This window comes from Arachis hypogaea, chromosome 13 (genome assembly GCF_003086295.3).
Source record: "Arachis hypogaea cultivar Tifrunner chromosome 13, arahy.Tifrunner.gnm2.J5K5, whole genome shotgun sequence".
Classification (NCBI taxonomy): Eukaryota; Viridiplantae; Streptophyta; class Magnoliopsida; order Fabales; family Fabaceae; genus Arachis; species Arachis hypogaea.
Window position 1 is genome coordinate 90,690,276 of NC_092048.1, and position 72,089 is coordinate 90,762,364.

The following is a 72,089-nucleotide window of genomic DNA, read 5'->3' on the forward strand; positions in this document are numbered from 1 at the left end:
TTGTTAGCTTTATCGGGGGTTGGCACAAGAAAATTCAAGGAGCAACATTTGCTAGTGAAGCCACAAGGTTTCGAACCCATGACCTAAGGGACCAAGGGAAGCGCTCCTTGCAAGGAAAACAAGCAAAAATTGGCTAAAATGCAATCATGGAGGTTCGAACCAAGGAGCAAGAGGAGCGCTAGCCTTGTTTCCTTCACAAAGAAAATGGGCGCCCAAATGCCTCCACTAAGGCTCGAAGCTGGGACCCCGTGCCAAGCAAAGAGCGCTCAGATCTCCACACTCACCGAGCAATGCTTGACATGGCTGGGAGGGCAACATTGACACGGTCTAGGGAGCTTGTCATGCTAGGGCGTGTGTCACAAGGAAGGATTGGTGCGCAACACACAAGCAACATGGATGTTGGGCTCTCATGGATAACCGAGCATTGAAGAGCTGCCCAACAAAAAGCTTGTCACGCAACATTGACACGGCCAAGTCCCAGGAAATGCTGTGCTCTTTGCACCAACCGAGCATTGCCCTGGGAGTGTGACCCATAGCCCAAAATTCAACCAAAATTCCAATTTAATTCAATTCTTCACCAAATTAAAAAGCACACTCCAAATTCTAAAATCCAAAAATAAGAAAGTGTATAAATAGAAGTTAGTTTGAGTTAGAAAGGACCTTTTTACTTAACCTTTTACTTACTTTTGAATTTCCAATTTTATTTTCCAGTTTTGGGGAGTTTGGGAATTGAGAAGAGAATTGAATTCTCTTCCTCTTTATTCTTACTTCTGCACTTTCTACTCTTTGTTTTAAATTTTGGATTGAGAATTGAAGAAATTCTGTTTCATTCTTGATCTGAGATCTCTCTTTGTTTGTTTACTGCATAATCTCAAAGAATTGTGAATTGGATCAAAGTTTCTTTACTGTTTTCATCTCTTAGTTCCTCTGCAATTGTTCTCTGTTGGATCAAAGAAGGAATTGAGATCTAGACTTATTCTCTAGTCTCCTTCAACCCCTGAGATCTTCAACCTCTCTTTTAGTTATTGCAATTGAGCTACATTTCACTTTCTGTTTGGTTTCTCAAGTAATTTTTCTTTTCTGTTTAGATCTTTTGCATCTTAATTCATCTTCTACTTCTCTGTTGATTGTCATTTACTTTTTCTTGCTTGATTTTTGAAATCCCAGCTCTAAATCCTTTTATGATTCAAGCAATTTACCTTTCTTGCACTCTAAGCTTCAACTATTTACATTTCTTGCAATCTAAGTTTCTGTCATTTATATTACTTGCACTTTAAGATTCAGCTTCTTTATTTCCTTTGCTCTTTAATTTACTGTCAATTCCCCTCTCCCTTTAATTTTCATGCAATTTAGCTTCTGTTGAACACAAATCACTCAACTCAACACTTGTTTGCTTAACTAAATCAACCACCTAACTAAAATTGCTCAATCCTTCAATCCCTGTGGGATCGACCTCACTCACGTGAGTTATTATTGCTTAATACGATCCGGTACACTTGCCGCTGAGTTTTGTGTTGGATCGATTTCCACATATCACGCCATGTGTGCGTGCGCATCGATTGGCTATTTCTTCATCCGCGAATACGCGTCATGTACGTGTGCGCGTCGATGTGCAATGTCGTTTCTGCGTGCGTGCGCCTTGTACGCTTGCGCGTCCCCTGAAGCATTCCTAATCTATGTTTCCTCGTGAATTCTTGGTGCACAAAATCGTGATCATTTCATTCCTTGGTAACGGCGTTAAAAACTCAATAAGCACGTTCATGATCTTATATCTGTTTCATAACTTCGTACAACTAACCAGCAAGTACACTGGGTCGTCCAAGTAATAAACCTTATATGAGAAAGGGTCGATCCCACGGAGATTGTTGGTATGAAGCAAGCTATGGTCATCTTGTAAATCTCAGTCAGGCGGATATCAAATGGTTATGGAGTTTTCGAATAATAATAATAATAAATAAACAGAAAATAAAGATAGAAATACTTATGTAAATCATCGGTGAGAATTTCAGATAAGCGTATAGAGATGCTTTCGTTCCTCTGATCTCTGCTTTCCTGCTGTCTTCATCCAATCAATCCTACACCTTTCCATGGCAAGCTGTATGTAGGGCATCACCGTTGTCAATGGCTACATCCCATCCTCTCTGTGAAAAAGGTCCAAATGCTCTGTCACGGCACGGCTAATCATCTGTCGATTCTCGATCATACTGAAATAGGATCCATTGATCCTTTTGCGTCTGTCACTACGCCGAGCACTCGTGAGTTTGAAGCTCGTCATAGCCATCCCTTCCTAGATCCTACTCGGAATACCACAGACAAGGTTTAGACTTTTCGGATCTCAAGAATGGCCATCCATGGGTTCTAACTTATACCACGAAGACACTAATATCTCGGACTCGGTCCCCTGTATTAGATATCCAAGAGATATCCATTCAGTCTAAGGTAGAACGGAAGTAGTTGTCAGAAACGCGTTCATAAGTTAAGAATGATGATGACTGTCACGATCATCACATCCATCATATTGAAGTGCGAATGAATATCTTAGAAGCGGAATAAGTTGAATTGAATAGAAAAACAGTAGTACTTTGCATTAATCTTTGAGGAACAGCAGAGCTCCACACCTTAATCTATGGTGTGTAGAAACTCTACCGTTGAAAATACATAAGTGATGAAGGTCCAGGCATGGCCGAATGGCCAGCCCCCAAAACATGATCAAATGATCAAAAGATAATCCAAAGATATAAATACAATAGTAAAAAGTCCTATTTATACTAAACTAGCTACTAGGGTTTACAGAAGTAAGTAATTGATGAAAAAATCCACTTCCGGGGCCCACTTGGTGTGTGCTTGGGCTGAGCCTGAAGTTTACACGTGGAGAGGTCATTCTTGGAGTTGAACGCCAGTTTGTAACGTGTTTCTGGTGTTGAACTCCACTTTGCAACTTATTTCTGGCGCTGGACGCCAGACTGCAGCATGGAACTGGTGTTGAATGCCAGTTTACGTCATCAATCCTTATTCAAAGTATGGACTATTATATATTGCTGGAAAGTCCTGGATGTCTACTTTCCAACGCAATTGGAAACGCGCCATTTGGATTTCTTTAGCTCTAGAAAATTCACTATGATTGCAGGGAGGTCAGAATCCAACAGCATCTGCAGTCCTTCTTCAACCTCTGAATCTGATTTTTGCTCAGGTCCCTCAATTTCAGCCAGAAAATACCTGAAATCACAGAAAAACACACAAACTCATAGTAAAGTCTAGAAATGTGATTTTTAATTAAAAACTAATAAAAATATACTAAAAACTAACTAAATCATACTGAAAACATACTGAAAACAATGCCAAAAAGCGTATAAATTATCCGCTCATCACAACACCAAACTTAAATTGTTTCTTGTCTGCAAGCAACTGAAAATCAAATAGGATAAAAAGAAGAGAATATACTATAAATTCTAAAATATCAATGAAACATAGCTCCAATCAGATGAGCGGGTAGCTTTTTGCCTCTTGAATAGTTTTGGCATCTCACTTTATCCATTGAAGTTCAGAATGATTGGTATCTATAGGAACTCAGAGTTCAGATAGTGTTATTGATTCTCCTAGTTCAGTATGTTTATTCTTGAACACATCTACTTTATGAGTCTTGGCCGTGGCCCTAAGTACTTTGTTTTCCAGTATTACCACCGGATACATAAATGCCACAGACACATAACTGGGTGAACCTTTTCAGATTGTGACTCAGCTTTGCTAAAGTCCCCAATTAGAGGTGTCCAGGGTTCTTAAGCACACTCTTTTTTTGCTTTGGACCTTGACTTTAACCGCTCAGTCTCAAGTTTTCACTTGACACCTTCACGCCACAAGCACATGGTTAGGGACAGCTTGGTTTAGCCGCTTAGGCCAGGATTTCATTCCTTTAGGCCCTCCTATCCACTGATGCTCAAAGCCTTGGGATCCTTTTTATTTACCCTTGCCTTTTGATTTTAAGGGTTATTGGATTTTTGCTCTTGCCTTTTGGTTTTTAGAGCTTTTGGCTTTTTCTGCTTGCTTTTTCTTTTTCTTTCTATTATTTTTTTCGCCATTTCCCTCTCTTTTTTTTTTCGCAAGCTTTCTGTATTCACTGCTTTTTCTTGCTTCAAGAATCAATTTTATGATTTTTCAGATTATCAAATAACATGTCTCCTTGTCATCATTCTTTCAAGAGCCAACATATTTAACATTGTTAAACATCAAATTCAAAAGACATATACACTGTTCAAGCATTCATTCAGAAAACAAAAAGTATTGTCACCACATCAAAATAATTAAAATAGTTTCAAGGATGAATTCGAAACCATGTACTTCTTGTTCTTTTGTTTTTAAAACATTTTTCATTTAAGAGAGGTGATGGATTTATATTCACTACTTTAAGGCATAGACACTTAGACACTAATGATCATGTAATAAAAACACAAACATAGATAAACATTTAACATAAGAAAACGAAAAACAGAAAATTTAAGAACAAGGAATGAGTCCACCTTAGTGATGGTGGCGTTTCCTTCTTGAGGAACCAATGATGTCCTTGAGCTCTTCTATGTCTCTTCCTTGTCTTTGTTGCTCCTCCTTCATTGCTCTTTGATCTTCTCTAATTTCATGAAGGATGATGGAGTGATCTTGATGTTCCACCCTTAGTTGCTCCCAATAATTGTGTGGAGGAAAATGTATCCCCTGAGGTATCTCAGGGATCTCTTGATTTGCAGTCAAATGTTCTACCACTGAGCTATAGACCCTTGGGATAAATCTCTCCATCTCCTATGACTCGGAGGTGGAAGCTTCTGTCTTCCCTTTCCTCTTTCTAGAGGTCTCTCTGGCCTTAGGTGCCATCAATGGTTATGGAAAAACAAAAAGCTTATGCTTTTACCACACCAAACTTAGAATATTGCTCGCCCTCGAGCAAGAGAAGAAAGAAGAGATGAAGAAGAAGAAGAAATGGAGGATAGGGAGAGAGGTTTGTGTTTCGGCCAAGAAGAGGAAGAGAGGGTTGTGTTGTGTGAAAATGAAGAAGAATGGAGGGGTTTATATAGTGGAGGGAGAGGGGTTAGGTTCGGCCATTTAGGGTGGGTTTGGGTGGGAAAGTGATTTTGAATTTTGAAGGTAGGTGGGGTTTATGAGGTAGGTTTATGGAGAAGAGTGGATGGATGTGAGCGGTGAGGGGGTAGTAGGGAAGAGAGCTTGAGGTGATTGGTGAAGGGTTTTGGGGAAGGGTGTTTATTGGGAAGAGAGGACGAATGAGAAGAGGGAAGGGTATGAGTGGAGGTAGGTGGGGATCCTGTGGGGTCCACAGATGCTGAGATGATCCTGTGGGGTCCACAGATCCTGAGGTGTCAAGGAATTGCATCCCTGCACCAATTAGGCATGTGAAATGCCTTTGCATGAAATTCTGGCGTTTAAACGCCGAATTGGTGCTTGTTCTAGGCGTTCAACGCCCAGATGTAGCATGTTTTTGGCGTTGAACGCCAGTTCTATGCTTATTTCTGGCGTTCAACGCCAGCTTTCCTCAGTGTGCATTTTTGGCGTCTGAACGCTAGGATGCTGCTTGTTTTGGGCGTTCAACGCCAGATCCATGCTCTGTTCTGGCGTTGAACACCAGCCAGATGCTCCTTACTGGCGTTTAAACGCCAGTAAGCCCTTCCTCCAGGGTGTGATTTTTCTTCTGCTGTTTTTGATTCTGTTTTTAATTTTTGTATTTATTTTGTGACTCCACATGATCATGAACCTAATAAAACATGAAAGAAAAATAAAAATAAAATTAGATAAATAAAAATTGGGTTGCCTCCCAACAAGCGCTTCTTTAATGTCAATAGCTTGACAGTGAGCTCTCATGGAGCCTCACAAATGTTCAGAGCATTGTTGAGACTTCCCAACACCAAACTTAGAGTTTGGATATGGGAGTTCAACACCAAACTTAGAGTTTGGTTGTGGCCTCCCAACGCCAAACTTAGAGTTTGATTGTGGGGGCTCTGTATGACTCCGTTTTGAGAGAAGCTTACTGTGCCTCTTTTTCATGTTTACAGAAGGATGACCTTGAGTTTTAAACACAAAGGAGTACTCATTCAATTGAAGGACTAGTTCACCTCTGTCAACATCAATCACAGCTCTTGCTGTGGCTAGGAAGGGTCTTCCCAGGATGATGGATTCATCCTCCTCCTTCCCAGTGTCTAGGATTATGAAATCAGCAGGGATGTAAAGGCTTTCAACCTTTATTAACACGTCCTCTACCTGACCATAAGCTTCTTTTCTTGAATTGTCTGCCATCTCTAATGAGATTCTAGCAGCTTGTACCTCAAAGATTCCTAGTTTCTCTATTACAGAGAGTGGCATGAGGTTTATCCCTGACCCAAGGTCACATAGAGCCTTCTCAAAGGTCATGGTGCCTATGGTACAAGGTATTAGGAACTTTCTAGGATCCTGTTTCTTCTGAGGCAATCTCAGTTGATCCAATGCATTTAGTTCATTGGTGAACAGGGGAGGTTCATCTCCCCAAGTCTCATTACCAAATAAATTGGCATTCAGCTTCATGATTGCACCAAGGAACTTGGCAACTTGCTCTTCAGTAACATCCTCATTCTCTTCTGAAGAGGAATACTCATCAGAGCTCATGAAGGGCGTAAGGAGGTTTAATGGAATCTCTATGGTCTTTAGATAAGCCTCAGAGTCCTTTGGTTCCTCAAAGGGAAACTCCTTGTTGATCACTGGATATCCCAGGAGGTCTTCCTCCTTGGGATTCACGTCCTCCCCTTCCTCCTTGGATTCAGCCATGATGGTTATATCAATGGCCTTGCACTCTCTCTTTGGATTCTCTTCTGTATTGCTTGGGAGAGTACTAGTAGAAGTTTCAGCGATCTTCTTACTCAGCTCGTCCACTTGTGCCTCCAAATTTCTAATGGAGGACCTTGTTTCATTCATGAAACTCACAGTGGCCTTAGATAGATCAGAGACTAAATTTGCTAAGCTAGATGGATTCTGCTCAGAATTCTCTGTCTGTTGCTGAGTGGATGATGGAAAAGGTTTACTATTGTTAAACCTATTTCTTCCACCATTATTAAAGCCTTGTTGAGGCTTTTGATCCTTCCATGAGAGATTTGGATGATTTCTCCATGAGGGATTATAGGTGTTTCCATAGGGTTCACCCATGTAATTCACCTCTGCTATTGTAGGGTTCTCAGGATCATAAGCTTCTTCTTCAGAAGATGCCTCTTGAGTACTGTTGGATGCAGCTTGCATTCCATTCAGACTCTGAGAAATCATATTGACTTGCTGAGTCAATATTTTGTTCTAAGCCAATATGGCATTCAGAATATCAATTTCAAGAACTCCCTTCTTCTGAGGCGTCCCATTACTCATAGGATTCCTCTCAGAAGTGTACATAAACTGGTTGTTAGCAACCATGTCAATGAGTTCTTGAGCTTCTGCAGGCGTTTTCTTTAGGTGAATGGATCCACCTGCAGAAGTATCCATTGACATTTTAGCTAATTCAGACAGACCATCATAGAATATATCCAGGATGGTCCATTCTGAAAGCATGTCAGAAGGACACTTTTTGGTCAGTTGCTTGTATCTCTCCCAAGCTTCATAGAGGGATTCACCTTCTTTCTGTCTGAAGGTTTGAACATCCACTCTAAGCTTACTCAACTTTTGAGGAGGAAAGAACTTGGCTAAGAAAGCCGTGACCAGCTTATCCCAAGAGTTCATGCTATTTTTGGGTTGAGAGTCCAACCACACTCTAGCTCTGTCTCTTACTGCAAACGGGAAAAGCATAAGCCTGTACACCTCGGGATCAACCCCATTGGTCTTAACAGTATCACATATCTGCAAGAATTCAGTTAAGAACTGAAAAGGATCTTCAAATGGAAGTCCATGAAACTTGCAGTTCTGCTGCATCAGAGAAACTAATTGAGGTTTTAGCTCAAAATTGTTTGCTCCAATGGCAGGAATGGAGATGCTTCTTCCATATAAATTGGAATTAGGTGCAGTAAAGTCACCAAGCATCCTCCTTGCATTATTATTATTTTCGGCTGCCATCTCCTCTTCCTGTTCGAAAATTCCTGTGAGGTTATCTCTAGATTGTTGTATTTTAGCTTCTCTTTGTTTCCTCTTCAGAGTTCTTTCAGGTTCAGGGTCTGCTTCAATAAGAATGTTCTTGTCCTTGCTCCTGCTCATATGGAAAAGAAGGGAACAGAAAATAATAATAGGGATCCTTTTTACCACAGTATAGAGGTTCCCTTGTTGTTAGTAGAAGAAGAAAGGGAATAAGAGTGAAGAAGATTGGATAATCCAAACACAAGGGTGAGGATAGGAGCGGTGATTTGAGATGAAGATAAGTATTAGTAAATGAATAAATAAATAGAAGGAGATGGGAGAGAGGGAATTTCGAAAAATAAATTTTGAAAAAGAGTTAATGATTTTCAAAAATTAAGATAAAATTAAAATTAAAATTAAAAATTGAAACAATTAATTAATTAAAAAGAATTTTTGAAAAAGAGGGAGGTATTTTCGAAAATTAGTGAGGGATAGTTAGTTAGGTAGTTTTGAAAAAGATAAGAAACAAACAAAAAGTTAATTAGTTAGTTGAAACAAATTTTGAAAATCAATTTTTAAAAGATAAGAAGATAAGAAGTTAGAAAAGATATTTGAAAAAGATATGATATGAAAAGGTATGATTAAAAAGATATGATTGAAATTAGTTTTGAAAAAGATTTGATTTTTAAAATCACAATTAATGACTTGATTCACAAGAAATCACAAGATATGATTCTAGAACTTAAAGTTTGAATCTTTCTTAACAAGTAAGTAACAAATTTGAAATTTTGGAATCAAAACATTAATTGTTGATGATATTTTCAAAAATATGATGTAAAATTAAGAAAAAGATTTTTGAAAAATATTTTTAAAATTTTTGAAAATAAATAAGAAAAATGAAAAAGATATGATTTTTGAAAAAGATTTTGAAAAAGATAAGATTTTTAAATTGAAAATTTGATTTGACTCATAAGAAACAACTAAATTTTAAAAAGTTTTGAAAAAGTCAACTCAAATTTTCGAAAATTTGAGTGAAAAAGGGAAAGATATTTTTTTTATTTTTGAATTTTTAATGAAGAAAGAGAAAAACATGAAAAAGACTCAATGCATGAGAATTTTTAGATCAAAACAATGAATGCATACAAGAACACTATGAATGTCAAGAAGAACACCCAGAACACTTTGAAGATCAAGATGAACATCAAGACTTATTTTTGAAAATTTTTAATGAAAGAAAAACATGCAAGACACCAAACTTAGAGATTTTCAATAATTAGACACTAACAAGTTAAAAATGCATATGAAAAACAAGAAAAGACACAAAACAAGAAGATATGAAGATCAAACAAGAAGACTGGCCAAGAACAACTTGAAGATCATGAAGAACACTATGAATGCATGAATTTTCGAAAAATGCATAAAATTTTTTTAGAAAAAAATGCAATTGACACCAAACTTAAAAATTGACTCAAGACTCAAACAAGAAACATAAAATATTTTTTATTTTTATGATTTTATAATTTTTTTTTTATTTTTTCGAAAATTAATGTGAAAAAGAAAAATAAAGATTCCAAAATTTTTAATATGAATTCCAGGAATCTTGCACTCTTAGTCTAAAGCTCCAATCTGAGGGTTAGACATGGCTTAATAGCCAGCCAAGCTTTAGAAGATACAAAATCAGTCATACAATAACAAATTTGATTAGCAACAACTAGCTTGCTCTTGTAATGATGACTTGGGAGCCTCAGTCCAAATGAATTTAGACGTCGCTCTACAGCCAGCCAGGCTTCTACATGCTTCATTAAACACTAGATTTCATTCTTAAAAATTCTAAAGAAAAATATATTTTCTTTTTGAAAATATTTTTTTTTCGAATATTAATTGGGAAAAACGAAAAAGAAGAAAATATTTTTGAAAAAATTTTGAAAGCTTTTTGAAAATAAAATAAGAAGAAAATTACCCAATCTGAGCAACACGATGAACCGTCAGTTGTCCAAACTCGAACAATCCCCGGCAACGGCGCCAAAAACTCAATACGCACGTTCATGATCTTATATCTGTTTCACAACTTCGTACAACTAACTAGCAAGTGCACTGGGTCGTCCAAGTAATAAACCTTACGTGAGTAAGGGTCGATCGCACGGAGATTGTTGGTAGGAAGCAAGCTATGGTCATCTTGTAAATCTCACTCAGGCGGATATCAAATGGTTATGGAGTTTTCGAATAATAAAAATAAATAAACAGAAAATAAAGATAGAAATACTTATGTAAATCATTGGTGAGAATTTTAGATAAGCGTATAGAGATGCTTTCGTTCCTCTGATCTCTGCTTTCCTGCTGTCTTCATCCAATCAATCCAACACCTTTCCATGGCAAGCTGTATGTAGGGCATCACCGTTGTCAATGGCTACATCCCATCCTCTCTGTGAAAAAGGTCCAAATGCTCTGTCACGGCACGGCTAATCATTTGTCGGTTCTCGATCATACTGGAATAGGATCCATTGATCCTTTTGCGACTGTCACTACACCCAGCACTCGCGAGTTTGAAGCTCGTCACAGACATCCCTTCCCAGATCCTACTCGGAATACCACAGACAAGGTTTAGACTTTCTGGATCTCAGGAATGGCCATCCATGGGTTCTAACTTATACCACGAAGACACTAATATCTCGGACTCGGTCCCCTATATTAGATATCCAAGAGATATCCATTCAGTCTAAGGTAGAACGGAAGTGGTTGTCAGGCACGCGTTCATAAGTTGAGAATGATGATGACTGTCATGATGATCACATCTATCATATTGAAGTGCGAATGAATATCTTAGAAGCGGAATAAGTTGAATTGAATAGCAAAACAGTAGTACTTTGCATTAATCTTTGAGGAACAGCAGAGCTCCACACCTTAATCTATGGTGTGTAGAAACTCTACCGTTGAAAATACATAAGTGATGAAGGTCCAGGCATGGCTGAATGGCCAGCCCCCAAAACATGATCAAAGGATCAAAAGATAATCCAAAGATATAAATACAATAGTAAAAAGTCCTATTTATACTAAACTAGCTACTAGGGTTTACAGAAGTAAGTAATTGATGCATAAATCCACTTCCGGGGCCCACATGGTGTGTGCTTGGACTGAGCTTGAAGTTTACACATGGAGAGGTCATTCTTGGAGTTGAACGCCAGTTTGTAACGTGTTTCTGGCATTGAACTCCACTTTGCAACTTGTTTCTGGCGCTGGACGCCAGACTGCAGCATGGAACTGGCGTTGAACGCCAGTTTACGTCGTCAATCCTTATTCAAAGTATAGACTATTACATATTTCTAGAAATCCCTGGATGTCTACTTTCCAACGCAATTGGAAGCGCGCCATTTGGAGTTCTGTAGCTCCAGAAAATCCACTTTGAGTGCAGGGAGGTCAGAATCCAACAGCATCTACAGTCCTTCTTCAACCTCTGAATCTGATTTTTGCTCAAGTCCCTCAATTTCAGCCAGAAAATACCTGAAATCACAGAAAAATACCCAAAATCATAGTAAAGTCCAGAAATGTGATTTTTAATTAAAAACTAATAAAAATATACTAAAAACTAACTAAATCATACTGAAAACATACTGAAAACAATGCCAAAAAGCGTATAAATTATCCGCTTATCAATTCTCCACTTTGTATGCTTTTCTCCTCATTTCTTCCATCCAACACTTGCCTCATGAACCTGAAATCACTCAACAAACACATCAAGACATCGAATGAAATTAAAGTGAATTAAAATCACCAATTTGAGGGCCTAAAAAGCATGTTTTTTTACAACTAAGCACAATTCAAGGGAGAATTGCAAAACCATGCTATTTCATTGAATAAAGGTGGGAAAAGGTGATAAAATCCCCTAAAATAAGCACAAGATAAACCATAAAATTGGGGTTTATCACCTTCCAAGTGTTTGTCAAAATGCTTGAAAGGATGTTAGAGTAGATTTTTATACTCTTAGCTTGGGAAGGTAACTTAGGAATTCTTGAGTTACTAATGTCCAAGTGATTGATAGTTGTTAGCCATTGACTCTAGCTCTCATTGATTCAATTAGTGAATAGCTAGGCCTTATGGACTTGGATTGATATAGCTCATTTGACTTTCTTCTACTTGTTAGAGGATGACTTAATGGGATTGATCCTTGCAATTATCATATTGTGGTTAGTACTAAGGATAGAGATCCTTGACCACCAACCTTTGCCAAGACCTTTTCATCATTTGAATTCCTTTGCAATTTGTTTCTTATCCAAAACCCCAAAATATACATGTCCATAGCCAATAACAAGAACACTACCATGTGATTCCTTTGAGAGACGACCCGAGGTTTAAATACTTCGGTTTATAATTTTAGGAGTTTGTACTTATGACAAACAATCTTTTGTATGAAAAGATTATTTGTTGGTTTAGAAACTATACTTGCAACGAGATTTCATTTGAGAATTCTAAACTGTCAAAAATCAATTCATCAAAATGGCTCCGTTGCCGGGGAATTACAATGGTGTTATGTTATTGGTTATTGTATATATGTGAATATTGTGAATAGCTTGATTTTTGGATTGCTTGTTAGTTTTTGTTAGCTTTAGGCCTTAGTTAGTTTGTTTCTTTGCTTCCACCATCAATTCTCACCCTCGTGGTTATGAGTTTGGTTCTAATTGTGTTGTAGGAAATGTCAACTTCAATGAAAACATGTATCAAGGATGGAACCAACAAAGACGGGGGGGGGGGGGGGCTCAAGGAATTGATCACTCCTATTGGCAACAACCTCTGGATACTTATAGGTACAATCATCATCCTAATGCATGTCAATTCAATGACTATGGAGAATCTTTTTGTGACAATCAACAACCACCATCATATGCCTATTGTTCCGAGGGTTACCTGAAACTGGAGGTCGATCTCGGACGAGATCTTCTGTACTGGTCGGAGATAGCGTGTCCAGCTGACTGATGGCAGCCGGAGCTGTTGTATCCGACTTGTTGGACTTACAGCACTAATGATCCTTGGCCACCGGAAGGTGGGGGGTACCTGCAAGAGACTCCGATGCTTAAGTTAGCATGGGTATTAAACAGGTTTTATGTAGAATCAGAGTATGAGTTATACCTGGGTGCTCCAGTGTATTTATAGTAGATGGTGCTGACCTTTCTGATAAGATAGGTTAGTTATCTTATTTTATCTTATCTTTATTTTGGGTGAAGTCAGCTTATCTTCAAGGGAACTGCCTTTATCTCTATAGGCTTGGATTGCCTTTGGATTTGGATCGCGTTCCTCTATTTGGGCCCTTTACAGGGCTCTTTTGTTGATTTGGCCAACCTCTTTGAGAAGAGGTTGGGTAGCCTGACCTGAAGAGGTCGGTCGCTTTGTCGCCAATCATCCCAGGTCGGGTAGCTCGACCCGGGGTATGAACAGTGCCCCTACTTGAGTTCGGTCTTTTTGTTGACGTCGCGTCTTTGACTTCGGTCCTTCTCTGACGAAGCCAAACTCAAGTATTTTGTCGATTTCTTCCTTTTGTAGAATCTTTTGAATGTAGAACGTTTTCCTCTAAAAGCGCGCGCTTTTATATCAGCGCTTTGTTCTTGGGAATGTGAGAGGGTTTAATACCTTCATTAATTGGTATTAATTGCCTGGTGCACGAAATTGTGATCCGTGTTAATGTTTCCAAAAACTTGGTGCTCTAATCTTAATTTATAATTTGTCACAACTTCGATACAACTAACTAGCAAGTGCACTGGGTCGTCCAAGTAATAAACCTTACATGAGTAAGGGTCGATCCCATGGAGATTGTTGGCTTGAAGCAAGCTATGGTCACCTTGTAAATCTCAGTTAGGTGGATTCAAATAGTTTTAAGAAATTATAGTGGATGAAAATTAAATAAAATATAAAATAGGATAGTGGTACTTATGTAATTCATTGGTGAGAATTTCAGATAAGCGTATAGAGATGCTTTCGTTCCTCTGATCTCTGCTTTCCTGCTGTCTTCATCCAATCAATCCTACTCCTTTCCATGGCAAGCTCTATGTAGGGCATCACCGTTGTCAATGGCTACATCCCATCCTCTCTGTGAAAAAGGTCCAAATGCTCTGTCACGGCACGGCTAATCATCTGTCGGTTCTCGATCATACTGGAATAGGATCCATTGATCCTTTTTGCGTCTGTCACTACGCCCAGCACTCGCGAGTTTTAAGCTCGTTACAGCCATCCCTTCGCAGATCCTACTCGGAATACCACAGACAAGGTTTAGACTTTCCGGATCTCAGAAATGGCCATCCATGGGTTTTAACTTATACCACGAAGACGCTAATAACTCGGACTCGGTCCCCTGTATTAGATATCCAAGAGATATCCATTCAATCTAAGGTAGAACGGAAGTGGTTGTCAGGCACGCATTCATAGGTTGCGAATGATGATGACTGTCACGGTCATCACATCCATCATATTGAAGTACGAATGAATATCTTAGAAGCGGAATAAGTTGAATTGAATAGAAAAACAGTAGTACTTTGCATTAATCTTTAAGGAACAGCAGAGCTCCACACCTTAATCTATGGTGTGTAGAAACTCTACCATTGAAAAATACATAAGTGAAAGGTTCAAGCATGGCCGAGAGGCCAGCCCTCACAAAGGTCTAAGATAGCATAAAACTAATCAAAAGATTCCTTCGAAGATGATAAAAAGTCCTATTTATACTAAACTAGTTACTAGGGTTTACAGAAATGAGTAAATGATGCAGAAATCCACTTCCAGGGTCCACTTGGTGTGTGCTTGCGTTGAACTCCACTTTGCAACTTGTTTCTGGCGCTGGACGCCAGACTACAGCATGGAACTGGCGTTGAACGCCAGTTTACGTCGTCAATCCTTATTCAAAGTATGGACTATTATATATTGCTGGAAGGCCCTGGATGTCTACTTTCCAAAACAATTGGAAGCGCACCATTTGCAGTTCTGTAGCTCCAGAAAATCCACTTTGAGTGCAGGGAGGTCAGAATCCAACAGCATCAGCAGTCCTTCTTCAACCTCTGAATCTGATTTTTGCTCAAGTCCCTCAATTTCAGCCAGAAAATATCTGAAATCACAAAAAAACACACAAACTCATAGTAAAGTCCAGAAATGTGAATTTAACATAAAAACTAATAAAAACATCCCTAAAATTAACTAGATCCTACTAAAAACATACTAAAAACAATGCCAAAAAGCGTATAAATTATCCGCTCATCACAACACCAAACTTAAATTGTTGCTTGTCCCCAAGCAACTGAAAATCAAATAGGATAAAAAGAAGAGAATATACTATAAATTCCAAAATATCAATGAAACATAGCTCCAATCAAATGAGCGGGACTTGTAGCTTTTTGCCTCTTGAATAGTTTTGGCATCTCACTTTATCCATTGAAGTTCAGAATGATTGGCATCTATAGGAACTTAGAGTTCAGATAGTGTTATTGATTCTCCTAGTTCAGTATGTTGATTCTTGAACACAGCTACTTTATGAGTCTTGGCCGTGGCCCTAAGCACTTTGTTTTCCAGTATTACCACCGGATACATAAATGCCACAGACACATAACTGGGTGAACCTTTTTAGATTGTGACTCAGCTTTGCTAAAGTCCCCAATTAGAGGTGTCCAGGGTTCTTAAGCACACTCTTCTTTTGCTTTGGACCTTGACTTTAACCGCTCAGTCTCAAGTTTTCACTTGACACGTTCACGCCACAAGCACATGGTTAGGGACAGCTTGGTTTAGCCGCTTAGGCCAGGATTTTATTCCTTTAGGCCCTCCTATCCACTGATGCTCAAAGCCTTGGATCCTTTTTATTACCCTTGCCTTTTGGTTTTAAGGATTATTGGCTTTTTGCTCTTGCCTCTTGGTTTTAAGAGCTTTTGGCTTTTTCTGCTTGCTTTTTTTTTTATTTTTTTTCGCCATTTTTTTTCTCAAGCTTTCCGTATTCACTACTTTTTCTTGCTTCAAGAATCATTTTTATGATTTTTCAGATTATCAAATAACATGTCTCCTTGTCATCATTCTTTCAAGAGCCAACATATTTAACATTCATAAACAACAACTTCAAAAGACATATGCACTGTTCAAGCATTCATTCAGAAAATAAAAAGTATTGTCACCACATCAATATAATTAGACTAAGTTCAAGGATAAATTCGAAACCATGTACTTCTTGTTCTTTTGTTTTTAAAACATTTTTCATTTAAGAGAGGTGATGGATTCATATTCACTACTTTAAGGCATAGACACTTAGACACTAATGATCATGTAATAAAGACACAAACATAAATAAACATTTAACATAAGAAAACAAAAAATAGAAAATTTAAGAACAAGGAATGAGTCCACCTTAGTGATGGTGGTGTTTCCTTCTTGAGGAACCAATGATGTCCTTGAGCTCTTCTATGTCTCTTCCTTGTCTTTGTTGCTCCTCCCTCATTGCTCTTTGATCTTCTCTAATTTCATGAAGGATGATGGAGTGCTCTTGATGTTCCACCCTTAATTGTCCCATGTTGGAACTTAATTCTCCTAGGGAGGTGTTGATTTGCTCCCAAAAATTCTGTGGAGGAAAGTGCATCCCTTGAGGCATCTCAGGGGTTTCTTGGTGATGAGCTTCTTCATGCGTCTCTTGAGATCCATGAATAGGCTCTCTTGTTTGCTCCATCCTTTTCTTAATGATGGGCTTGTCCTCTTCAATGAGGATATCTCCCTCTATGTCAATCCCAGCCGAATTGCATAGGTGGCAAATAAGGTGAGAAAAGGCTAACCTTGCCATAGTGGAGGACTTGTCAGCCACCTTGTAGAGTTCTTGAGGTATAATCTCATGAACCTCCATTTCCTCCCCAATCATGATGCTATGGATCATGATGGCACGATCTATAGTAACTTCAGACCGGTTGCTAGTGGGAATGATTGAGCGTTGAATGAACTCCAACCATCCTCTAGCTACAGGCTTAAGGTCCAATCTTCTCAGTTGAACCGGTTTGCCTTTTGAGTCAATCTTCCATTGAGCTCCTTCCACACATATGTCCATGAGGACTTGGTCCAACCTTTGATCAAAGTTGACTCTTCTTGTGTAGGGGCGTGCGTTCTCTTCCATCATTGGCAAGTTGAACGCCAACCTTACATTTTCTGGACTAAAATCTAAGTATTTCCCCCGAACCATGGTGAGATAATTCTTTGGGTTTGGGTTCTTACTTTGATAATGGTTCCTAGTGATCCATGCATTAGCATAGAACTCTTGAACCATTAGAATTCTGACTTATTGGATGGGGTTTGTTAGAACTTCCCAACCTCTTCTTTGGATCTCATGTCGGATCTCCGGATACTCATTTTTCTTGAGTTTGAAAGGGACCTCGGGATCACCTTCTTCTTGGCCACAACATCATAGAAGTGGTCTTGATGGGCTTTGGAGATGAATTTTTCCATCTCCCATGACTCGGAGGTGGAAGCTTTTGTCTTCCCTTTCCCTTTTCTAGAGGATTCTCCGGTCTTAGGTGCCATAAATGGTAATGGAAAAACAAAAAGCTTATGCTTTTACCACACCAAACTTAGAATATTGCTCGCCCTCGAGCAAGAGAAGAAAGAAAAGAAGAAGAAGAAGAAGATATAGAAGAGAGGGAGAGAGGGTTGTGTTTCGGCCAAGAAGGGGATGAGAGGGTTGTGTTGTGTGAGAATGAAGAAGAATGGAGAGGTTTATATAGTGGAGGGAGAGGGGTTAAGGTTCGGCCATATGGGGTGGGTTTGGGTGGGATAGTAATTTTGAATTTTGAAGGTAGGTGGGGTTTATGGGGAAGAGTGGATGGATGTGAGTGGTGGTAAGTGGTGATAGGGAAGAGAGATTGAGGTGATTGGTGAAGGGTTTTGGGGAAGGGTGTTTATTGGGAAGAGAGGATGAATGAGAAGAGGGGAGAGTATGAGTGGAGGTAGGTGGGGATCCTGTGGGGTCCACAGATCCTTAGGTGTCAAGGATTTACATCCCTACAAACTTGAGGCATGTAAAATGCCTTTGCATGCAATTCTGGCATTTAAACGCCGAATTGATGCTTGTTCTGGGCGTTCAACGCCCAGATGTAGCATGTTTCTGGTGTTGAATTCCAGTTTTATGCTTGGTTCTGGCGTCTAGCGCCAGCTTTCCTCAGTGTGCATTCCTGGCATCTGAATGCTAGGATGTTGCTTGTTTCTGGCGTTCAACGCCAGATTCATGCTCTGTTCTGGCGTTGAACGCCAGGCAGATGCTCCTTACTGGCGTTTAAACGCCAGTAAGCCCTTCCTCCAGGGTGTGATTTTTCTTCTGCTATTTTTTATTCTATTTTTGATTTTTTTATTTATTTTGTGACTCCACATGATCATGAACCTAATAAAACATGAAAGAATAATAAAAATAAAAATAAAATTAGATAAATAAAAATTGGGTTACCTCCCAACAAGCGCTTCTTTAATGTCAATAGCTTGACAGTGGGCTCTAATGGAGCCACACAAGTGATCAGGTCAATTTTATAGACTCCCAACACCAAACTTAGAGTTTGGATATGGGAGTTCAACACCAAACTTAGAGTTTGGCTGAGGCCTCCCAACACCAAACTTAGAGTTTGATTGTGGGGGCTTTGTTTGACTCTGTACTGAGAGAAGCTTTTCATGCTTCCTCTCCATGGTTACAGAAGGAGATCCTTGAGTTTTAAACACAAGGTTATCCTTATTCAGTTGAAGGATCAATTCTCCTCTGTCTACCTCAATCACAGCTCTTGCTGTGGCTAGGAAGGGTCTTCCAAGGATGATAGATTCATCCTCATCCTTCCCAGTGTCTAGGATTATGAAATCAGCAGGGATGTAAAGGCCTTCAACCTTTACTAACACGTCCTCTACTTGTCCATAAGCCTCTTTTCTTGAGTTGTCTGCCATCTCTAATGAGATTCTGGCAGCTTGCACCTTAAAGATTCCCAGTTTCTCCATTACAGAGAGTGGCATGAGGTTTATCCCTGACCCAAGGTCACATAGAGCCTTCTCAAAGGTCATGGTGCCTATGTTGCAAGGTATTAGGAACTTTCCAGGATCCTGCTTCTTCTGAGGCAATCTCAGTTGATCCAATGCATTTAATTCATAAGTGAACATGTAGTTCATCTCCCCAAGTCTCATTACCAAATAAATTGGCATTCAGCTTCATGATTGCACCAAGGAACTTGATAGCTTGCTCTTCAGTAACATCCTCATTCTCTTCAGAAGAAGAATACTCATCAGAGCTCATGAAGGGCATAAGGAGGTTCAATGGAATCTCTATGGTCTCAAAATGAGGCTCAGATTCTTCTGGTTCCTCAAAGGAAAACTCCTTATTGATCACTGGACATCCTAGGAGGTCTTCCTCACTGGGATTCACGTCCTTCTCCTCTCTTGTGGGTTCGGCCATGATGGTCAATTCAATGGCCTTGCACTCTCCTTTTGGATTTTCTTCTGTATTGCTTGGGAGAGTACTAGGAGGGATTTCAGTGATCCTTTTACTCAGCTGGCCCACTTGTGCTTCCAAATTTTTAATGGATGACCTTGTTTCATTCATGAAACTCAGAGTGGCCTTAGATAGATCAGAGACTAAATTTGCTAAGCTAGATGGATTCTGCTTAGAGTTCTCTGTCTGTTGCTGAGTGGATGATGGAAAAGGTTTACTACTGTTAAACCTATTTCTTCTACCATTATTAAAGCCTTGTTGAGGCTTTTGTTGATCCTTCCATGAGAAATTTGGGTGATTTCTCCATGAGGGGTTATAGATGTTTCCATATGGTTCACCCATGTAATTCACCTCTGCTATTGCAGGGTTCTCATGATCATAAGCTTCTTCTTCAAAAGATGCCTCTTGAGTACTGTTGGATGCAGCTTGCATTCCATTCAGACTCTTAGAAATCATATTGACTTGTTGAGTCAATATTTTATTTTGAGCCAATATGGCATTCAGAGTATCAATTTCAATAACTCCCTTCTTCTGAGGCATCCCATTACTCACAGGATTCCTCTCAGAAGTGTATATGAACTGGTTATTAGCAACCATGTCAATGAGTTCTTGAGCTTCTGCAGGCGTTTTCTTTAGGTGAATGGATCCACCTGCAGAAGTATCCAATGACATTTTAGCTAATTCAGACAGACCATCATAGAATATATCTAGGATGGTCCATTCTGAAAGCATGTCAGAAGGACACTTTTTGGTCAGTTCCTTGTATCTCTCCCAAGCTTCATAGAGGGATTCACCTTCTTTTTGTCTGAAGGTTTGAACATCCACTCTAAGCTTACTCAGCTTTAGAGGAGGAAAGAACTTGGCTAAGAAAGCCGTGACCAGCTTATCCCAAGAGTTCAGGCTATCTTTAGGTTGAGAATCCAACCATATTCTAGCTCTGTCTCTCACAGCAAAAGGGAAAAGCATGAGCCTGTAGACTTCAGAATTTACTCCATTAGTCTTAACAGTATCACAGATCTGCAAGAATTCAGTTAAGAACTGAAAGGGTTCTTCAGATGGAAGTCCATGAAACTTGCAGTTTGTTGCATCAAAGAAACTAATTGAGGTTTAAGCTCAAAATTGTTTGCTCCAATGGTAGGGATGGAGATGCTTCTTCCATGTGAATTGGAATTTGGTGCAGTAAAGTCACCAAGCATCTTCCTTGCATTATTATTATTTTCGGCTGCCATCTCCTCTTCCTTTTCGAAAATTTCTGTAAGGTTGTCTCTAAATTATTATAATTTAGCTTCTCTTAGTTTCCTCTTCAGAGTCCTTTCAGGTTCAGGGTCTGCTTCAACAAGAATGTTCTTGTCCTTGCTCCTGCTCATATGAAAAAAAAGGGAACAGAAAATAATAATAGGATCCTCTTTGCCTCAGTAGAGAGAGGTTCCTTTGTGTTAGTAGAAGAAGAAAGGGAATAAGAGTGAAGAAGAATGAATAATCCAAACATAAGGGTGAGGATAGGAGCAGACATATGAGGTGAGGAGAAGTGTTAGTAGATGAATAAATAAATAGAAGGAGATGAGGGAGAGGAAATTTCGAAAATTAATTTTTGAAAAGAAGTTGATGATTTTCGAAAATTAAAGGAGAATTAAAATTAAAATTAAAATTTAAACAATTAATTAACTAAAAAGAATTTTTTTGAAAAAGAGGGAGATATTTTCGAAAATTAGAGAGGGATAGTTAGTTAGGTAGTTTTGAAAGAGATAAGAAACAAACAAAAAGTTAATTAGTTAGTTGAAACAAATTTTGAAAATCAATTTTTAAAAGATAAGAAGATAAGAAGTTAGAAAAGATATTTGAAAAATATATGATATGAAAAGGTATGATTAAAAAGATATGATTTGGAAAAAGATAAGATAAAAAGATATTTTTGAAAAGATATGATTGAAATTAGTTTTGAAAAAGTTTTGATTTTTAAAATCACAATTAATGACCTGATTCACAAGAAATCACAAGATATGATTCTAGAACTTAAAGTTTGAATCTTTCTTAACAAGTAAGTAACAAACTTGAAATTTTTGAACAAAAACATTAATTGTTGATGATATTTTCGAAAATATGATATAAAATTAAAAAAAAAGATTTTTGAAAAATATTTTTAAAATTTTCGAAAATAAATAAGAAAAATGAAAAAGATATGATTGTTGAAAAAGATTTTGAAAAAGATAAGATTTTTAAATTGAAAATTTGATTTGACTCATAAGAAACAACTAAATTTTAAAAAGTTTTGAAAAAATCAACTCAAATTTTCGAAAATTTATGAGTGGAAAAGGGAAAGATATTTTTTTGATTTTTGAATTTTTAATGAAGAAAGAGAAAAACATAAAAAATGACTCACAACATGAAAATTATGAATCAAAACACATGATGCATGCAAGAACACTATGAATGTCAAGATGAACACCAAGAACACTTTGAAGATCAAGATGAACATCAAGACTTATTTTTTGAAAATTTTTAATGAAAGAAAAACATGCAAGACACCAAACTTAGAAATTTTCAAACTTCAGAAACTAACAAATTAAAAATGCATATGAAAAACAAGAAAAGACCCAAAACAAGAAAATATGAAGATCAAACAAGAAGACTTACCAAGAACAACTTGAAGATCATGAAGAACACTATGAATGCATGAATTTTCGAAAAATGCATAAATTTTTTAGAAAAAATGCAATTGACACCAAACTTAAAAATTGACTCTAGACTCAAACAAGAAACAAAAAATATTTTTGATTTTATGATTTTATTAGTTTTTTTTTTTGGATTTTTGTCTATTTTTATTTTTTTGAAAACCTATAGGGAAAAGGAAGCAATGAATTCAAAGTCCTCAATCAAGATTCCAGGAATCATACCAGGTTAGTCTAAAGCTTGATGGCCAGCCAAACTTCAGCATACCAATTTGAAACTTTAGAATTCATTCTTAAAAATTTAGAATAACTTACGAAAACAAAAGGAAAAGAAATTTTTTTTTTGAAAGATTTTTGAAAACAAATTTTTTGTGAAAAGAAAACGAAAAGAAAGTTACCTAATCTGAGCAACAAGATGAACCGTCAGTTGTCCAAACTCGAACAATCCCCAGCAACGGCGCCAAAAACTTGGTGCACGAAATTGTGATCCCTGGTAATGGCTCCAAAAACTTGGTGCTCTAATCTTAATTCATAATTTGTCACAACTTCAACACAACTAACCAGCAAGTGCACTGGGTCGTCCAAGTAATAAACCTTACGTGAGTACGGGTCGATCCCACGGAGATTGTCGGCTTGAAGCAAGCTATGGTCACCTTGTAAATCTCAGTTAGGCGTATTCAAATAGTTTTAAGAAATTACAGTGGATGAAAATTAAATAAAATATAAAATAGGATAGTGGTACTTATGTAATTCATTGGTGAGAATTTCAGATAAGCGTATAGAGATGCTTTCGTTCCTCTGATCTCTGCTTTCCTGCTGTCTTCATCCAATCAATCCTACTCCTTTCCATGGCAAGCTCTATGTAGGGCATCACCGTTGTCAATGGCTACATCCCATCCTCTCAGTGAAAAAGGTCCAAATGCTCTATCACGGCACGGCTAATCATCTGTCGGTTCTCGATCATACTGGAATAGGATCCATTGATCCTTTTTGCGTCTGTCACTACGCCTAGCACTCGCGAGTTTTAAGCTCGTCACAGCCATCCCTTCCTAGATCCTACTCGGAATACCACAGACAAGGTTTAGACTTTTCGGATCTCAGAAATGGCCATCCATGGGTTCTAACTTATACCACGAAGACGCTAATAACTCGGACTCGGTCCCCTGTATTAGATATCCAAGAGATATCCATTCAATCTAAGGTAGAACGGAAGTGGTTGTTAGGCACGCGTTCATAAGTTGCAAATGATGATGACTGTCACGATCATCACATCCATCATATTGAAGTACGAATGAATATTTTAGAAGCGGAATAAGTTGAATTGAATAGAAAAACAGTAGTACTTTGCATTAATCTTTAAGGAACAGCAGAGCTCCACACCTTAATCTATGGTATGTAGAAATTCTACCATTGAAAAATACATAAGTGAAAGGTTCAGGCATGGCCGAGAGGCCAGCCCTCACAAAGGTCTAAGATAGCATAAAACTAATCAAAAGATTCCTCCGAAGATGATAAAAAGTCCTATTTATACTAAACTAGTTACTAGGGTTTACAAAAATGAGTAAATGATGCAGAAATCCACTTCCGGGGCCCACTTGGTGTGTGCTTGGGCTGAGCTTGAAGTTTACACGTGGAGAGATCATTCTTGGAGTTGAACGCCAGTTTGTAACGTGTTTCTGGCGTTGAACTCCACTTTGCAACTTGTTTCCGGCGCTAGACGCCAGACTGCAGCATGAAACTGGCGTTGAACGTCAGTTTACGTCGTCAATCCTTATTCAAAGTATGGACTATTATATATTTCTATAAATCCCTTGATGTCTACTTTCCAACGCAATTGGAAGCGCACCATTTGAAGTTCTATAGCTCCAGAAAATCCACTTTGAGTGCAGGGAGGTCAGAATCCAACAGCGTCAGCAGTCCTTCTTCAACCTCTGAATTTGATTTTTGCTCAAGTCCCTCAATTTCAGCCAGAAAATACCTGAAATCACAGAAAAACACACAAACTCATAGTAAAGTCCAAAAATATGAATTTAACATAAAAACTAATAAAAACATCCCTAAAAGTAACTAGATCCTAGTAAAAACATACTAAAAACAATGCCAAAAAGCGTATAAATTATCCGCTCATCATTGCCCCGTTTTCTCTTGGATTTTTATTTTGAATTTCTCAATCAAAAACGATTTCTCTTCTTCTCTCTTTCTTCGTAACTTCTCCCTTTACTCTCTCATTTTCTGTTTCTTGCCTGGAGTTCGTAGTTCCTTTCTGCAACGTCTGTTCTGCTACTGCTTTCTGTAGAAGAGGGGTGATTTCCAGATTTCTCCTTCCATCTTTGCAGCTTCCACTTTGAGGGGTGGCTTTGTTGCTTCTGCTCTTCAGCTTCTTTTCGAGATTTTCTTCTATTCTCCAGGTTCGATTTTTCTTCCTCTGTTTCTTTATATGTCTGGTTTTAGAAAATTTTATTTTTGCTCAGCGAAAGTTTGAATCTTTCTGCTTTTACCGTGCCTGATTGTTGCGTGCTCATGAATTTCTTCGTTTTTTGTGCGAATCTTTTTGCTTTTCTTGTTGCTTGAATCTTTTTTAGGGCTTTTGCATGTTGTTGCTATTTCTTCTTGCGCTTTTGATGATGGTTTTTGCTTGATTCTGAAAAAAGGTTGTATCTTTGACGATTTTCCTGCTTTTGGCTTTTTGGTGTTTGCTATGCCCTTTTTGTTGGTAAAACTGTAGAAAGATAGTGACTTTTGTGTTTTTTGCTTCTTTTGCGTTATTTGAGACCTTCTTTTGATGAATGCTAGGACGTAAGCTGTAGGGATTTCCTGAAACCTTGCCTTGTTTCTGCCTCCAAAGGATGCCCCAGGACTTTGGTTTGAGTCTTGGGGTTTTCCTTTCCTATGTGTTTGCCTGTGTCATTTTTGTCGAGTTGCTTTGCCCCTCGTCCGAGATTTTTTTTTTTTTAGTAATCCAATCTTCTTTTCTTATTTGTAGGATTAGTCGGTGTCATGTCTTCTCGCAATAACATTGTAGAGGTGTCTTCCAAAGTTCCTAATGTGTGTCTCTGTCGTGGATGCTGAATTTTGTGTAGAACTGAGGAGGTGTCATAGGATTTGTAGTAGCAGTCCCCGGGAGAGGGATTATGAACTTGTAGCTCCTGATTCTAATGAGAGGGCTTGCTTTTCTACTTTCGTCGAGGGGGAGCGTCCCTTCTTCTATTCTTACGAATACTTCTTTAGTCAGTTAGACGTTATTTTTCCTTTTACCGCTTTTGAAACCGACCTGTTGTGGTCATGTAACATTGCTCCATCCCAGCTTCATCCGAATTCCTGGGGTTTTATCAAAATATTTCAACTGCTTTGCTAAGAGTTAGGCATAACACCTTCTGAAACTCTTTTCCTTTATCTTTTTGTCTCGGCCAAACCCGGAGGTTCCTCGAAAAAGAAAGCTTCCTGGGTTTCTTTCAGATCGGCCCAGGGGCATAAAGTTTTTGCCATGTATGACGAGTCGTTTAAAGATTTTAAGAACTATTTCTTCCGAGTCCGTGCTGTTGAGGGGGTCCGCCACTTTTTTCTTGATGAAAATGACGAGCCTGCTTTTCCTCTAGAGTGGCAAAAGAATGTGAGAGTGCCACCTTATACATGGGAGATGCTTAATGAGGTTGAGTGGGCTTTTGTAGTTGTTCTTGAAGATTTGTGGGGGAAACCACCCTATCTGAATACGAAGAGATTTTTGAGTGATCCATCTTTGGTTCGAACTGCTTTGGGTACTGTCTGATTTGTTTTTATATTTGCTTCTGAGCTTTTCTTCTTCTATGTTGTAACTTGTATTTTGTGGTTAATTCTGTATTTTCAGAGATGTCAAAAAATAATGATTCCACGAAGGCCTACAAGAAGGCGAAGAAGGCTGCTGCTGCTCAAAACATCTTGGCCAAGGCGGTCGGGGAGGGATCTTCCAAAGTGCAAGTGAAGCCGCCCGTGCCGAGTTCTCCTGGGCCGAGGAAAGTGATCCCGACTCCTCGGGTTCGTCTGGCCGAGCCTCCACAGTCTTCAGCTGCTACTTCTGGTGCTCCTCCCAATAAGAAACAAAAAACAACTGAGGTCTTCAACCTTGACGCCCCTGATTTTAATGCAATCGAATTTGTAGATCAGCAGATTGGTCCCTACGGTACCCTCCCCATGGATGATGTGTCAATCCTTCGCCATCTGGATTTTATGACCCGAAACAGTGTTAAAATGGCATACATGGGGGCTGCCTTGTACCGAACTGCTCAGAATCTTCCTCTCCATGCCACTAAGGAATTTATGGAGGAGGCTAAATAGGAGTTCGACCGGATGAAGGGCCTGAAGGAGGAGCTTGAGGTAAAGGTAGCCAAGTTGGAGAAGGATCTGGAGAATGAGAAGGCGAGTTTCCTCTCTCTAGCAGCTTCGGTGAAGCTGGCCGAGGATACGGCTATGAGACATAAGGACAGTTATGTGACATCTTATCGGGAGGTGGTGCGCCTGAGGGAGGAGATGGAGAATGCCCAAGCTGATTACTTTGAGCTCCAAGGTCATCTCGTTGGCAGTGTGACTGCTGCTTACGAGAACCTGAAGGAGCAGGTTCGGATTATTGCACCCGAGGCTGACCTCACTCTCTTTAGCCTGGAAAATGTCATCAGGGATGGTAAGGTTATCCCTGATGATGAGGATGATGATGATGTTGAACCTCTCCCTGTTCCTTCTGCCAAGGTGTCAACTCCTACTGTTCCTCCTGCTGAGGTCGGCCCTCCTGCTTCTGATACTGACTGCCAAATCTTAAACCGGGACGATGGTACTGTGGATGCTATTCCTCTCCAGGCTCGCCCTCTTTCTCCTCAAACTGATGCTGTTAAAAGGTCTTCTGATCTTTAGTTTTTAGATATCTGTGTAGTTGGCCCGGCTTGTGGGCTTTTAACTCTTTATTTTGTGGTTGGTATCTTTTGATGACACTCTTTTTGGTTGCTTTTAGCAACCCATTAAAACAAAACACAACGAGTAGCTCCTAAGCTTTTGGGTTTGACCCTGAAGTTTGTTTATTTTGTGTCACGCTTGTTTGCATCTGTCCTAACTCCTTGCTGCTCAGTCTCTTTGATCTGTTTTGTATATGCGTGGATCCTTAGTCCATAACTGACTTCTTTACGTCGTCTTATTCCAAATTATTTTGTAATTGGCCAACGTCATCGTGTCGATTTTTCTCAGTTATCTTTAGTAAACCATTCTTTAGTTGGACCTTGGTGGGTCTCTTTTATGGATTACTTTTTGTAACTTTGTGGCTTGGTTGGGCCGACTTCATCATGTCGGTTCTCTCTAAGCTATTTTTGTAATCCTCTTTCTTGGACCCTTGTCAGGTCTCTTTCAGGGATTACTTCTATAACTTTTGTTTTTGTAGGAGACCGACTTCGTTAGGTCGATCTCTTCTAAGTTATTTTTTTAATCCTCTTTCTTGGACCTTTGTCAGGTCTCTTTCAGGGATTACTTCTATAACTTTTGTTTTTGTAGGAGACCGACTTCGTTAGGTCGATCTCTTTCTAAGTTATTTTTGTTGTCCTCTTTTTTGGACCTTTGTCAGGTCTCTTTCAGGGACTACTTTTATAACTTTTCATTTTGGGATGACTTTGTCATGTCGGGCCCTTCTAAGTTAAAGTAATCCTCTTTAATAGGGTTGGCCAGACCTCTTTCCAGGGTTTACTTATAACTTGGGTTGACTTGGTCCGACTTCTTAACGTCGGCCAGTCTTTAAGTTATTATTTAGCAATCCATAAGACCTCGTCAGGTTCTTTTTCGGATCACTTTCGATAACTTCTTAAATTATTCTGTGTTCATCTTTTCCGATTTGTAGAAAGTGGTTGCTATCTTTAGATCGTCTTTTGGGTGAGTCGCATTTTCACCTTTATCGGACGATTGTCTTTATCGTGATCGTGTAGTGAAATTGTTATTCACTTTCTGCCGATCTGTTGCTTTATAATCGGATGATGAATGCTTCAGATTAATGCGTCTTGAAAACTTGTAGAATATCTAATATATATTTTATTCAAAGGAAAGTGCAAATATATACATGTGGGAATTTCTCATCCCTTTATGTTGAATAGTGTTTGAGTCTCAACTTGGTGCCTCATTAAAAAACCTTTTCAGGAAAAAGAGTGCATCCAATAGTGAGATTTTTTACTTTTTCTAGCTGTAGTACCTTCTTAGGTTGCAGGCATGCCATGATCTGGGAAGCTCTCGTCCATCGAGTTCGGACAGTCTGTAGTAGCCCTTCCCAAGTACTTTTACAACTCGATAGGTCCTTTCCAGTTTGCTGCCAACTTTCCTTCTCCTGGTCGAGTTGTTCCAATATCATTTCGGATTAGGATGAGATCGTTCTCTATGAAACCTCTCGGCACTACCCTTTGATTATATCTGGAAGCCATTCGACGCTTTAGTGCTTCTTCCCTGATCCGAGCTCTTTCTTGGATTTCAGGTAGTAGGTCGAGCTCTTCCCTCTGAAGTTGGAAGTTTGCTTCCTCATTATAGTGGACTACTCTGGATGACCCTTCCTCGATCTCTACTGGGATCATTGCCTCCACTCCATATGCTAGTCGAAAGGGTGATTCATTTGTGGTGGAGTGTGGCGTTATTCGATATGCCCATAGGACTTGTGGAAGTTCTTCGGCCCAAGCTCCCTTTGCATCTTATAGTCTCCGTTTCAACCAAGCCAATATGACTTTGTTGGCGGCTTCTGCCTATCCATTGGCTTGAGGGTGTTCGACGGAGGTGAATTAGTGCATTATATTCAAGTCGGCTACTAGTCTCCTGAAGCCTGCATCTGTGAATTGAGTGCCATTGTCTGTGGTGATAGAGTATGGAACCCCAAACCTCTTGACAATGTTCCTGTATAGGAATTTTTGGCTTCTTTGAGCGGTGGCATTGGCTAGGGGCTCTGCCTCAATCCATTTTGTAAAATAGTCTACTCCGACTATGAGGAATTTTACTTGTCCTGATCCTTGGGGAAAGGGTCCGAGAAGATCAAGTCCCCATTTTGCAAATGGCCAAGGCGAGGTTACACTGATGAGCTCCTCTGGCGGGGCGATGTGGAAGTTGGCATGTTTCTGACATGGTGGACATGTCTTTACAAATTCTATAGCCTCTTTCTGTAGGGTTGGCCAGTAGAATCCCGCCCGCAGTACCTTTTTGGTGAGAGCTTGTGCCCCGAGATGATTGCCACAAATACCACTGTGTACTTCTTCTAAAACTTCCCTTGTGTTCGAGGTCGGCACACATTTTAGTAGTGGTATTGAGATCCCTCTTTTATACAGGGTGTTGTTTATGATGGTGTAGTACTGAGCCTCCCGTTTTAACCTCTTCGCCTCTTTTTCGTCCGTGGGGAGTGTTTCTGCTTTGAGGTAGTTAATTATGGGAGTCATCCATCCTTGATCCTGCTCTGTTATGGCTAGGATCTTTTCTTCTTCCGAGATTGATGGGTTCTGTAGCATTTTCTGGATGAGGCTTCTATTGTTGCCCTTTGGTTTGGTGTTGACTAGTTTCGAGAGTGCGTCAGCTCGGGCATTTTGTCCGCGGGGTATGTGGCAGATCTTATATTCCCCGAGGAGTCTGAGCTGTTCTTTGGTTTTATCCAAATACTTTTTCATGGTGGGATCTTTGGCTTGGTAGTTCCCCGTTATCTGTGAGGTGACTACTTGTGAATCACTGTAGATGTTGAGTTTTTGAGCTCCAACCTCTTTAGCCAGCTTCAAACCAGCTAATAACACTTCATATTCCGCCTGGTTATTTGAAGCCGGGAACCCAAACTTGAGGGAGAGCTCAACTTGGGTTCCTTGGTTACTTTCTATTATCACACCTGCGCCGCTTCCAGTCTTATTTGAAGAACCGTCAACATAGAGATTCCATTCTGTGGGAATTTCCAGGGCATCTGTGAATTCTGCGATGAAGTCGGCCAGATATTGTGATTTGATGGCCGTCCGAGCTTCATATTGGAGGTCGAACTCGGATAGCTCGACCGCCCATTGTAAAATTCTGCCTGCCAGATCTATTTTCTGCAATATTCCTTTTATGGGCTGGTTGGTTCGAACCCTAATGGTGTGAGCCTGGAAGTACGGGCGAAGTCGTCGAGACGTTAGAATGAGGGTGTAGGCAAATTTTTCTATTTTCTGGTAGTTCAACTCGGATCCCTGTAGACGGGTTGTTGCCCACTTTTGTCTTCTCTGACTAGTGCTGAGGCTATTGCTTGGCTTCCTACTGCGAGATATAATATGAGCGGTTCTCCTTCTTGTGGTCGAGATAAGATAGGCGGCCGTCCTAAGAACTCCTTGACGTTTTGGAAGGCTTGTTCACATTCTGTCGTCCATTCGAACTGCTTTCCCTTCCTTAAAGTAGCATAGAAGGGGAGAGATCTTATCGCTGCCCCTGCTAAAAATCTGGATAGGGCGGCCAATCTCCCGTTGAGTTGCTACACTTCTTTGACACAGGTGGGGCTCTTCATGTTGAGTATGGCTTGGCATTTATCCAGGTTTACTTCAATTCCTCTTTGTGTGAGCATGAAACCTAGGAATCTGCCTGCTTCCACCGCAAAGGTGCATTTTGCAGGATTGAGTCGCATGTCGTGCTTCCTTATAGTGTCGAACACTTGAGCCAGGTCGGACAATAATGTATCTTCGCTTTGTGTCTTTATCAACATGTCGTCCACATAAACTTCCATGATTTTTCCAATGTGGTCTGAGAAGACTTTATTCATCAGCCTTTGATAAGTAGCTCCTGCGTTCTTGAGACTGAAGGGCATCACGATGTAGCAGTAATTTACTTTCGGCGTTAAAAACGAGGTCTTTTCTTGATCTGGTGGATACATGGGGATTTGGTTGTATCCCGAGTATGCGTCCATAAACGAGAGGTATCTATACCCAGAGGAAGCATCTACCAAAGTGTCGATACTTGGGAGTGGGTAAGGATCTTTTGGGCAGGCTTTGTTGAGATCGGTGTAATCGGTATACATTCGCCACTTCCCATTTGATTTTTTCACCAAGACGACGTTGGCTAGCCATAGTGGGTACTTGACTTCTCTTATGAATCCTGCCTCCAGTAGTGCCTGTACCTGCTCTTCCACAGCTTGGGATCGCTCTGGCCCAAGTTTTCTTCGTCTCTGCTGCACCGGCCGAGATCCTGGATAGACCGCCAACTTGTGGCATATTAGCTTAGGGTTTATGCCTGGCATGTCTGCGGCTTTCCATGCGAAGAGATCGACATTATCACATAAGAATTGTATCAGTAATTCTTTTGAGTCTCCTCTTAGGATCGTCCCGATATTAGTTGTTTTGTCCGTGGTGTCTCCTCGTCTTTTGGCTGTAGACGGAGTTCTTCTCGTCGCTGAACTCTGCCAAGTTCAATTGTATGAAACTCTTCTCCTCTGCCTCTGAGGATTAGACTTTCGTTAAAACAGCGGCGTGCCATCTTTTGATCCGCTTTTATTGTAGCTATCCCTTCTGCAGTTGAGAATTTCATGCATAGATGTGGGGTCGAGACTATTGCGCCAAGTTGATTTAATGTGGTCCGACCTATTAGGGCATTGTAGGCTGAACTCACGTTGACCACAATGTAGTCTATCTTGAGCGTCTTGTATTGGTTCCCTTTTCCGAAGGTTGTGTGTAGTGATACGTATCCTAGTGGTTGTACTGGGGTATCTCCCAGTCCGAACAAGCTGTTCGGGTATGCCTTAAGCTCCCTTTCTTCCAAGCCGAGCTTGTCGAAGGCAGTTTTGAATAAGATGTCGGTGGAGCTCCCTTGGTCTATTAATGTGCGATGTAGATTAGCTTTCGCCAGTATAATAGTGATGACCATGGGATCGTCGTGTCCCGGGATGATGCCAGATGCGTCCTCTTTAGTGAATGTTATCACAGGGATGTCGGGTGCTTCCTCCTTTCCCTCGACATGATATACTTCTTTGAGATATCTTTTGCGAGATGATTTGGAGATCTCACCTCCTGCGAATCCGCCGTGTATCATGTGGACGTGTCTCTCTGGTGTCTGAGGTGATCGTTCAGTTCGTCTGGCATCTTCGTCCCTTCGTCTCTTTCTTTGGTCATCATCTCGGGTAGCCAGAAATCGATCTAATTTTCCTTCTCTCACCAATTTTTCTATGATATTTTTTAAGTCGAAGCACTCATTGGTGGAGTGCCCTCGGACTCGATGGTATTCATAGTATTCCTTCTGGTTTCCTCCTCCCCTTTTTCCTTTGAGTGGCCGCGCTAGGGGGATTTTCTCTGTATGGCAGACTTCTTTATATACGTCGACCAGGGATGCCCTGAGAGGAGTGTAATTATGGTATTTTTTTATTTTCTCCCCTTGTCGATCTTCTTTCCTTTTGGATTCCTTGTCTTTATCTCGATAGGGGGTCCCAGATTTTGAGGTTTCTCCCAACCGAGCATTTTCTTCCATGTTGATATATTTTTCTGCTCGCTCTTGGACTTCGTCTAAGGAGGTAGGGTACTTCTTTGATATAGATTGGCTAAAAGGTCCCTCTCGTAGGCCGTTGATGAGTCCCATGATGGCGGCCTCTGTTGGTAAGCTTTGTATGTCCATGCATGTTTTGTTGAATCTTTCCATGTAGTTGCGGAGGCTCTCCCGATCTCCTTGCTTGATCCCTAGTAAACTGGGAGCGTGCTTGGCCTTATCTTTCTGGATGAAAAATCTGGCCAGGAACTTTTTGGCCAAGTCGTCAAAGTTTGAGATGGACTTGGGAGGTAGGTTGTCGAACCATCTGATTGCTGTCTTCGTGAGAGTTGTTGGAAAGGCTTTACAGCAAACGGCATCTGAGGCGTCGGTGAGGTACATTCTGCTTCTGAAATTGCTAAGATGATGGTTGGGATCTGTGGTGCCATCATACAAAATCATATCCGAGAGTTTAAAGTCTTTTGGAATTTTTGTTTTCATGATTTCCCTGGTGAATGGATCTTGTTCTTTGCATGAATTTTCCTCAGGAGCGGTCCGAGGAGCTTTTGATTTGAGATCGGCTTCTAGTTGCAGTAGTTTATCTTCCAATTCTCGATGCCGCCATACCTCTCTTTGTAGATCCTTCTCGACCTCTCGTTATTGTTGGGTTTCTTTTTCAAGTTGTTTTAAGCGGCCTTGAAGTGCTTCTATTACCCCGGGATTTGATGTGTTTTTATCCCCGTTGGATTCCGGAGTATCCTTCAATGTAGTGTCTGCGTTCTTGTGCGGCGTTCTATTTTCTAGATCTGAATCGTGGTCGTTGTCATGGCCGTCCGCCATGGTGTTGGGATGACTTCCAGGTTCCCCGGCAACGGCACCAATGTTCCGAGGGTTACCTGAAACTGGAGGTCGATCTCGGACGAGATCTTCTGTACTGGTCGGAGATAGCGTGTCCGGCTGACTGATGGCGGCCGGAGCTGTTGTATCTGACTTGTTGGACTTACAGCATTGCTGATCCTTGGCCACCGGAAGGTGGGGGGTAGCTGCAAGAGACTCCAATGCTTAAGTTAGCATGGGTATTAAACAGGTTTTATGTAGAATCAAAGTATGAGTTATACGTGGGTGCTCCAGTGTATTTATAGTAGATGGTGCTGACCTTTCTGATAAGATAAGTTAGTTATCTTATCTTATCTTATCTTTATTTTGGGTGAAGTCAGCTTATCTTCAAGGGAACCGCCTTTATCTCTATAGGCTTGGATTGCCTTTGGATTTGGGTCGCGTTCCTCTATTTGGACCTTTTACTGGGCTCTTTTTTGATTTGGCCAACCTCTTTGAGAAGAGGTCGGGTAGCCTGACCTGAAGAGGTCGGTCGCTTTGTCGCCAATCATTCCAGGTTGGGTAGCTCGACTCAGGGTATGAGCACCTATGAATCTTATCATCAACATGAACCCCAACCACACTCACAAGCCTTTCTTTACCAAACACCTTCCTATGATCCATATCCACCATATGACCAATCACCCATACCATATCCTTGCGACCATTATGAGCAAGAACCTTTAGAACCACCACAACCCTATCATGATTACTACCAAGAACCACCTCAACACATACAATCTCTATACCATTCTCAAGTAGAACCACCTTCCTACTATGAACATTTTCTCCAAAATGATGAACCTTCTTATCCACCCCAGGCCCCAATAGATGACCCTCTCACATTGCTACTTCAAGGACAAGCGGATATGCAAAGGAACACCCTAGAGTTTGTGATCAACTTGACCAAGGTAGTGCACACTTTGGCCTACCAATGTTTGAACACTCAAGGTACTTCTGTAGCTGCATGTGATAGACCAAAACATGAGCAAAGCATGAAGAAGAGATTAGAAAATCCGGTGGAGAAGGAGGAGTTGTATTTTGTGTTAGAACAATTGGAAGAGCCTACGATTATTGACAAAAAGGAAAGAGTGGTTAAAACTTTAGGAGATGTGAAACAACCATGGGGTCTCAACCTCCTCTGGAACATATCAAAATTGAAGAATATGAAGAGGTTGATCAAAAGATGGAGTCAATCATCAATGAATTCCTATCAAAACTTGATCCCTTTCCCATTAGTTGTGGAATTGACGTTATTGAAGACAACTCCAAGCCAAGTGATATTGGTACCCTTGTTGAAGAAGTTGACAAGCAAGAAGAATTGAAAGAAGTTGTCAAGAGGTGGAAATAACTAAGGAAGAGCCTAAGGAAATAGACCTCACATTGTCCAAGTGTGGGGAAGTCTCCCTTCTCAAGTCACCATCCAACACAACATTAAAGTGGGCAAAATTCTTATCATTAAGCTTCACTTTCTCACTTGACTATGCGTTGATTGAAACGGATGGGCAACTTAGAGCTCTTTGCGGAATTAATGGTAAGAGGTAGTTGTGTAGTGGTTGGAAGTTTGGAATTACGCTCATTAGGGTTGAAGCTTTAAAGCATAGGGACCATGATTGGCGAAATGCAAACTTGTTTGGGTTTAGAAGGAAGAGAACTTGGCGTGCTAAAGAGATTATATGTGTCAACCACCCGGATGGAAGAACCATAACAATCAACTTGAAGACGGGTGTGAAGATAAAATATGGGATCCCGGATCGTACTTTGAAGACCAACTTTGGGACCTCATATCTTGGGTAGAACTTCACCCAAGTTTGGGAAAGATGGTTGGAATTTTTGTCAACCATTTGAGGAGCAAAGATCTTTGGAGATTCAAGGATGAGTACAAACACAAGCCACCATGACAAAGAGCTCCTCAAAAGTCCAACTTAAGGACTTAAACTAAAAGTGCTAGGTGGGAGACACCCCACCATGGTAAACTTTTTCCACTCGCTTGTAGATCTGATTTGATTAATAAGTGATTTGAGTTGCCATTACAGGTAGTTTCCTCTTCATATAGTTGTTTTAATAATTTGGTTGCTAGTTGCTTGTGATGTAAGGTTTCCTTGCTTGTACTTGAAAACACTTCGAAAACCAAAATATTTTTTTGTAAATTTGCATTTTTGGTTGGTTTTGAGTTGTAGGTAGTGTTAGGGAGAGTTTAAGTTGTTTTAGTACTTCTGAAAAAAAAAAAGAAAGGGGGCAGGGATGCGTGCGCACGCTGTACATGCACGTGTCGATCGTTGAACGCAACTCCCTACATTTTCCAGAGAGTTGCGCGGCTTTGGCGCAAACATTGGGCTTCTCGCACAAGCTGCAACCCACACGGATGCGTACGCGTCGATGCGTTGGTGCAGCCCCCATACTGATAACCCGAGAGTCATGCGAACATAGGGCCAACACTATGCCTCTGGCCCAACTCCCAACCCCCGCAGACGCGTACGGTACGCATACGCGTCAACGCGCAATCCCTCCATCCATGCCTAAGGGTACATGATGCTTGCACATCTATTCCTTTTTCGCCCACCCACGCGGACACGTACAAGACGCGTACGCGTGGATTCAAAAATTTTAACCCCATCCACGTGAGAACCCTAACATCGCATCCCTCATTTCTTTCGCCCCCTCCAACGTTCCATTTCCTCTCCATCTCTTTTCCGTCCGTAATCATCACCGCAGCCACCGTTCGGCGCCGAACCCGCCACCGTCGCCTACCCCTTTTCTTCTCTCCTCTCTTTCTTTCTTCTCCTCTCCTCACCTCTACCCCTCTCCTTTCCTCTATCTCACCTTTTCATCTTCTGCCTACCCCCATCTCTCACCACCCCTCCTTCTCTGCTTAACGTTCGGTGACCCACCGCCGGTGAGCCACTCGTCAATCATCAACCCCTGCCATCATTACCATAACCCTTTTTTCTTTTCTTTGCCCATTCCACCCCTCTCCCTTACTGAACCTCTGACCTGTATTTACAGGTCTACTCTGCTCCTCTACCCGCGCTGCTCCCGACGCCACCGCAGAATCCACCGCCACCACCATTTCTAGCGGCGTTTTTATCGTCTGCCTTCCATTTTTCAATTCTATCTGCTCTCCATTCCAGGTTCACCATGCTCCTACTTTCTGCCCTGTTTCTCTATTTTCTTTTATTCATTTCATTGTTGTTATTTTAGTTAGCATAGTGATTGATCCTGCTTGTTAGGTTAGATAGATAGGTATGCTGTTAGGTAGATAGGATGTGGTTAGAAGATTTTAGGCCTGATAAGTGCTCCGTTCCTGTTATCTGATTGGCTTAATATTGTCACTTTGCTGAATGATGTGGTATGATGCTCTATGCACTCTTGTAACTGTTATGCTGCTTCTGTTTCATAAGATTTGTTTCACTACTGCCCTACTTATGTCATTTGTGTCGTTTACTTGTATATGCAATCCGTGTTTACATCTTGTTTACTACCTATTTGATGTACTTACATACCCTATTTTTTACTGCTTCTTGCTATCCCGAAACACCCAATTTACTGCCAGAATGCTGTCCAAATTGCAAGAAATTATTTTACTTTTAACCTAGAACTGAACTTGACACCTTTGAAATTGGAGTTGCTTGACTCATATCAAGTTCACTTCACAGGTTATTTTGGCTGGCATTTCTGTGTTTATTTTTTTTCCCGTCATATGCATTGGATTAGTTAGTTCAAGGATTTGTTTGTCAGATTTCTGTGACAAATAATATCTTGCTTAACTCATCTATGTGAACCTTCATGTGCTTTCACTGCCAAGTTAAATCAAATGCCTGTTTGACTCATACTAAGTTTACTGGTGGGCGAAATTATGATTCACACTTTTCACAACTCCGCACAACTAACTAGCAAGTGCACTGGGTTGTCCAAGTAATACCTTATGTGAGTAAGGGTCGATCCCACAGAGATTGTCGGCTTGAAGCAAGCTATGGTCATCTTGTAAATCTCAGTCAGGCAGATTCAATTGGTTATGAGGTTTAGATAATTAAAAGATAAATAAAACATAAAATAAAATAAAGATACTTATGTAATTCATTGGTGGGAATTTCAGATAAGCGTTTGGAGATGCTTTGTTACTTCTAAACCTCTGCTTTTCTATTGTCTTCTTTCAATCATGCGTGCTCCCTTCCATGGCAAACTGTCTGATCCTCTCGGATGAAAAATACCAGGTACAATCTCTGCACGGCTAATCAACTGTCGGATTTCTCGTCTCGAATGAAAAATACCAAGTACAGCTACCGCACGGCTAATCATCTGTCGGTTCCCGCTATTATCAGAATAGGACTGGTGCACAGAAATTGTGATTACACTTTGATTATTTAAAATTCATTGCTCTTTCTTTCCCTGGTAATGGCGCCAAAAATATGATGCCAATACCATGGTTCACAACTTCGCACAACTAACCAGCAAGTGCACTGGGTCGTCCAAGTAATACCTTACGTGAGTAAGGGTCGAATCCCATGGAGATTGTTGGTATGAAGCAAGCTATGGTCACCTTGTAAATCTCAGTCAGGCGGATATCAAATGGTTATGGAGTTTTCGAAAATAATATAATAAAATAAGGATAGAAATACTTATGTAATTCATTAGTGAGAATTTCAGATAAGCGTATGGAGATGCTTTCGTTCCTCTGAACCTCTGCTTTCCTGCTGTCTTCATCCAATCAGTCTTACTCCTTTCCATGGCTGGCTTTATGTAATGCATCACCATTGTCAATGGCTACTTTCGATCTTCTCTCGGGAAAATGATCCAAATGCCCTGTCACGGCACGGCTAATCGTCTGGAGGCATCACCCTTGTCAATGGTTTACATCCTATCCTCTCAGTGAAAATGGTCAACGCACCCTGTCACGGCACGGCTATTCATCTGTCGGTTCTCGATCATGCTGGAATAGGATTTACTATCCTTTTGCGTTCTGTCACTACGCCCAGCAATCGCGAGTTTGAAGCTCGTCACAGTCATTCAATCATTGAATCCTACTCGGAATACCACAGACAAGGTTTAGACTTTCCGGATTCTCTTGAATGCCGCCATCATTCTAGCTTACACCACAAAGATTTTGATTAAGAGATCTAAGAGATACTCATTCAGTCGAAGGTAGAACGGAAGTGGTTGTTAGGCATGCGTTCATAGGGAATGATGATGATTGTCACGTTCATCACATTCAGGTTGAAGAGCAAATGAATATCTTAGAAGCGAAATAAAATAAATTGGATAGAAAACAGTAGTACTTTGCATTAATCTTTGAGGAACAGCAGAGCTCCACACCTTAATCTATGGAGTGTAGAAACTCTACCGTTGAAAATACATAAGTGAAAGGTCCAGGCATGGCTAAGAGGCCAGCCCCCAAAACGTGATCACAGGATCAAAATACAATCCAGGATGTCTAATACAATAGTAAAAGTTCCTATTTATAATAAACTAGCTACTAGGGTTTACAGAAGTAAGTAATTGATGCATAAATCTACTTCCGGGGCCCACTTGGTGTGTGCTTGGGCTGAGCTTGAGTGTTGCACGTGTAGAAGTCTTTCTTGGAGTTGAACGCCAGTATTTGTGCCAGTTTGGGCGTTCAACTCTGGTTTTGGATCCTTTTCTGGCGCTGGACGCCAGAATTGGGCAGAGAGCTGGCGTTGAACGCCAATTTGCATCGTCTATTCTTGGCCAAAGTATGGACTATTATTTTTTGCTGGAAAGTCTGGATGTCTACTTTGCAACACAATTGGAAGCGCGCCATTTCGAGTTCTGTAGCTCTAGAAAATCCACTTTGAGTGCAGGGAGGTCAGAATCCAACAGCATCAGTAGTCCTTCTTCAACCTCTGAATCTGATTTTTGCTCAAGTCCCTCAATTTCAGCCAGAAAATACCTGAAATCACAGAAAAACACACAAACTCATAGTAAAGTCCAGAAATGTGAATTTAACATAAAAACTAATGAAAACATCCCTAAAAGTAACTAGATTCTACTAAAAACATACTAAAAACAATGTCAAAAAGCGTATAAATTATCCGCTCATCACAATACCAAACTTAAATTGTTGCTTGTCCCCAAGCAACTGAAAATCAAATAGGATAAAAAGAAGAGAATATACTATAAATTCCAAACTATCAATGAAACATAGCTCCAATCAGATGAGCGGGACTTATAGCTTTTTGCCTCTTGAATAGTTTTGGCATCTCACTCTATCCATTGAGGTTTAGAATGATTGGCTTCTATAGGAACTCAGAGTTCAGATAGTGTTATTGATTCTCGTAGTTCAGTATGAGGATTCTTGAACACAGCTTCTTTATGAGTCTTGGCCGTGGCCCTAAGCACTTTGTTTTCCAGTATTACCACCGGATAGATAAATGCCACAGACACATAATTGGGTGAACCTTTTCAGATTGTGACTCAGCTTTGCTAAAGTCCCCAATTAGAGGTGTCCAGGGTTCTTAAGCACACTCTTCTTTTGCTTTGGACCTTGACTTTAACCGCTCAGTCTCAAGTTTTCACTTGACACCTACACGCCACAAGCACATGGTTACGGACAGCTTGGTTTAGCCGCTTAGACCAGGATTTTATTCCTTTAGGCCCTTCTATCCACTGATGCTCAAAGCCTTGGGATCCTTTTTATTTCCCTTGCCTTTTGGTTTTAAGGGTTATTGGCTTTTTCTGCTTGCTTTTTCTCTTTTTTTTTTCTATTTTTTTTCGCCTATTTTTTTTTTCTGCAAGCTTTGTTCTTTGCTGCTTTTTCTTGCTTCAAGAATCATTTTTATGATTTTTCAGATTATCAAATAACATGTCTCCTAGTCATTATTCTTTCAAGAGCCAACATATTTAACATTCTTAAACAACAACTTCAAAAGACATATGCACTGTTCAAGCATTCATTCAGAAAACAAGAAGCATTGTCACCACATTAATATAATTAAGCTAAGTTCAAGGATAAATTCAAAACTCATGTACTTCTTGTTCTTTTGAATTAAAACATTTTTCATTTAAGAAAGGTGATGGATTCATAGGACATTCATAACTTTAAGACATAGTCACTAACTACTAATGATCATGTAATGAAGACACAAACATAGATAAGCACATAACATAGAAAACGAAAAACAGAAGAAATAAGAACAAGGAATGAATCCACCTTAGTGATGGTGGCGTTTCCTTCTTGAGGAACCAATGATGTCCTTGAGCTCTTCTATGTCTCTTCCTTGTCTTTGTTGCTCCTCCCTCATTGATTTTTGATCTTCTTTAATTTCATGAAGGATGATGGAGTGCTCTTGATGTTCCACCCTTAGTTGCCTCCAATAATTGTGTGGAAGAAAATGTATCCCCTGAGGTATCTCAGGAATCTCTTGATTTGCAGTCAAATGTTCTACCACTGAGCTATAGACCCTTGATGGAAGCTTTTGTCTTCTCTTTCCTCTTTCTAGAGGTTTCTCTAGCCTTAGGTGCCATCAATGGTTATGGAAAAAACAAAAAAGCTATGCTTTTACCACAACAAACTTAGAATGTTGCTCGCCCTCGAGCAAAAGAAGAAAGAATAGAAGAAGAAGAAGAAGATCTGGAGGAGATGGATGGATGTGTGTATTCGGCCATATGGGTGGGATTGGGTGGGAGAGAGATGTTAAATTTTGAAGGTAGTGGGTGTATGGATGTGAGTGGTAAATGGAAAACAGAAGGGATGATCATGAATGGAAAGAGAGATGATGAGGTAGGTGGGGATCCTGTGGGGTCCACAGATCCTGAGATGATCCTGTGGGGTCCACAGATCCTGAGGTGTCAAGGCATTTACATCCCTGCACCAATTTAGGCATGTAAAATGCCCTTGCACACAACTCTGGGCGTTCAACGCCAGGTTGTTGCCCATTTTGGGTGTTCAACGCCCATTTGTTGCCATTTCTGGCGTTGAACGCCAGAACCATGCTTGTTCTGGGCGTTCAGTGCCAGGATGCTGCCCATTTTGGGCGTTCAGCGCCAGAACCATGCTTTGTTCTGGCGTTGAACGCCAGGCAGATGCTTCCTCCAGGGTGTGATTTTTCTTCTGCTGTTTTTGATTCCCGTTTCAATTTTTATATTTATTTTGTGACTCCACATGATCATGAACCTACAAAGACATATAACTAAGAAAAATATAGTTAGATAAATAAAAATTGGGTTGCCTCCCAACAAGCGCTTCCTTAATGTCAATAGCTTGACAGTGGGCTCTCATGGAGCCTCACAGATGTTCAGAGCATTGTTGAGACTCTCCAATCACCAAACTTAGAGTTTGGATATGGGAGTTCAACACCAAACTTAGAATTTGGTTGTGGCCTCCCAACACCAAACTTAGAGTTTGACTGTGGGGGCTTTGTTTGACTCTGCTTTGAGAGAAGCTTTTTATGCTTCCTCTCCATGGATGCAGAGAGAGATCCTTGAGTTGTAAACACAAGGTTATCCTCATTCAATTGAAGGATTAATTCTCCTCTGTCCACATCAATCACAGCTCTTGCTGTGGCTAGGAAAGGTCTTCCTAGGATGATGGATTCATCCTCTTCCTTTCCTGTATCCAGGACTATGAAATCAGCAGGGATGTAAAGGCCTTCAACCTTTACTAACACGTCCTCTACTTGTCCATAAGCCTGTTTTTTTGAATTATCTGCCATCTCTAATGAGATTTTAGCAGCTTGCACCCCATAGATTCCCAGTTTCTCTATTACAGAGAGGGGCATGAGGTTTATTCCTGAACCAAGGTCACACAGAGCCTTAAAGATCATGGTGCCTATGGTACAAGGTATTATGAACTTTCCAGGATCCTGTCTCTTCTGAGGCAATGTCAGTTGATCCAGATCACTTAGTTCATTGATGAACAAGGGAGGTTCATCTTCCCAAGTTTCAATGCCAAATAATTTGGCATTCAGCTTCATGATTGCACCAAGGAACTTGGCAGCTTGCTCTTCAGTGACATCCTCATTCTCTTCAGAAGAGGAATACTCATCAGAGCTCATGAAGGGCATAAGGAGGTTCAATGGAATCTCTATGGTCTCTAGATGAGCCTCAGATTCCTTTGGTTCCTCAGAGGGAAACTCCTTATTGATCACTGGACGTCCCAGGAGGTCTTCCTCACTGGGATTCACGTCCTCCTCTCCCTCTTTGGGTTCGGCCATTTTGGTGATATCAATGGCCTTGCACTCTCCTTTTGGATTCTCTTCTGTATTGCTTGGGAGAGTACTAGGAGGGATTTCAGTGATCCTTTTACTCAGCTGGCCCACTTGTGCTTCCAAATTTCTAATGGAAGACCTTGTTTCATTCATGAAACTTACAGTGGCCTTAGATAGATCAGAGACTAAGTTTGCTAAGCTAGATGGATTCTGCTCAGAATTCTCTGTCTGTTGCTGAGTGGATGATGGGAAAGGCTTGCTATTGCTAAACCTGTTTCTTCCACCATTATTAAAGGCTTGTTGAGGCCTTTGATCCTTCCATGAGAGATTTGGATGATTTCTTCATGATGGATTATAGGTGTTTCCATAAGGTTCACCTAAGTAATTCACCTCTGCTATTGCAGGGTTCTCAGGATCATAAGCTTCTTCTTCAGAAGATGTCTCTTGAGTACTGTTGGATGCAGCTTGCATCCCATTCAGACTCTGAGAAATCATATTGACTTGCTGAGTCAATATTTTATTCTGAGCCAATATGGCATTCAAAGTATCAACTTCAAGAACTCCCTTCTTCATAGGCGTCCCATTACTCACAGGATTCCTCTCAGAAGTGTACATGAACTGGTTATTAGCAACCATCTCAATGAGTTCTTGAGCTTCTGCAGGCATTTTCTTTAGGTGAATGGATCCACCTGCAGAAGTATCCAATGACATCTTAGCTAATTCAAATAAACCATCATAGAATATATCCAGGATGGTCCATTCTGAAAGCATGTCAGAAGGACACTTTTTGGTCAACTGTTTGTATCTTTCCCAAGCTTCATAGAGGGATTCACCATCTTTTTGTTTGAAGGTTTGAACATCCACTCTAAGCTTGCTCAGCTTTTGAGGAGGAAAGAACTTGGCTAAGAAAGCCATGACCAGCTTATCCCAAGAGTTCAGGCTGTCTTTGGGTTGAGAGTCCAACCATATTCTAGCTCTGTCTCTTACAGCAAAAGGGAAAAGCATGAGCCTGTAGACTTCAGGATCTACTCCATTAGTCTTAACAGTATCACATATCTGCAAGAATTCAGTTAAGAACTGAAAAGGATCTTCAGATGGAAGTCCATGAAACTTGCAGTTCTGCTGCATCAGAGAAACTAATTGAGGTTTCAGCTCAAAGTTGTTTGCTCCAATGGCAGGAATGGAGATGCTTCTTCCATGTAAATTGGAATTAGGTGCAGTAAATTCACCAAGCATCCTCCTTGCATTATTATTATTTTCGGCTGCCATCTCCCCTTCCTGTTCGAAAATTTCTGAGAGGTTATCTCTGGATTGTTGTAATTTAGCTTCTCTTAATTTTCTCTTCAGAGTCCTTTCAGGTTCTGGATCTGCTTCAACAAGAATGTTCTTGTCCTTGCTCCTGCTCATATGACAAAGAAGAGGGCACAGAGAAAATAATAATAATAATATGGATCCTTTATATCACAGTATAGAGGTCCTTGTGTTAGTAGAAGAAAAGAAGAAGAAAATTTGAACTCAGAGAGAGAGAGAGAGGGTTCGGATTTTTGGTGGGTGAGGGAGAGATGTTAGTAGAAGAATAAATAAATAGAAGGAGATGAGAGAGAAGAAATTTTCGAAAATAATTTTTTTTTTTTAAAAAAGAGTTAGTGATTTTCGAAAATTAAGATTAAAAAATTAAAATAAAAAGAATTTTTGAAAAAGAGGGAAGATATTTTCAAAAATTAGAGAGAGAGAGTTAGTTAGGTAGTTTTGAAAAAGGTAAGAAACAAACAAAAAGTTAGTTAGTTAGTTGAAACAAATTTGAAAATCAATTTTTGAAAAGATAAGAAGATAGGAAGTTAGAAAAGATATTTTGAAATCAAATTTTTGAAAAAGATAAGATAAGAAGATATTTTTGAAAAGATGTGATAGAAATTAGTTTTTGAAAAAGATTTGATTTTTAAAATCACAATTAATGACTTGATTCACAAGAAATCAGAAGATATGATTCTAGAACTTAAAGTTTGAATCTTTCTTAACAAGTAAGTAACAAACTTGAAATTTTTGAATCAAAACATTAATTGTCTTTGTTATTTTCGAAAATTTGATATGAAAATGAGAAAAAGATTTTTTTGAAAAATATTTTTGGAATTTTCGAAAATAACTAAGAAATTTGAAAAAGATTTGATTTTTGAAAAAGATTTTGAAAAAGATAAGATTTTCAAATTGAAGATTTGATTTGACTCATAAGAAACAACTTCATTTTAAAAATATTTAGAAAGGTCAATCCAAATTTTCGAATTTGATGAGAGAAAAAGGGAAAGATATTTTTTTGATTTTTGAATTTTTAATGATGAAAGAGAAAAACATGAAAAAGATGCAATGCATGAAAATTTTTAAATCAAAACATGTGATGAATGCAAGAACACTATGAATGTCAAGATGAACACTAAGAACACTATGAAGATCATGATGAACACCAAGAACATATTTTTGAAAAAATTTTTAATGCAAAGAAAACATGCAAGACACCAAACTTAGAATTCTTTAATGCTTAGGCACTAAGAATTCAAGAATGCATATGAAATACAAGAAAAGACACAAAGCATGCAAATACAAAGATCAAACAAGAAGACTTACCAAGAACAACTTGAAGATCATGAAGAACACTATGAATGCATGAAATTTTCAAAAAATTCAAGATGAGTATGCAATTGACACCAAACTTATAACATGACTCAAGACTCAAACAAGAACACAAAAAATATTTTTGATTTTTATGATTTTCTAATTTTTTGTATTTTTTTCGAAAATTATTTGAAAAACAAAAATAAGGATTTCAAAATCTTTAATATGAATTCCAGGAATCTTGCCATGTTAGTCTAAAGCTTCAGTCCAGGAATTAGACATGGCTCACTAGCCAGCCAAGCTTTCAATGAAAGCTCCAGTCCAAACCACTAGACGTGGCCAATGGCCAGCCAAGCTTCAGCAAGATATCAGAATATACTGCTCATTACTTATCAAATATGTAACTTGCCTCTATGCTGATGGTTTGGAAGCCTCAGTCCAAAAGAATTTAGACATGGCTTTGCAGCCAGCCAGGCTTCACATGCTTCATGAAACACTAGAATACATTCTTAAAAATTTTGAATAAAATTATAAAATTTTTGAAAACATTTTTATTTTAAGATTTTTTTTTTCGAAAACAAAGGAGAAAATTTTTGAAAAATTTTTGAAAAAATTTTTGAAAAGAAAACAAAAAGAAAATTTACCTAATCTGAGCAACAAGATGAACCGTTAGTTGTCCAAACTCGAACAATCCCCGGCAATGGCGCCAAAAACTTGGTGCGCAGAAATTATGATTACACTTTGATTATGTAAAATTCATTGCTCTTTCTTTCCCTGGTAATGGCGCCAAAAACATGATGCCAATACCATGTTTCACAACTTCGCACAACTAACCAGCAAGTGCACTGGGTCGTCCAAGTAATACCTTACGTGAGTAAGGGTCGAATCCCACGGAGATTGTTGGTATGAAGCAAGCTATGGTCACCTTGTAAATCTCAGTCAGGCGGATATCAAATGGTTATGGAGTTTTCGAAAATAATATAATAAAATAAGGATAGAAATACTTATGTAATTCATTAGTGAGAATTTCAGATAAGCGTATGGAGATGCTTTCGTTCCTCTGAACCTCTGCTTTCCTACTGTCTTCATCCAATCAGTCTTACTCCTTTTCATGGCTGGCTTTATGTAATGCATCACCATTGTCAATGGCTACTTTCGGTCTTCTCTCGGGAAAATGATCCAAATGCCCTGTCACGGCACGGCTAATCATCTGGAGGCATCACCATTGTCAATGGTTTACATCCTATCCTCTCAGTGAAAATGGTCAACGCACCCTGTCACGGCACGACTATTCATCTGTCGGTTCTCGATCATGCTGGAATAGGATTTACTATCCTTTTGCGTTCTGTCACTACGCCCAGCAATCGCGAGTTTGAAGCTCATCACAGTCATTCAATCATTGAATCCTACTCGGAATACCACAGACAAGGTTTAGACTTTCCGGATTCTCTTGAATGCCGCCATCATTCTAGCTTACACCACGAAGATTTTGATTAAGAGATCTAAGAGATACTCATTCAGTCGAAGGTAGAATGGAAGTGGTTGTTAGGCACGCATTCATAGGGAATGATGATGATTGTCACGTTCATCACATTCAGGTTGAAGAGCGAATGAATATCTTAGAAGCGAAATAAAATGAATTGGATAGAAAACAGTAGTACTTTGCATTAATCTTTGAGGAACAGCAGAGCTCCACACCTTAATCTATAGAGTGTAGAAACTCTACCGTTGAAAATATATAAGTGAAAGGTCCAGGCATGGCCAAGAGGCCAGCCCCCAAAACGTGGTCACAGGATCAAAATACAATCCAGGATGTCTAATACAATAGTAAAACGTCCTATTTATAATAAACTAGCTACTAGGGTTTACAGAAGTAAGTAATTGATGCATAAATCCACTTTCGGGGCCCACTTGGTGTGTGGTTGGGCTAAGCTTGAGTGTTGCACGTGTAGAAGTCCTTCTTGGAGTTGAACGCCAGTATTTGTGCCAGTTTGGGCGTTCAACTCTGGTTTTGGATACTTTCTGGCGCTGGACGTCAGAATTGGGCAGAGAGCTGGCGTTGAACACCAGTTTGCGTCATCTATTCTTGGCCAAAGTATGGACTATTATATATTGCTGGAAAGCCCTGGATGGCTACTTTCCAACGCAATTGGAAGCGCGCCATTTCGAGTTCTGTAGCTCCAGAAAATCCACTTTGAGTGCAGGGAGGTCAGAATCCAACAGCATCAGCAGTCCTTCTTCAACCTCTGAATCTTATTTTTGCTCAAGTCCCTCAATTTCAACCAGAAAATACCTGAAATCACAGAAAAACACACAAACTCATAGTAAAGTCCAGAAATGTGAATTTAACATAAAAACTAATGAAAACATCCCTAAAAGTAACTAGATTCTACTAAAAACATACTAAAAACAATGTCAAAAAGCGTATAAATTATCTGCTCATCAAGGACCCTTGTTCTTTTACACACTGTCACTGCGCCCAACATTCAAAAGTTTGAAGCTCGTCACAGTCATCCCTTGTCAGATCCTACTCGGAATACCACAGACAAGGTTTAGACTTTCTGGATCTCAGGAATGGCTGCCAATGGTTCTAGCCTATACCACGAAGATCCTAATATCACAGACTCGGTCCGTGTATTAGAGACCCAAGAGAATATACTCCGGCTATCATCCAATGACTACGTTGAACATCATGTAGACCGCTTTGTGGTTGTCAGGCACGTGGATCTTGGCTAAGCGAGTAACGAAGATTTGGTGATTGTCACGGGTCACCGCTTCATTCTGACTTAACTGAATTAAGTACAAGAGTATAACTTGGAGAAGAAGTAGGCATGAATTGAAAGAAAAACAATAGTACTTGCATTAATTCATGAAGAACAGCAGAGCTCCACACCTTAATCTATGGGGTGTAGAAACTCCACCGTAGAAAATACATAAGAGAAAATAGTCTAGGCATGGCCGAATGGCCAGCCTCTCCAAATCTCTAAGATGATAAAAGTCTCCGAATACAATAGTAAAAAGTGCTATTTATACTAAACTAGTACTTAGGTTTACAGAAAATGAGTAACTAAGTGCAGATAGTGCAGAAATCCACTTCCGGGGCCCACTTGGTGTGTGCTTGGGCTGAGCAATGAAGCTTTCACGTGTATAGGCCATCCTTGGAGTTAAATGCCAGCTTGGGTGCCAGTTTGGGCGTTTAACTCCAGTTTTGATGCCAGTTCTGGTGTTTTACTCCAGAAAAGGGTCTTTAGTGGGCGTTTAGACGCCAGTTTGGGCCGTCAAATCTCAGGCAAAGTACGGAGTATTATATATTGATGGAAAGCCCAAGATGTCTATTTTCCAACGCAATTAAGAGCGCCCCAATTAGGCTTCTGCAGCTCTAGAAAATCCACTTCGAGTGCAGGAGGGTCAGAATCCAACAGCATCTGCAATTCTTTCTCAACCTCTGAATCAGATTTTTGCTCAAGGCCCTCAATTTAAGCCAGAAAATACCTAAAATCACAGAAAAACACACAAACTCATAGTAAAGTCCAGAAATGTGATTTTTACATAAAAACTAATAAAAATATAATAAAAAGTAATTAAAACATACTAAAAACTATGTAAAAATAATGCCAAAAAGGGTATAAATTATCCGCTCATCACAACACCAAACTTAAATTGTTGCTTGTCCCCAAGCAACTAAAAACAAAATAGGTTAAAAAGAAGAGAATATATAATAAATCTCAAAAATATCAATGAAGATTAGCTTCAATTAGATGAGCAGGACTTGTAGCCTTTTTGCTTCTGAACAGTTTTGGCATCTCATTTTATCCTTTGAAGTTCAGAATGATTGGCATCCATAGGAACTCAGAATTCAGATAGTGTTATTGATTCTCCTAGTTCAGTATGTTGATTCTTGAACACAGCTACTTTATGAGTCTTGGCCGTGACCCTAAGCATTTTGTTTTCCAGTGTTACCACCGGATACATAAATGCCACAGACACATAACTGGGTGAACCTTTTCAGATTGTGACTTAGCTTTGCTAGAGGCCCCAATTAGAGATGTCCAGATCTCTTAAGCACACTCTTTTTGCTTTGGACCACAACTTTAACCACTCAGTCTCAAGTTTTCACTTGACACCTTCACGCCACAAGCACATGGTTATGGACAGCTTGGTTTAGCCGCTTAGGCCAGGATTTTATTCCTGTGGGCCTTCCTATCCACTAACGCACAAAGCCTTGGATCCTTTTTATTTTACCCTTGCCTTTTGGTTTAAAGGGCTATTGGCTTTTTCTGCTTGCTTTTTCTTTTCTTTTCTTTTCTTTTTTCTTTATTTTCGCCTCTGTTTTTTTTTTCTTTTTTTTTGCAAGCTTTTCACTGCTTTTTCTTGCTTCAAGAATCATTTTTATAATTTTTTAGATTATCAATAACATTTCTCCTTTTCCATCATTCTTTCAAGAGCCAACAATTTTAACATTCATAAACAACAAATTCAAAAATATTCACTGTTCAAGCATTCATTCAGAAAAACAAAAGTATTGCCACCACATCAAAATAATTAAGCTGTTTTAAAATTCGAAATTCATGCACTTCTTTTTCTTTTTCAATTAAAAACACTTTTTATTTAAGAAAGGTGATAGATTCATAGCTTTAAGGCATAGACACTAAGATACTACTGATCATGTGATAAAAACACAAACATAGATAAACATAAAGCATAACAATTTGAAAAACAGAAAATAAAGAACAAGGAAATTAAAGAACGGGTCCACCTTAGTGATGGTGACTTGTTCTTCGTCCTGAAGATCTTATGGAATGCTTGAGCTCCTCAATGTCTCTTCCTTGCCTTTGTTTCTCCTCTTTCATGATTCTTTGATCTTCTCTAATTTCATGAAGGAGGATGGAATGTTCTTGGTGTTCCACCCTTAGTTGTCCCATATTGGAACTTAATTCTCCTAGGGAGGTGAAAGCTTTTGCCTTCCCTTTCCTCTTTCTAGACGTTTCTCCGGCCTTTGGTGCCATAAATGGTTATGGAAAAACAAAAAGCTTTAGCTTTTACCACACCAAACTTAGAAGGTTTGCTCGTCCCCAAGCAAAAAGAAGAAAGAAGAGAGTAAAGGAAGAAGAAATAGAGGAGATGGAGGGGGTTAGTGTTTCGGCCAATGGGGTGAAGTAGTGTTTAAGATATGTGAAGATGAAGGGTATTTGGGGAAGAGTATTATGAAACGGTGTGAAGAAGAGAGAGAGTGAATTGAGGTTGGTGGGGATCCTGTGGGGTCTACAGATCCTGAGGTGTCAAGGATTTCTCATTCCTGCACCAATTAGGCTTGCAAAACGCCCTTTGCTGCCAATCCTGGCATTAAATGCCAGGTTGCTGCCCATTTCTGGTGTTTAACGCCATCTTCTTGCCCTTTTTTGGCGTTAAACGCCAGCTCTGTGCTCCTTTCTGGTGTTAAATGCCCAGAATGGTGCCAGACTGGGCGTTTAACGCCCATTCTGCTACCCTTACTGGCGTCTAAACGCCAGTAAGCTTTTCCTCCTGGGTGTGCTATTTTTAATACTGTTTTTCATTCTTTTTTTTTTGCTTTTTCAGTTATTTTTGTGACTTCACATGATCATCAACCTACAGGAAACATAAAATAACAATAAAAAATAAATAGATATAATAAAATTGGGTTGCCTCCCAACAAGCGCTTCTTTATTGTCTTTAGCTGGACCTTGACTGAGCTTTATCCAAGCTTCAGTTTTGAGCATTCTTGCTCAAAATTGTTTTCAAGATAATGTTTGATTCTCTATCCATTTACAATGAACTTTTTATCAGAGTCAAAATCCTGAAGCTCAACATATCCATATGGTGACACACCTGTAATCACATATGGTCCCCTCCACCGGGATTTTAATTTCCCGGGAAATAATTTGAGCCTAGAGTTAAACAACAAAACCTTCTGTCCTGGTTCAAAGACTCTAGATGACAGTTTCTTGTCATGCCACCTTTTTGCTTTCTCCTTATAAAATTTTGCATTTTCAAAAGCATTGAGTCTGAATTCCTCTCTAGCTCATTCAGCTAGAGCAATCTTTTCTCTCCAGCTAACTTAGCAATCAGGTTTAGGAATCTGGTTGCCCAGTAGGCCTTATGTTCCAGTTCCACGGGTAGATGACAAGCCTTGCCATACACAAGTTGGTATGGAGAAGTTCCTATAGGAGTCTTGAATGCTGTTCTGTATGCCCACAGAGCATCATCCAAGCTCATTACCCAATCCTTTCTACAGGCAATTACAGTCCATTCCAGGATTCTCTCTAGTTCTCTGTTAGAGACTTCAGCCTGCCCATTTGTCTGTGGATGATACGAAGTTGCCACTTTGTGGCTAATTCCATATCTGACCATAGCAAAGTAAAGCTGTTTATTGCAGAAATGAGTGCCCCCATCACTGATTAGTACTCTGGGAACACCAAATCTGCTGAAAATATGTTTCTGGAGGAACTTCATCACAGTCTTAGTATCATTAGTGGGTGTGGCAATTGCTTCTACCCATTTAGATACGTAGTCTACAGCCACCAGAATGTAAGTGTTTGAGTATGATGGTGGGAAAGGACCCATGAAGTCAATGCCCCACACATCAAACAACTCAATCTCTAAGATCCCTTGTTGAGGCATGGCGTAACCATGAGGCAGGTTACCAGCTCTTTTGCAACTGTCACAGTTACGCACAAACTCTCGGGCATCTTTATAGATAGTAGGCCAGTAGAAGCCATATTGGAGGACCTTAGTGGCTGTTCGCTCACCTCCAAAATATCCTCCATACTATGATCCATGGCAATGCCACAGGATCTTCTGTGCCTCCTCTCTAGGTACACATCTGCGGATCATTCCGTCTGCACATCTTTTAAAGAGGTATGGCTCATCCCATAGGTAGTATTTTGCATCAAAAATTTGTTTTTTCCTTTGTACCCTGCTGTACTCATTGGGTATGAACCTTACAGCTTTATAGTTTGTAATGTCTGCAAACCATGGTGCTTCCTGAATGGCAAAGAGTTGCTCATCCGGAAAGGTCTCAGAGATCTCAGTAGGAGGAAGGGACGCCCCTGCTACTGGTTCTATTCGGGACAGGTGATCAGCTACCTGGTTCTCTGTCCCTTTTCTGTCTCTTATTTCTATATCAAACTCTTGCAGAAGCAACACCCATCTTATGAGCCTGGGTTTTGAATCCTGCTTTGTGAGTAGGTATTTAAGAGCAGCATGGTCAGTATACACAATCACTTTTGAACCTACTAAATAGGATCTAAACTTGTCAATGTCATAAACCACTGCAAGTAACTCATTTTTTGTGGTTGTGTAATTCTTCTGTGCATCATTTAAAACACGACTAGAATAGTAAATGACGTGCAGAAGCTTGTTATGCCTCTGTCCCAATACTGCACCAACGGCATGGTCACTGGCATCACACATTAGTTCGAATGGTCAGAGATGACCGGTGCTGTGACCAGCTTAGCTTTCAGAGTCTCAAACGCCTGCAGACACTCTGTGTCAAACACAAATGGCATGTCAGCAGCTAGCAGATTGCTCAGAGGTTTTGCAATTTTTGAAAAATCCTTTATAAACCTCCTATAGAATCCTGCATGCCCTAGAAAGCTTCTGATTGCCTTAACATTGGCAGGTGGTGGTAATTTTTCAATTACCTCCACTTTAGCTTGATCTACTTCTATTCCCTTGTTTGAAATTTTATGCCCAAGGACAATTCCCTCAGTCACCATAAAGTGACATTTTTCCCAGTTTAAAACTAGGTTGGTCTCTTGACATCTTTTCAGAACAAGTGCTAAATGGTCAAGACAGGAGCTGAATGAGTCTCCAAATACTGAAAAGTCAACCATGAAGACTTCCAAAAATTTCTCTATGATATCAGAGAAAATAGAGAGCATGCACCTCTGAAAGATTGCAGGTGCATTGCACAGACCAAAAGGCATCCTTCTGTAAGCAAATACGCCAGAGGGACATGTGAATGCTGTTTTCTCTTGGTCCTGAGGATCTACTGCAATCTGGTTATAGCCTGAATAGCCATCCAAAAAGAAGTAATAGTCATGACCTGCTAGTCTCTCTAGCATCTGGTCTATGAATGGTAAAGGAAAATGATCCTTTCTGGTGGCTGTATTGAGTCTTCTGTAGTCAATACACATACGCCACCCTGTAACTGTTCTTGTAGGAACCAATTCATTCATTTCATTGTGAACCACTGTCATGCCTCCCTTTTTGGGTACAACTTGGACAGGGCTTACCCAAGGGCTATCAGAAATAGGATAAATAATCCCAGCCTCTAGTAACTTAGTGACCTCTTTCTGCACCACCTCCTTCATGGCTGGATTTAGCCGCCTCTGTGGTTAAACCATTGGCTTAGCATCATCCTCTAATAGGATCTTGTGCATGCATCTTGCTGGGCTAATGCCCTTAAGATCACTTATGGACCACCCAAGAGCTGTCTTGTGTGTCCTTAGTACTTGAATTAGTGCTTTCTCTTCCTGTGGATTTAAAGCAGAGCTTATGATCACTGGAAAAGTGTCACCTTCTCCCAGAAATGCATATTTCAGGGATGGTGGTAGTGGTTTGAGCTCGGGTTTAGGAGGCTTATCCTCTTTCTGAGGAATTTTCAGAGGTTCTTTTACTTCCTCTGATTCCTCCATACGAGGCTGAACATCTTTAAAGATGTCCTCTAGCTCTGATTCAAGACTTTCAGCCATATTGATCTCTTCCACCAAAGAGTCAATAATATCAGTGCTTATGCAGTCATCTGATGTGTCTGGATGCTGCATAGCTTTGACAGCATTTAACTTAAACTCATCCTCATTGACTCTCAGGGTCACTTCCCCCTTTTTTACATCAATAAGAGTTCGTCCAGTTGCTAGGAAAGGCCTTCCTAAAATGAGAGTTGCACTCTTGTGCTCCTCCATTTCCAGCACTACAAAGTCAATGGGAAAGGCAAATGGCCTAACCTTGATAATCATGTCCTCAATTATGCCTGATGGATATTTAATGGAGCCATCAGCAAGTTGAAGACATATCTGGGTTAGTTTGACTTCTTCAGTCAAGCCAAGCTTTCTGATAGTGGATGTAGGTATTAGGTTGATACTTGCTCCAATGTCACATAGAGCTATCTTGGTGCAAGCACCCTCTAATGTGCATGGTATCATAAAGCTTCCTGGATCTTGAAGCTTCTCTGGTAAGCTTGTCAGAATGACTGCACTGTATTCTTCAGTGAGAAACACCTTTTTAGTTTCTCTCCAATCCTTCTTATGACTTAAGATCTCTTTCATGAACTTAGCATAAGAGGGTATTTGCTCAAGTGCCTCTGTAAACGGGATCTTTATCTCAAGAGTCCTGAGATAGTCTGCAAAGCGGGCAAATTGTTTATCCTACTCCGCTTGGCGGAGTTTCTGAGGATAAGGCATCTTGGCTTTATATTCTTCAACCTTAGTTGCTGTAGGTTTATTCCCTACAGAGGTGGTTGGAGAAGCCTTATTAGAGGGGTTGCTATCAGCACTTGCAGGTGTCTGATCCCTCATTGGCGTTTGAACGCCAGAGCTGGGCAAGGGATGGACGTTTGACGCCAATTTTCACCCTTTTCTGGCATTTGAACGCCAAAATCATTCCTCTCTGGGCTCTTGTTGTCCTCAGAGGGATTTTGGGTAGTGGTTTGGTCATCCTCTGTCAGTTTTTCCTTTCTTGGCTTTCTGTTACTTTGAGCTGATTTATTTAATGTCTTCCTGCTCCTTAATTGGACAGCTTGGCATTCTTCTGTTATCTGTTTAGATAGCTGCTGTCTTGTCTGATTCAATTGTGCTTCCATATTCTTGTTTGCATTTTTAGTGTCTTGGAGCATCTCTTTAAATTCTGCTAATTGTTTTGTCACAAGGGGTAATTGCTGATTAAGTTCAACAATTTGTTCTTGAGGATTAGGATCAGTAGTTACTGCCCTAGCCTCTTCTTTTATGGAGGATTCACTGCTTGAGTATAGATACTGATTTCTAGCAACCGTATCTATGAGTTCTTGAGCCTCTTCAATCGTCTTCCTCATGTGTATAGATCCACCAGCTGAGTGGTCTAAAGACATCTGAGCTTTTTCTGTAAGCCCATAATAGAAGATGTCTAACTGTACCCACTCTGAAAACATTTCAGAGGGGCATTTTCTCATCATCCCTCTATACCTCTCCCAGGCATTATAAAGGGATTCATGATCCTCTTGTTTAAAGCCTTGGATGTCCAGCCTTAGCTTTGTCATCCTTTTTGGAGGGTAAAATTGATTCAGGAATTTGTCTGATAACTGTCTCCGTGTTTTTATGCTTGCTGTAGGTTGGTTATTTAACCACCTCTTAGCTTGATCTTTTATAGCAAATGGAAACAATAATAATCTGTAGACATCCTGATCCACTTCTTTATCACATACTGTGTCAGTAATTTGTAAGAACTGTGCCAAAAACTCAGTAGGTTCTTCCTGTGGAAGACCGGAATACTGGTAATTTTGCAGCACCATGATAATGAGCTGAGGATTTAGCTCAAAACTGCTTGCCTTGATGGGAGGTATACAGATGCTACTCCCATATGCAACTGTAATGGGGTTAGCATATGATCCCAAAGTCCTTCTGGACTGTTCACTTCCACTTATGTCCATGATGGAGGAAAGGAAATTGATATGAATTGCAATTAAATTATATTTTAAATTTTTTTCTTCTTATTATTATTATTTTATTATATTTTTTTTAATTAAAAGTAACCGAAAAAAGAAAAAAATTAAAACAAAATAAATGGAAGATAAAATAGAACTTTTGAAAATTAGAAGAAAATAAAAGCAAATTGAAAACTAAATTAATTAATTGATTAAAAAGATTTTGGAAATTAGCAATCAAAAATATATGATTGAAAATTATTTTTAAAAAGATATGATTGAGAAGATATGATTGCAATTTAATAAAAAAAGATATGATTGAAGAAATTAAAAAGATTTGATTTTTGAAGAAGATTTCAAAAGATCAATTTTTGAAATTAGAATTTTGACTTGACTGAAAAAAGATATGATTTTGAAAATCTTTGACTAATTTAATGCAAAATTTCGAAATTTATGAGTAAAATAAGGAAAAGATATTTTTTTTATTTTTGAATTTTAATGAGGAAAGAGAAAAACAACAAAATGACACTAAACTCAGAAATTTTAGATCAAAACAAAGAGAACAAACAAGAAAACTTTGAATGTCAAGATGAACACCAAGAACACTTTGAAGATCAAGATAAACACCAAGAACAAATTTTTGAAAAATTTTTAAGTAAATAAAAGCACAAGGGACACCAAACTTAAAATTTTTAGAAAGTCAAACTCAATATTTTCAAAAATTTAAGGGAAAACACAAAGGAGACACCAAACATAGAATTTTTAAAGATCAAGAAACAACTAAGAACATGCAAATTCGAAAAAATTGAAAGAAAATAAAAGCATACAATTGACACCAAACTTAAAATATGAAACTAAACTCAAATAAAAGACTCAAATTTAGTGACTCTAAACCAACAAAAATAATTTATTCCTAATCTAAGCAACAAGATAAACCGTCAGTTGTCCAAACTCGAACAATCCCTGGCAACGGTGCCAAAAACTTGGTGCACGAAATTACAATCACACTTTTGCAACTCCGCACAACTAACCAGCAAGTGCACTGGGTCGTCCAAGTAATACCTTACGTGAGTAAGTGTCGATCCCACGGAGATTGTCGGCTTGAAGCAAGCTATGGTTATCTTGTAACTCTTAGTCAGGATATCAATAATTCTCAGATTTAATTGTAAAAAGTAAAAGAACAAGAATAAATACTTGTTATGCAATAATGAAGAACAGGTTGAGGATTTGGAGGTGCTTTGTCTTCTAAATCTCTGCTTTCCTACTGTCTTCTTCTTCATACACGCAAGGCTCCTTCCATGGCAAGCTTTATGTTGGGCATCACCGTTGTCAATGGCTACTTCCCGTCCTCTTAGTGAAAATGTTCCAAATGCACTGTCACCGCACGGCTAATCAGTTGTTGGTTCTCGATCATGTTGGAATAGGATCCATTGATCCTTTTGCGTCTGTCACATGCCCAAAACTCGCGAGTTTGAAGCTCGTCATGGTCATCCCTTTCCAGATCCTACTCGGAATACCACAGACAAGGTTTAGACTTTCCGGATCTCAGGAATGGCCGTCAGTAATTCTAGCCTATACCACGAAGGTTCCAATATTAGATTAGAAACCCAAGAGATACACATTCAAGCTTGATTGCATGTAGAACGAAAGTGGTTGTCAGGCACGCGTTCATAGGTGAGACTGATGATGATTGTCACGGATCATCACATTCATCAGGTTGAATTGCGAATGAATATCTTAGAATAGAAGCAAGCGTGATAGAATGGAAAATAGTAGTAATTACATTAATTCATGAAGAACAGCAGAGCTCCTCACCCCCAACAATGGGGTTTAGAGACTCATGCCGTAGAAGATACAATATGAAACGTGTAGAATGTCATGAGGTACAAGATGAATCACTAAAAGTAGTTTTTATAATAGACTAGTGACCTAGGGTTACAGAAAATGAGTAAGCTAGGGTGTTTAGTGTAAAAATCAACATCCGGGGCCCACTTGGTGTGTGCTTGGACTGAGCATTGAAGCTTTCATGTGTAGAGACTTTTCTTGGAGTTAAACGCCAGCTTTTGTGCCAGTTTGGGCGTTTAACTCCAGCTTTTATGCCAGTTCTGGCGTTTTGACGCCAGAATTTCTATGCTGACTTGGAACGTCGGTTTGGGCCATCAAATCTCGGGCAAAGTATAGACTATTAGACATTGCTGGAAAGCCCAAGATGTCTACTTTCCAACGCAATTGAGAGCGCGCCAATTGGGCTTTTGTATCTCCAGAAAAGCCACTTCAAGTGCAGGGAGGTCAGAATCCAACAGCATCTGCAGTCCTTTTTCAGCCTCTGAATCAGATTTTTGCTCAGGTCCCTCAATTTCAGCCAGAAAATACCTGAAATCACAGAAAAACACACAAACTCATAGTAAATTCCAAAAATGTGATTTTTGAATAAAAACTAATAAAAACATAATAAAAACTAACTAAAATATACTAAAAACATACTGAAAACAATGCCAAAAAGCGTATAAATTATCCGCTCATCAGAAGGGTCTTCCAAGGATGATGCATTCATCCTCATCCTTCCCAGTGTCTAGGATTATAAAATCAGCAGGGATGTACAGGCTTTCGACCTTCACTAAGACATCCTCTATAAGTCCATAAGCCTGTTTCATTGATTTGTCTACCATCTCTAGTGAGATTCTTGCAGCTTGTACCTCAAAGATCCCTAGTTTTTCCATTACAGAGAGTGGCATGAGGTTTATTCCTGACCCCAGGTCACATAGAGCCTTCTCAAAATTCATGGTGCCTATGGTACAGGGTATTAAGAACTTTTCGGGATCCAGTTTCTTCTGAGGTAATTTCAGTTGAACCAAGGTATTCAATTCATTGATGAGCAGTGGAGGTTCATCCTCCCAAGTCTTATTACCAAATAACTTGGCATTCAGCTTCATGATTGCTCCTAGATATTGAGCAATTTGCTCTTCAACAATATTTTCATCCTCTTCAGAGGGAAAATACTCATCAGAGCTCATGAATGGCAACAGTAAGTTCAGTGGAATCTCTATGGTCTCTGTATGAGCCTCAGATTCCTTTGGTTCCTCAATAGGGAACTCCTTAATGGTCAGTGGACGTCCATTGATGTCTTCCTCAGTGGAAATCACCGCCTCTTCCTCCTCTATAGGTTCGGCCATGTTGGGTATATTTATGGCCTTGCACTCTCCTTTTGGATTCTCTTTTATATTGCTTGAGAGAGTACTAGGAGGAGTTTCAGTAACTCTTTTACTTAGCTGACCCACTTGTGCCTCCAAATTTCAGATGGAGGACCTTGTTTCAGTCATGAAACTGAGAGTGGTCTTACATAGATCAGAGACTATGGTTGCTAAGTCAGAGAGGCTCTGCTTAGAATTCTCTGTCTGTTGCTCAGAAGATGATGGAAAAGGCTTGCTATTGCCAAACTTATTTCTTTCACCATTATTGTTATTGAAGCCTTGATTCGGATTTTGCTGATCCTTCCATGAGAAATTTGGATGATTTCTCCATGAAGGATTATAGGTGTTTCTATAGGATTCTCCCATGTAATTCACCTCTTCCATTCTAGGATTCTCAGGGTCATAAGCTTCTTCTTCAGAGGAGGCTTCTTTAGCACTGCCGGATGCAGCTTGCATTCCTGTCAGATTCTGAGAAATCATATTGACTTGCTGAGTCAATATTTTGTTCTAAGATAATATAGCATTCAGAGTATCAATCTCAAGAACTCCTTTCTTCTGAGTCATCCCATTATTCACATGATTTCTTTCAGAAGTATACATGAACTGGTTATTTGTAACCATTTCAATGAGTTCCTGATCTTCTGTAGGCGTTTTCTTCAGATGAAGAGATCCACCAGTAGAGTGGTCCAATGACATCTTAGACAATTTAGACAGACCATCATAGAATATACATAAGATGCTCCATTCTGAAAAGCATGTCAGAAGGACACCTTCTGATCAATTGCTTGTATCTTTCCCAAGCTTCATAGAGAGATTCACCTTCCTTCTGTCTGAAGGTTTGGACTTCCACTCTAAGCTTGCTCAACTTTTGAGGTGGAAAGAATTTGGCCAAGAAAGCATTGACTAACTTTTCCCAAGAGTTCAGGCTTTCTTTAGGTTGTGAGTCCAACCATATCCTAGCTCTGTCTCTTACAGCAAAAGGGAAAAGCATAAGTCTGTAGACCTCATGATTAACCTCATTGGTCTTAACAGTGTCACAGATTTGCAAGAATTCATCTAAGAACTAATGAGGATCTTCCAATGGAAGTCCATAAAGCTTGCAACTCTGCTGCATTAGAGAAACTAATTGAGGCTTAAGCTCAAAGTTGTTTGCTCCAATTGCAAGAATTGAGATGTTTATTCCATAAAAGTCGGAAGTTGGTGCAGTAAAGTCACCAAGCATCTTCCTTGCATCTCCACCATTGTTATTGTTTTCGGCTGCCATCTCTACTTCTTTTTCGAAAATTTCTGTTAGGTCCTCTCCAGAGTCTTGTGCTTTAGCTTCTCTTAGCTTCCTCTTCAGAGTCCTTTCAGGTTCCGGATCAGCTTCAACAAGAATGTTCTTATCCTTATCCCTGCTCATATGAAAAAGAAGAGAACAGAAAAGAAGAGGAATCCTCTATGTCACAGTATAGAGATTCCTTTATATGAGTAGAAGAAGAGAAGAATAGATGAATGAGGTAGAAAGAGAATAAAGAGAATTCGAACACAGAGAGAGGGAGAGGGTTCGAATTTTAAAAAGAAGAGAAGTGTTAGTAATTAAATAAATAAATAGAAAGAGATGAGAGAAAGAGTATTCGAATATTAATTTAAAAAAAGAAAAATATTTTTGTTTTTATTTTAATTATAAGTTAAAATTTGAAATTTAAGAAGGAAAATAAAATAGAATTAGAATTTAAAACAATTAGTTAATGAAAAAGAATTTTGAAAAAGTAGTTAGTGATTTTCGAAAATTAGAGAGAGAGAAAAGTAGTTAGGTGGTTTTGAAAAAGATAAGAAATAGAAAACTTTTTTTTTAAATCAAACAAAAAAGTCAAGTAGTTAATTGAAAAAGATTTTGAAATTAAATTTTGAAAGAGATATGATTGAAAGATATGATTGAAATTTATTTTGAAAAAGATTTGAGAAGGAAATTAAAAAGATTTTATTTTTAAAATTAAAATTGATGACTTGACTAACAATAAACTAAAAGATATGATTCTAGAATTTAAAGGTTGAACCTTTCTTAACAAGAAAGTACTTGAAATTTTTGAATCAAAACATTAAATGTTAGCAATAATTTCGAAAATTATGAAATAAAAGTAAGAAAAAGATTTTGAAAATTTGTTTAAGAAATTCGAAAATATTAAAAAGAAAAATGAAAAAGATTTGATTTTTGAAAAATATTTGAAAAGATAAAGTCTTTAAATTGAAATTTTGACTTGACTAACAAGAAACAACCAAATTTTAAAAGTTTTGACTAAATCAATCCAAAATTTCGAAAATTATGAGCAAAATAAGGGAAATATATTATTTTTTATTTTTTTTAATTAATGAGGAAAGAGAAAAACAACAAAATGACACAAGACATAAAAATTTAAGATCAAAACAACTAATGCATGCAAGAACAGTTTGAATGTCAAGATGAACAACAAGAACACTTTGAAGATCATGATGAACATCAAGAACATATTTTTGAAAATTTATAAGAAAAAAAACACATGCAAGACACCAAACTTATAAATTTTTAATGTTTAAACACTATGAATTCAAAAATGCATATGAAAAACAATAAAAAAAATACCAAAACAAGAAAATCACAAGATTAAACAAAGAAAATCATCAAGAACAACTTGAAGATCAATGAAGAACACAATGCATATATTTTCGAAAATTAAAAAAATTAAAAATATGCAATTGACACCAAACTTAAAAATTGACACAAGACTCAAACAAGAAACACAAAATTTTTGGTTTTTATGGTTTTATTAATTTTTATGTATTTTTCGAAATTATTTTGGAAAAGGAAAATAAAGAAATTCAAAATTTTTAATAAGAATTCCAGGATTCATGCAATGTTAGTCTAAAGCTTCGGTCCAAAAGAATTAGACAAGGCCAAATGGCCAGCCAAGCTTTAGCATAACAGTTACAGACATGTCCTTTCTACAATGGAAAGTGGAAACCTAGGTCCAAAAGATTTGACATGGCTTAACAGCCAGCCAGGCTTCAACATATCTCATGAAGCTCTAGAATTCATTCTTAAAAATTTTGAAAAACATTTTTTTCGAAAATAAAACTAAAAAAAAAACATAAAATAAAATTACCTAATCTAAGCAACAAGATGAACTGTCAGTTGTCCAAACTCGAACAATTCCCAGCAACGGCACCAAAAACTTGGTGGGCAAAATTGTGATTCACACTTTTCACAACTCCGCACAACTAACCAGCAAGTGCACTAGGTTGTCCAAGTAATACCTTACGTGAGTAAGGGTCGATCCCACGGAGATTGTCGGCTTGAATCAAGCTATGGTTATCTTGTAAATCTCAGACAGGCAGATTTAATTGGTTATGAAATTTAGATAATTAAAAGATAAATAAAACAAAAAATAAAATAAAGATACTTATGTAATTCATTGGTGGGAATTTTAGATAAGCGTTTGGAGATGCTTTGTTGCTTCTGAACCTCTGCTTTCCTATTGTCTTCTTCCAATCATACGTGCTCCCTTCCATGGCAAGCTGTATGATCCTCTTGGATGAAAAATACCAGGTACGATCTCTGCACGGCTAATCAATTGTCGGATTTCTCGTCTCGGATGAAAAATACCAAGTACACCTACCGCACGGCTAATCATCTGTCGGTTCCCGCTAGCGTCAGAATAGGACCCTTGTCCTTTTGCACACTGTCACTGCGCTCAACATTTGCAAGTTTGAAGCTCGTCACAGTCATCCCTTCCCAGATCTTACTCGGAATACCACAGACAAGGTTTAGACTTTCTGGATCTCAAGAATGGCTGCCAATGGTTCTAGCCTATACCACGAAGATCCTAATCTCACGGACTCGGTCCGTGTATTAGAGACACAAGAGAATATACTCCGGCTATCGTGCAATGACTACATTGAACATCATGTAGACTGCTTTATGGTTGTCAGGCACGCGGATCTTGGCTAAGCAAGTAACGAAGATTGGGTGATTGTCATGGGGCACCCCTTCATTCTGACTTAACTGAATTAAGTACAAAAGTATAACTTGGAGAAGAAGTAGGTGTAAATTGAAAGAAAATCAATAGTACTTGCATTAATTCATGAAGAACAGCAGAGCTCCACACCTTAATCTATGGGGTGTAGAAACTCCACCGTAGAAAATACATAAGAGAAAATAGTCTAGACATCACCAAATGGCCAGCCTCTCCAAATGTCTAAGATGATAAAAGTCTCCAAATACAATAGTAAAAAGTGCTATTTATACTAAACTAGTACTTAGGTTTACAGAAAATGAGTAACTAAGTGCAGATAGCTCAGAAATCCACTTTTGGGGCCCACTTGGTGTGTGCTTGGGCTGAGCATTGAAGCTTTCACATGCATAGGCCATCCTTGGCGTTAAATACCAGCTTGGGTGCCAGTTTGGGCGTTTAACTCCAGTTCTGATGCCAGTTCTGGCGTTTTACTCCAGAAAAGGGTCTTTGGTGGGCGTTTAGACGCCGGTTTGGGCCATCAAATCTTGGGCAAAGTATGGACTATTATATACTGCTGGAAAGCCCAAGATGTCTAATTTCCAAAGCAAATAAGAGCTCTCCAATTGGGCTTCTGTAGCTCTAGAAAATCTATTTCGAGTGCAGGAGGGTCAGAATCCAATAACATCTGTAGTTCTTTCTCAGCCTCTGAATCAGATTTTTGCTCAGGTCCCTCAATTTCAGCCAGAAAATACCTGAAATCACAAAAAAACATACAAACTCATAGTAAAGTCCAGAAATATGATTTTTGCATAAAAACTAATAAAAATATAATAAAAAGTAATTAAAATATACTAAAAACTTTGTAAAAACAATGCCAAAAAGGGTATAAATTATCCGCTCATCATTTATCATTTGACTTTAACTTGCATTTTCCTAAATATGGTTCATTCACTTGGAATATTTGGTGCATTCCACTGGTGTAACCCTTTTTAATTCAAAATGGTTTTCAACTTGGTTTGGGTTACACTAGTGCATATTTCACTCTTTCAACACCAATTATTGCAAAGTTAGTGACCATGACATTATTGATGACTTGTTTTCCATTATATGCTTTGATGCAATTTCGTATTTCATCATCAATGACTTGCATCATCCTCATGATTGCGGGTATGTGATGAGCGGATATTTTATACGCTTTTTGGGGTTAATTTCATATAGTTTTGAGTATGTTTTAGTTAGTTTTTAGTCTATTTTCATTAGTTTTTAGGAAAAATTCATATTTCTGGACTTTACTATGAGTTGTGTGTTTTTCTGTAATTTTAGATATTTTTCTGGCTGAAATTGAAGGAGCTGAGCAAAAAAAATCTGATTCAGGCTGAAAAAGGACTGCTGATGCTGTTGGATTCTGACCTCCCTGCACTCAAAGTGGATTTTCTGGAGCTACAGAACTCGAAATGGCATGCTTCAAATTGCGTTGGAAAGTAGACATCCAGGGCTTTCCAGAAACATATAATAGTCCATACTTTTCATAAGGATAGATGACGTAAACTGGCGTTCAACGCCAGTTCTCTGCCCAATTCTGGCGTCCAGTGCCAGAATAGGATCAAAAGCTGGAGTTGAACGCCCAAACTGGCACAAAAACTGGCGTTCAACTCCACAAATGGCCTCTGCATGTGAATTGCTTAAATCTCAGTCCAGCACACACCAAGTGGGCCCCAGAAGTGGATCTCTGCATCATCCATCATAGTTTACTCATTTTTTGTAAACCTAGGCTACTAGTTTAGTATTTAAACAACTTTTAAAGACTTATTTTGCAACTCATGACATTTTTAGATCTAAACTTTGTACTCTTTGATGGCATAAGTCTCTAAACTCCATTGTTGGGGGTGAGGAGCTCTGTTGTGTCTCGATGAATTAATGCAAGTATTTCTGTTTTCTATTCAAACACGCTTGTTCCTATCTAAGATGTTCATTCGCACTTAACTGTGATGAAGGTGATGATTCATGACACTCATCACCATTCTCAACCCATGAACGTGTGCCTGACAACCACCTCCGTTCTATATCAGATTGAATGAGTATCTCTTAGATCTCTTAATCAAGAATCTTCGTGGTATGAGCTAGAATTGATGGCGGCATTCATGAGAATCCGGAAAGTCTAAACCTTCTCTGTGGTATTCCGAGTAGGATTCAAGGATTGAATGACTGTGATGAGCTTCAAACTCCTGAAGGTTGGGCGTTAGTGACAAACGCAAAGGAATTAAGGGATTTTATTCCAACCGGATCGAGAACTAACCGGTGATTAGCCGTGCTGTGACAGAGCGCGTGAGCGTAGTTTTCACTGGAAGGATGGAAGGTAGCCATTGACAACGGTGATCCACCAACACACAGCTTGCCAAAGGAGGACGTGCGTGCGTGAACAAGAAGATAGAGGAAAGCAGAGATTCAGAAGACAAAGCATCTCCAAAACTCCAACATATTCTCCATTACTGCATAACAAGTAACCTTTAATCCATGCTCTCTTGTCTATTTGCAATTCAACTGATAAACATAATTGAGTTCCTGACTAAGATTTACAACATAACCATAGATTGCTTCAATCCAACAATCTCTGTGGGATTCGACCCTTACTCACGTAAGGTATTACTTGGACGACCCAGTGCACTTGCTGGTTAGTGGTACGAGTTGTGAAAAGTGTGATTCACAATTTGTGCACCACGTTTTTGGCGCTGTTTCCGGGGATTGTTCGTGTTTGGACAACTAACGGTTTATTTTGTTGCTTAGATTAGGAAAAAGTTCTCTTTTTGTTTAGAGTCTCGTATTTTTGTCGTGTTAAAACTTTAGAATCCTTATTTTCTTATTAAACCTTTTTCAAAAAAAAATTTTCTATTAAATCCTGTGCCAAACTTTAAGTTTGGTGTTTTCTTGTTGATTTTTCTTAAAATTTTCGAAAATTTATTTTGGTTTTCTAAAAATTTTAAGTCTGGTGTTCTTCCTTCAGGTTCTTGTGTTCTTGTGAGTCTTCAAAGTGTTCTTGAGTTTTTCTTGTGTCTTGATCTTAAAATTTTTAAGTTTGGTGTTCCTTGGTGTTTTCCCTCCAAAATTTTCGAAAATAAGGAGCATTAGATCTAAAAATTTTAAATCTTGTGCTATCTTACTGTTTTTCTCTTTCCTCTTAAAAATCAAAAATATCTTTTCTCTCTATTTTAGAAACAAATTTTCAAAATATATTTCTAAAATTCAGATTTTTATTTCAAAATTTAAAACTTTTTTTTTTCAAAATCATCATATCCTTTTCAAAACTTCCTAACCACTTTCTCTCTCCTCAGTTTTTCGAAAATCTTCACTCAATTTTTATTTATTTTATTTTAATTTATTTCATTTTCGAAATAAATATATAAATAAATAAGTAAAAATATTTTTTCTATTTTACATCATCTCCCTTTCTCCATCATGGACCTAAGGGGAAATGAACAGTCCAGGAGGACTCTGAGGTCATATTCTAACCCCTCTACTGCTTCATATGGGAGTAGTATCTGCATACCCTCCATTGGAGTCAGTAGCTTTGAGTTGAATCCTCAGCTCATTATCATGGTGCAGCAAGGTTGCCAGTATTCCGGTCTTCCACAGGAAGAACCTACAGAGTTTCTGACACAGTTTTTACAAATTGCTGACACAGTACATGATAAAGAAATAGATCAGGATGTCTACAGACTATTACTGTTTCCATTTGCTGTAAAAGATCAAGCTAAGAGGTGGTTGAATAACCAACCTAATGCCAGCATAAGGATATGGAAACAGCTGACAGAAAAATTCCTGAATCAATATTTCCCTCCAAAAAGGATGACACAGCTAAGGCTGGACATCCAAGGCTTTAAACAAGGAGATAATGAATCTCTTTATGATGCCTGGGAGAGATACAAAGAGATGCTACGAAAATGCCCCTCTGAAATGTTTTCAGAGTGGGTTCAGTTAGACATCTTCTACTATGGGCTTGCAGAAGGAGCCCAGATGTCTCTAGATTACTCAGCTGGTGGCTCTATCCACATGAGAAAGACAATTGAAGAGGCTCAAGAGCTCATTGATACAGTTTCCAGGAATCAGCATCTGTACCTAAGCAGCAACCCTTCAATGAATGAAGAGGTTAAAACAGTAACTGCTGAACTCAGTCCTGTAAAACAAGCTGCTGAATTCAATCAGCAATTGGACTTTCTAACAAAGCAGCAAGCCGAATTTAAAGACAGGTTACAAGAGACAAGGATGGCTAATATACATATGGACGAACAGTTTAAGCAAACAAAGCAGTAGCTGTCAAGGCAAATAGTAGAAGAATGCCAAGCAGTTCAACTAAGAAGTGGGAAAACATTAAATACCCCACCTCAAGGCAGCAAAAAGCTAAGAAATGAGCAAACCACCCAAAATTCACCTGAGGACAGTAAGAGCCCAGGGAAAAATAATTCTGGCGATAAAACGCCAGAAAATTGGTGGAAGGCTGGCGCTGAACGCCCAGACCATGGCCAAAACTGGCGTTCAACGCCAGAAACAAAGCAGGACTGGCGTTCAACGCCAGAAATGGGCAAGGATCTGGCGTTGAACGCCCAAAATGGGTAGGATCTGGCGCTGAACGCCCAAAATAGGCACAATTCTGGCGTTCAAACGCCAGGAATAGACAAGGAGTTGGCTTCTCACGTTACTCCAGCTTCGAACTCTGGCACTCAATTGCCAGTGAGGGATCAGACACACACAAGTGCTGATGACAGCCCCTCTAAAAAGGCTTCTTCAACCACTTCTGTAGGCAATAAACCTGCAGCAACTAAGGTTGAAGAATATAAAGCCAAGATACCTTATCCTCAAAAACTCCGGAAAGAGGAGCAGGATAAGCAATTTGCTCGCTTTGCAGATTATCTCAGGACTCTTGAAATAAAGATTCCATTTGCAGAAGCACTTGAGCAAATACCTTCTTATGCCAAGTTCATGAAAGAGATCTTGAGTCATAAAAAGGATTGGAGAGAAATAGAAAGAGTTCTCCTCACTGAAGAATGCAGTGCAGTCATTCTGAAGAGATTTCCTGAAAAAATTAAAGACCCTGGGAGTTTTCTGATACCATGCATATTAGAAGATAATTGCACCAAGACAGCTTTATGCGATCTTGGGGCAAGCATCAACCTAATACCTGCATCCACTATCAGGAAGCTTGGCTTAGCTGAAGAAGTTAAACCAACCCGGATATGTCTCCAACTTGCTGATGGTTCCACTAAATACCCATCAGGCGTGATTGAAGACATGATTGTCAGAGTTGGGCCATTCGCCTTTCCCACTGACTTTGTTGTGCTGGAAATGGAGGAGCACAAGAGTGCTACTCTCATTCTAGGAAGACCCTTCCTAGCAACTGGACGATCCCTCATTGACGTCCAATAGGGAAAAATAACCCTGAGAGTCAATGATGATGAGTTCAAGCTGAACGCTGTCAAAGCCATGCAGCATCCAGACACATCAAAAGACTACATGAAAGTTGATCTTATTGACTCTTTGGTAGAGGAGATCAACATGGCTGAGAGTCTTGAATCAGAGTTGGAAAACATCTTTAAAGATGTTCAGCCTGATTTAGAAGATTCAGAGGACATGAAAGAGCCTCTGAAATTTTTTCTGGAAGAGGAGAAACCTGCTAAACCAGAGCTCAAGCCATTACCACCATCCTTGAAATATGCGTTTCTGGGAGAAGGTGACACTTTTCCAGTGATCATAAGCTCTGCTTTAAATTCACAGGAAGAGGAGGCACTTATTCAAGTGCTAAGGACATACAAGACAGCTCTTGGGTGGTCCATAGGTGACCTTAAGGGCATAAGCCCAGCTAGATGCATGAACAAAATCTTATTGGAGGATAATGCCAAACCAGTGGTGCAACCACAGAGGCGGCTAAATCCAGCCATGAAAGAAGTGGTGTAAAAAGAGGTCACCAAATTACTGGAGGCTGGGATTATTTACCCTATTTCTGATAGCCCCTGGGTGAGCCCTGTTAAAGTCGTCCCAAAAAAGGGAGGCATGACAGTGATTCATAATGAAAAAAATGAACTGGTTCCTACAAGAACAGTTACAGGGTGGCGCATGTGTATTGACTACAGAAGGCTCAATACAGCCACCAGAAAGGATCATTTTCCTTTACTGAAAGAATTGTCCTTGGGCATAAAATCTCAAACAAGGGAATAGAGGTGGATCAAGCAAAAATAGAGGTAATTGAAAAATTACCACCACCTGCCAATGTTAAGGCAATCAGAAGCTTTCTGGGGCATGCAGGATTCTATAGGAGGTTTATAAAGGATTTTTCAAAAATCGCAAAACCTCTAAGCAATCTGCTAGCTGCTGACACGCCATTTGTGTTTGACACAGAGTGCCTGCAGGCGTTTGAAACCCTGAAAGCTAAGCTGGTCACAGCACCAGTCATTTCTGCACCAGACTGGACGTTACCATTTGAGCTAATGTGTGATGCCAGTGATCATGCCATTGGTGCAGTATTGGGACAGAGGCATGACAAGCTTCTGCATGTCATTTATTATGCCAGTCGCGTTCTAAATGATGCCTAGAAAAATTACACAACCACAGAAAAAGAATTACTTGCAGTGGTTTACGCCATTGACAAGTTCAGATCATACTTAGTTGGATCAAAAGTGATTGTGTATACTGACCATGCTGCTCTTAAATATCTACTCACAAAGCAGGATTCAAAACCCAGGCTCATCAGATGGGTATTGCTTTTGCAAGAGTTTGATATAGAAATAAGAGATAGAAAAGGGACAGAGAACTAAGTGGCTGATCATCCAGGAAGGGACGTCCCTCCCCTTTCTTGAGATCGCTGAGACGTTTCCTGATGAGCATTTATTTGCCATTCAGGAAGCACCATGTTTTGCCAATATTGCAAACTATAAAGCTGCAAGGTTCATACCCAAGGAGTACAACAGGATACAAAAGAAGAAATTAATTACTAATGCAAAGTATTACTTGTGGGATGAACCTTATCTCTTTAAGAGATGTGCAGACGGAATAATCCGTAGGTGCGTGCCTAGAGAAGAAGCACAGAGGATCCTGTGGCATTGCCATGGATCTCAATATGGAGGCCATTTCGGAGGTGAGCGAACAGCCACCAAGGTCCTCCAATGTGGCTTCTATTGGCCCACACTCTACAAAGATTCCCGAGAGTTTGTACGTAACTGTGACAGTTGCCAAAGAGCTGGCAATCTGCCTCATGGTTACGCCATGCCTTAACAAGGAATCTTGGAGATTGAGTTGTTTGACGTATAGGGAATTGACTTCATGGGACCTTTCCCACCATCATACTCAAACACTTATATTCTGGTGGCAGTTGATTATGTATCAAAATAGGTTGAGGCCATTGCCACACCCACCAATGATACTATGACAGTGCTGAAATTCCTCCAGAAACATATCTTTAGCAGATTTGGTGTCCCTAGAGTACTAATCAGTGATGGGGGCACTCACTTCTGCAATAAACAGCTTTACTCTGCCATGGTTCGGTATGGAATTCGCCACAAGGTGGCCACTCCATATCATCCACAAACCAATGGGCAAGCTGAAGTCTCTAATAGAGAATTAAAGAGAATCCTGGAACGGACAGTAAATACCCGTAGAAAGGATTGGGCACGGAGCTTGGATGATGCTCTGTGGGCTTACAGAACAGCATTCAAGACCCCTATACGGACCTCTCCATACCAACTCGTGTATGGTAAGGCATGTCACCTGCCCGTGGAACTAGAACATAAGGCCTACTGGGCAACCAGATTCCTAAACTTTGATGCCAAACTAGCAGGAGAAAAATGATTACTCCAGCTAAATGAGCTAGAGGAATTCAGATTCACAGCTTTCGAAAATGCCAAGCTTTATAAAGAAAAATAAAAAAAGTGGCATGACAGAAAGCTGTCATCTAGAATCTTTGAACCAGGACAGAAGGTTCTGTTGTTTAACTCTAGACTCAGGCTATTCCCCGGGAAACTGAAATCCCGGTGGAGAGGACCATACGTGATTACAAGTGTATCACCATATGGCTATGTGGAGCTTCAAGATATTGATTCTGATAAGAAGTTCATTGTCAATGGACAAAGAATCAAGCATTATCTTGAAGGCAACATTGAGCAAGAATGCTCAAGGCTGAAGCTAGATTAAGAGCTCAGCAAGGTCCAGCTAAAGACAATAAAGAAGCGCTTGTTGGGAGGCAACCCAGCCATGGGGCAACAATCCTCTAAGCATTTTGCCCTATTTCTTTTATTTGTTATTTTTATTTGTTTATATAAAGTTCACTGACACTAAGGTGAGGAATCATTTACAGAAGACCTCGGCACACAAAACAGAGAAAAAGAGCTCACTGGCAAGAAAACGCCAGTAAAAGTGTATTTTGGGCGTTCAACGCCCAAAATGGGCATCCACTGGGCGTTGAACGCCAGTAATGGTAGCAATCTGGGCGTTCAACACCAGAAATGGGCAACCCCTGGGCGTTGAATGCCAGTAATGGCAGCAGCTGGGCGTTGAACGCCCAGGAGAGCAGCATTTGGGCGCTGAACGCCCAAAACAGGCAGTGTTTGGGCGTTCAAACGCCAGGATAGCAAGGAGGAGCCAAATTCATTTTTCGACACGTATTTCCATTCTAATTTCAAATTTTATGTTTCAATGCATGATTTTTACATGAACATGTTAAGAACCCTAATTTCTAAAATCCTTAATTTCTAAAAATCCCTCTTTCCAAATTCAATCCAACTCTTTTCAAATCTTTTCTGAAAATAAATCTATCTTTTTCACTCTAAAATCTTTTCAACTAATCCATATCTTTTTCAAATCTCCATATTATCTTTTTCAAAATTCAGATTTATCTTTTTCAAAAATCTATCATATCTCTTCAAAATTAAACTATATCTTCTATCTTATCTTTTTCAACTCAATCTTTTTATCTTATCTTTTCCAATTTTTCGAAAACCCACCCCCATCCCTTTAAATTTGGGTTCGGCCTCCCTCCTCCTCCATCAACAATTGCACC

The 72,089-nt window shown here is 39.4% G+C and overlaps 3 non-coding genes across 3 annotated transcripts; all 3 read left to right on the forward strand.

Moving 5' to 3' along the window:
- The first annotated feature begins 7,554 nt into the window (after positions 1 to 7,554).
- On the forward strand, positions 7,555 to 7,662 carry LOC112738753 (small nucleolar RNA R71). Its single transcript, XR_003169696.1, has one exon. It is a non-coding gene; the product is annotated as a small nucleolar RNA R71 (small nucleolar RNA).
- Positions 7,663 to 20,233: 12,571 nt separating this feature from the next.
- LOC112739901 (small nucleolar RNA R71) lies at positions 20,234 to 20,341 on the forward strand. The gene has a single exon (XR_003170838.1). It is a non-coding gene; the product is annotated as a small nucleolar RNA R71 (small nucleolar RNA).
- Positions 20,342 to 43,409: 23,068 nt separating this feature from the next.
- Positions 43,410 to 43,517, forward strand: LOC112738632 (small nucleolar RNA R71). Its single transcript, XR_003169581.1, has one exon. It is a non-coding gene; the product is annotated as a small nucleolar RNA R71 (small nucleolar RNA).
- The last annotated feature ends 28,572 nt before the right edge of the window (positions 43,518 to 72,089 follow it).